This window comes from Pelodiscus sinensis, chromosome 5 (assembly GCF_052426305.1).
Source record: "Pelodiscus sinensis isolate ZL-2025 chromosome 5, ASM5242630v1, whole genome shotgun sequence".
Taxonomy (NCBI): Eukaryota; Metazoa; Chordata; order Testudines; family Trionychidae; genus Pelodiscus; species Pelodiscus sinensis.
Genome location: NC_143056.1, coordinates 105,135,469 through 105,207,037, shown reverse-complemented (window position 1 = coordinate 105,207,037; position 71,569 = coordinate 105,135,469). Strand labels below are relative to the sequence as shown.

Genomic DNA, 71,569 nt, shown 5'->3' with positions numbered 1-71,569 from the left:
CTTGTTCAAGAAGTCTTGCGCAAGAAAATGTCCACATTGCCATGTGCGAGCTGTGCTTTTGCGCAAGAGCTCCCATGGCAGTGTGGATGCTCTCTTGAACAAGAAAGCTCTGGTTGCCATTTTAGCCATAGGGCTTTCTTGTGCAAGAAATCCCTGCCAAGCGTCCACACTGCCCTCTTGCGCAAGAACTCCTGCACAAGAGGGCTTACACCTGTTAAAAAAGAGCATAGCTCTTGCGCAAGGAGCCCTCTTTTACCACGCTGTACTTTAAATTTACTTGCACAAGAGCGGGCTGGCAGTGTGGACGCTCTGCAGATTCTTGTGCAAGAACAGCCATACTTGCGCAAGAAGCCACGAGAGTAGACATAGCCTTGAAGTTTAATAAATTGTATTTACTTTGAACTTTATGGAATGATCTCTGGGCCAAGAAAGCATGCAGTGTGACAAGAGCACCCCGGAGTGGGGACACACTAGCCCCTTCCCCAAGTGACTACAAGGTCAGGTATTAAGCCCCAGGAGACCTGGGCCCAGCCTTGTTGGGGTTTCAAGGGCTCTGCTACTCAGGAGAGTGGAGGGGGAGCCCTCAGGATCAGGGAGGCCATGGAGTAAAGGAAGTGGGAGCGGGGACTCAGATCCTTTCATTGGTCCATTTCACCCGGGTGGTATAGAACTCAAGAAAGTTCCCCACAATAGCGGGACCATTCCCCCGCTTACATTATGACTAAATATATAAAGATGATATGCCCAGTAATATAAAAAGTTGAAGTAGGTAAACAATGGATTTTTCAGTTCACCAACAATTCCAAAAAGAAATAAAATACTTTGGGTTAATTTTTTAAAAATTATTTGGTGAATCAAAAAGGGAGGATTATTTGGTATCAGACAAACATTTTTGCTTTTATTTAGAGCATTTTAATTTGTTCAGAATTTTTCTTCTTTTTTTAATTAAACAAGTACATTTTTATGATGGAATATTTGGAGGTTTTTTTGACCAAAACCTTTCAACAAATTTAACAGGAATTTGAAAAATGTAGCAGTATCACAAAATTTGAATATTTCACCAAAAAATGTGGTCAACATTTTTGTCAGCTTTAATGAGTTGTTGAATGAGTCAAAATTAAATTAAATAGTGACATCTATTAAGCTGTAAAATAATATCTTTAGGGGAGTGGTAGGGACTCCATTGTTTTGGACTTATAAAATGGAAAATCACCATGCTTTAAAATGTTTTTGTTAGCATCCAGCCTCAGAGGCATATTTGTCTAATACAGGCAGTCCCCGACTTACGATACGAACGGGGTGAGGCAACTCCCGCACATGCGCAGCAGCATTCCCAGGGCTCGCTCACCTGGGTCCTAGGATCCTCCTCCTCCTCGAGCCGGCTCCGACTGGGGTCCCGCAGAGCTGCCGGGCAGAGGAAAAGTGCCTCCCCACGCCCGCTGCCCCCCCTGCCAGCAACAGGCTGCCCCCTCCCCTGAGCAACAGGCTGCCGAACAGACAAAAGCAGCCTCTCTGCCCCTCTTCCCCCTATACATGCCGGGCTCCCGGAGCGCAGCAGCGTCCCCGGGGCTCGCTCACCTGGGTCCTAGAATCCATCTCCTCCTCCTCTTCGGCCGGCTCCAACTGGCCTCTGCCTGCAGCAGCTGGCCACAGGGACAGGGATCCCGCAGAGCTGCCGGGCAGAGGAAAAGTGCCTCCCCACGCCCGCTGCCCCCCCCCCCCGCGGCCTCGCATCCTGCACGCCTCCCCCCTCCCCCCCTGCCAGCAACAGGCTGCCCCCTCCCCTGAGCAACAGGCTGCCAAACAGCAGACAAAAGCAGCCTCTCCGCCCCTCCTCCCCCTATACATGCTGGCCTCCCTGGGCAAACAAAGACTCCACCAAAACAAACAAAGTGCGTGGACTCATTGTGTTAGCAAAAAAAGGACCCTCCTCCTAGAACCCTGGGTGGTGTGTGGAAATAAAGCTATTAGCTCAAAGCATGGTGCAGAGCTGTTTGGTATTTGATGAGTTACTCCTTTAGTCCTGAGTTTGTCACAGGGACAGAAATATATGTGAAATCTTCTGAACAGGGGAACAGACAGCAAAACAAACATTAGAGGGGAGTTAACCTTTCCCTATGCTATCCAAAACTAAAAAAAATGTTTGGCTAGAGTTTCCCCTACAATATGTACCAGTTCCGACTTACATACAAATTCAACTTAAGAACAAACCTACAGTCCCTATCTTGTACGTAACCCGGGGACTGCCTGTAATTAATCTTACTGATATTTTGTAAAAGAAAACATTGTTCCTTCTGCAAGCTGTGGGATCACAAACCATAATCTTTTCAGAAGCTGTGAGTATCAGAAGGTGAGATCATTAATCCTTATTAAAATTGTAAAGTCTACAGAAGACACCTATCTAGAGAGAATTCATTTTTTCTTTCTTTTCTTGTGCTTGCCTGGAAACCACATATTTCATACCTTTGTCTGAGGTGCCAAAGTTACATGATATGGCTTTTCATTCAAAGCAAGTATTTTACTTATGCTTAAGGCTACAATTCTGTCATGGAGTCTCTGTGATTTTTCAGAACCTCCATGATTTCTCCTGGAGCAGCTGTCAGCCCCTGGTGTCCTGGAGCAGTGGCCAGCTCTGGCACTAGAGCTGCTGCAAGACGTGGTAGCACTATTTATGCCCCCTTGTTTCCCAGGGTATTTTTAATAAAAGTCAGGAACAAATTATAGGCTTCTGTGAATTTTTGTTTATTGCCCACAATCTGTCTGTGATTTTACTAAAAATACCTGTGACAAAATCTTAGCACTAGGAATATGTGTGGGCCTAGGGCCAGATTAAAAGAGGTGCTTTAGGGGCTGCAGCCCAGAATCCTGGCTAAGGGGAGGCGGGCTGCAGGCACTAAAGCCCTATCAGGCTTTGCCTGGCCGGGGGAGTGGGGACATGGTTTTGCCATCCCCATCTACTGAGCTGGAGTCTCATCGCTGTGAGCTTCAGGGAAAGCTCCATCCCATGCCAACCTCACCTGCCAACTCCATCCTCACAGCTCCCACTGGCCAGGTATCACAGTCCATGGGAGCTGAGGGGGATGGTGCCTTCAGGTAGTGCAGGGCTGCACTAAGACACTTGCTTTCCTCCCTCCTACCGAAGGGTAAGCATCCCACACTCCTGCCACCTGCTCCAGCTATGAGCCCCCTCCTGCATGCTAAGTCCCTAAGGGTATGTCTACACTGCAAAGTTAATTTGAAATAACAGCCGTTATTTTGAATTAACTTTAATAGGGTATGTCTACACTACAAAGTTAATTCGAACTAACAGACGTTAGTTCGAATTAACTTTGATAGGTGCTACACTAGCGCTCTGCTAGTTTGAACTTAATTCGAACTAGCAGAGCGCTTAATTCGAACTAGGTAAACCTCATTCTACGAGGACTAACGCCTAGTTCGAATTAGCTAGTTCGAATTAAGGGCTGTGTAGCCACTTAATTCAAACTAGTGGGAGGCTAACCCTTCCCAGCTTACCCTGGTGGCCACTCTGGCCAACACCAGGGAAACTTGTCTGCCCCCGTCCCGGCCCCGGAGCCCTTAAAAGGTCACGGGCTGGCTACACAGTTTGTGCCAGTTGCAAGGCTGCCAGCACCCAGCCAGCAGACCCTGCACCTGCCACGCCATGAGCCAGCCACCTGATGCCACCCAGCCCTCCCCCTCTTCCCGGGACCAGCCTGGCGGCTCCCAGGAGCCTGCCGGGGCCGCAAGAGGCGGGCGCCCGCTTGGTCTAGTGCGGAGATCGTAGACTTCATCGAGGTTTGGGGGGAAGCCTCCAATGTCCACGGTCTCCGCACTAGCCACAGGAATGCGGCTGTCTACAGCCGCATGGTTGCCAGCCTGGCCGCCAGAGGCCACCAGCGGACCCGGGAGCAGGTCCGCTGCAAAATCAAGGACCTGCAGCAGTCCTACTCCTGGGCCTGCCAGCCAGGGGCCGACCCGGAGGCCTGCCCCCACTTTGAGGCCCTGGACCGCATCCTGGGGGCTCACGCCATCCATGACCCCCGGGTGGTCATCGACCTTGGGGCAGAGGGACCGGTCCTGGACACTGAGGAGGAGGAGCCGGAGGACACTGTGAGCCAGGAGCCTGCCCAGGACCCAGGACCCCCGAGGAACCCCACAGACAACATCTCCTGTGTCGTCCAAGGCTGGGGAGGCCTCCACCTGTGAGTACCATCATGGTCCCCTTATGTGTACTGGGGGGTGGGGAGGAGAGGGAGCCCAGGGACCGTGCGCCTGGGCCTTGCCCACCATGGAGCAGCAGCTGGGTGTCATGCAGGGTCCTTGGCCTTGCAGAGGGGGCCTGGGTTTCACCCACCTTGTCCCCAGGGAGAACTGACCACTGCTCTTGTTTCACCACAGCCGCAGCACCTGGGACTGCAGGGCACACCACCCCGCCTGCAACAGCCACCCGCGCCTGGGCCAGCTGGCGTGCCAGAAACCAGGAGGAGTACCAGCGGCAGCACCTCCGGTTCATGGAGCAGCTGCTCTGCAACCAGGAGCACTGGGTCCAGGAGGACCTTCGGCTGCGCCAGTGGGGTGCGTCTTCACTGGGCCACTTATTCCGGAAAATCAGCCGCTTTTCCGGAATAAGCTGCGAGCTGTCTACACTGGCCCCTTGAATTTCCGGAAAAGCATCGACGCTCTACTGTACAAAATCAGCCGCTATTCCGGAAAAACTATTCTGCTCCCGCTCGGGCATAAGTCCTTATAAGTCCGGAACACTGTTCCGGAAAAGGGCCAGTGTAGACAGCTTTTCCGGAAAAGCAGAAAAAACGGAATAAAGCGGTTTGGACGCCACGAGACCCCGTAGCAGCCGCGGACTTCCTGGTAAGCCCGAGCTCTTAAAGAGCTCTCAGGCTGCTGGGCGCACATGCCAGAAGCCTGCCTGGGTCAGCTCTGCCACCCTGCTGTGCTGCCCAACATGGTCCTTTCACCACGCCATGGCAGCTCCAGCCGGAGAGCCCCCTGGACCGCCAGCGGAGTAGGCCCCCAGGGGCCGCAAAAGGCGGGCCCCATCATGGACCCCCAGGGAGCTGGAGACCCTCCTGGAGTTATGGAAGGAGGAGGAGGGTCTCCACGACCTCCATTCCCGGTGCCGCAACGCCGACCTGTACACTTGGCTTGCACAGAACCTGGCCCAGCAGGGACACCCTAGCCGCAATTGTGAGCAGGTCCGCTCAAAATTGAAGGAGCTGCAGCTGGCGTACGTCAGGGCCACTGAGGGCAGGGGGGCAGGACCCGACGCCTGCCCATACTTTGAGGAGCTCCACTCCTTTCTGGGTGAGCCCGCCCCTCAAGCCCCACCGGTCCCCATGGACTCCTGCCAGCGGCCACCCATCAACCGTCCCACCGAGCCGGAGGAGGGAGAAGAGAGCGGCAGTGTATCTTGTGAGGAGGCCAGCGTTGCCACCCAGCAGGCCCCATCCAGCAACTCCTCCGAGGCCGGGGAGGAACCCACTGGTGAGTCTGTGCAGTTTGCACTCCCAAAGGGTGGGGGGCGGAAGGTGGGGGGGGTGGGGAGCCAGGTGCCCGGAGAGGGGAGAGGAAGAGCATGTCACTCAGGCCACGTGAGCTGCACACTGCGTAGCATGAGGCAGCAAGCAGCAGGTGCAACCACGTGCAGCCTGGTGACCGAGCGGCACGTGGCCACGGCAGGCAGCTGCAGGCCATGCCTGGGACCCTGCTGCTCACACACATTCGGCGGGACCAGGGGGAAGGGTGGATGCCGGCTGGAACCAGCCAGGGCCCCAGGGACTCAGCCCAGAGCCCGCAGCTCCGCCAAGGGTGCAGCACAGAGAACGGCACACTGTCCCATGCCTGGCTGTGAGGCACAGCCAGCTTCTATTGGGTAGACCGCAGCGTCACGGTCCTGTAAACGTGGCCCCCAGCGAGCCCCTCGCCTGCTCACGGTGCCTTGGCTGGTTCCCCAAGGGAAGTCCCCACTGGGGCCACACATGTTCCTGGGCTACCGGGCTTGCGGGAGGGATCGTGGGAGGAAGAAGGGCCCCTGAGTTGTGCTGCAAGGATGGGACATCCCCCCACCCAGTCACTCTTCTGGTTCCGTCCAGGAGATATCCCACGCGAGGGGATCTGAGAGCCCAGACCACCTCTGCCAGATGTGCTCCCAGGCACTGTGTGGGGATGCATCTCGCTCCCTGTCAAACACCAGTGATTAACCCAAAGCTTTTCACAGTCTCCACCGGCAGGGAGTTCCACAGGTGAACGCTACACAAGCACCCTCCCGCCCTGCACGGGGCCAGGATACAGACAGGCTTACAATACCCTGGCTTACAATACCCTGGAGGGAGGACCCTACTCCCGGGGCAGGCAGGAGGGGAACCGAGTGGGCCCAAGCCACACAACTGTGGGGTCACCTGGGCTCAGGGGTGGAGGGCATGCGGTGTGGGGACAGTGGATGGCCTGCCTGACTGACCCATCCTTTCTTCTGTTCCCTGCAGCGGGACCCAGCACCAGACCCTCCACTGCAGCAGCAGCGGCACCCCCAGCAGGCCAACCCCGGAGGCACAGGCTCCGGCAGAGGGACCAGCTGCTTCGGCGCCACGTCAATGCTGTGGAGGCAATCCAGGCCTCCATCGAGGAGCGGGTGCAGGGGGATCTGCAGTGGCGGCAGGACGCCTGGGCTGCCTTCCTGGACGAATGCAGAGGGATGCGCACCACCATGGACACGCTAACGGCACATATTGTGCATGCTATTCATTATGGCATGGGCGGAGCCCAGGCCCCCGCCAACCCTCCCGTAGCATAGCTCATGCCCCCTCCCATCCCAGCTCCTGTCCCTGTTCCTGCCCCTCCTCCTATGCCAGCTCCTGACCCTGTTCCTGCTCCTGACCCTGTTCCTGCCCCTGCCTCTGCTCCTGCTCCTGGCCACCTCCGCGTGCAGCCTGCCCCGATGTGGTCTGCCCAGCGTGGGCGGGCTGGCCCCCGGAGGAGCGCTTGCAGGGGCCACCCGTCCCAGTAACTGCCCCCCCCTCCTGTCCCAGTTGAAGGTCTCCCCCCCTCTCCTGTCCCAGTTGAAGGTCTCCCCCCCTCCTGTCCCAGTTGAAGGTCTCCCCCTCCGCTCCTGTCCCAGTTGAAGGTCTCCCCCCCCCTTGTAAATAAACAGGTCTCTATTTTGCTGTTCATTCCTGTGTTGGGTATTGTGTAACTCTAGGTAGTGTACGAAATGATGTGAGATGCCAAGTAGCCACTTAAATGTAACATGGTGGCAAACTGTGGAGAACGAAATCTGTACTCTATATCACTGTGGGGGCCCTTCGTAAGTGGTCAGTAGTTTGTGGCACAGAAATAAATGCTGACACTTTTCAGTAACATGTAAACCACAAACTATATTTACATAAGATAACAAACTAGCAAGAACGGTTACAAGATGCACACAACAGATAATTAAACATAGTCTAGGCGCAGGGAGGACGATTGGTGATGTTGCTGGCCACCTCAATCCTTTGGTCCTTCCGGGCCTCAGGAGAGGAACAGCCAGGAGATCCCTCGACGGACGATGACGATGTTGCTGGCCACCTCAATCCTTTGGTCCTTCCGGGCCTCAGGAGAGGAACAGCCAGGAGATCCCTCGACGGACGATGACGGTGTTGCTGGCCATGTCAGTCCTTTGGTCCTTCCAGGCCTCAGGAGAGGAACAGCCAGGAGATCCCTCGACGGACGATGACGGTGAAGCTGGCCATGTCAGTCCTTTGGTCCTTCCAGGCCTCAGGAGAGGAACAGCCAGGAGATCCATCGAAAATGTCACTGATGTGAGCCTTCCGCACAAGTCCCAAATCCTGTTGGCTGTTCTTCAGGACGGCGATGGTGGCCTAAACCCTAGCCTAACTTAAAATAAAAACCCTAACTACGCCCGACGCACCCGACGAACAGACTCGATGACGGACGACGTGCTGTGACCCGATGCTTGCCTATACTATTGGGGGGGGAGGTAAGGGGAAGAGGTGGGGGAGGGTAGGAGCTGGGACGAAGTACTCTGGGGTGACCCAAGCGACCCTGCTACGGGGCTTGGGCAAACATGTCCACCAGGGCCTCTCTAATGCGCACTGCCTCCTGGCGCGCCTGGCGGATGGCAGCTGTGGCAGGCTGGTCCAAGGTCTGTGCCTCAGCTGCCACCCATGTAGGGAGGAAGGCCTCCCCACTGCGCTCCACAATATTGTGGAGCACGCAGCACGCGGCCAGCACCTCCGTTGCATTCTGCTCACCCATGTCGAGACGGGTGAGCAAACAACAGAAGCGGCCTTTTAAGCGTCCGAATGCCAGCTCCACTGGGTTTCGGGCCCGGTTGAGGCGGTCGTTGAACCGGGCCCAGTTCTGGTCCGGCTGCCCTGTGTAGGGCCGCATGAGCCAGGGCATCAGGGGGTAGGCCGTGTCCCTGACGATGCAGATGGGCATCGGTACATCCCCGACAGTCAAGTCCCGCTGGGGGTATGTCTACACTACCCCGCTAGTTCGAACTAGCGGGGTAATGTATGCATACCGCACTTGCTAATGAAGCCGGGATTTGAATTTCCCGGGCTTCATTAGCATAAGCGGGGAGCCGCCATTTTTAAATCCCCGCTGCTTCGAACCCCGTGTAGCGCGGCTACACGGGGCTCGAACTAGGTAGTTCGGACTAGGGTCCTATTCCGAACTACCGGTACTCCTCGTGAAACGAGGTGTACCGGTAGTTCGGAATAGGCACCCTAGTCCGAACTACCTAGTTCGAGCCCCGTGTAGCCGCGCTACACGGGGTTCGAAGCAGCGGGGATTTAAAAATGGCGGCTCCCCGCTTATGCTAATGAAGCCCGGGAAATTCAAATCCCGGGCTTCATTAGCAAGTGCGGTATGCATACATTACCCTCCTAGTTCGAACTAGGAGGGTAGTGTAGACATACCCTGGGGGAAGTAGGTGCCCGCCTCCAACCTCTGAAACAGTCCTGAGTTCCGGAGGATGCGGGCGGCGTGTGCCCGGCCGGACCAGCCACCGTAGATGTCCAGGAAGTGGCCCCGGTGATCCACGAGGGCCTGCAGGACGATGGAGCAGTACCCCTTTCTGTTCATAAAGTGGGCTGCTCGATGCTCTGGGGCCCGGATGGCGATGTGGGTTGCATCCAGGGCTCCCCCGCAGTTGGGGAACCCGAGGACAGCGAAGCCGGCCATGGTATCATCCACGTCGCGCAGGCAGATGATTCTCGGGAGCAGGACATCGTTGATGGCGTGGACGACTTGCAGAAGGGTGCAGAGAAACAGAAGGGAACACATCACATATGGCAGGAGTGAGTGTGCGCTCCCTTGGGGCCCCCCCCTTGATTCCCTCTGTCCTCACACACACACACACACACACACACACACACACACACCCCAGGGCCCCCCTCGCCGCAGGCCCCCCCCCATCGGGCCTGTGCAGGGAGGGGCGGCCCAAACTCCTGGGCGACCCAGCTGGGAGTCTTGGCTGTCCCTGGGCCTGGAGTGGAGCACCCTCCCCCCATCCCACTCCCCCTGGGACTTACCTGGATGACAATCACTCCAACGGTGGATCTTCCCACCCCGAACTGGTGTGCCACCGAGTGGTAGCTGTCCGGTGTGGCCAGCTTCCACAGCGCGATGGCAACCCTCTTGTTGACGGGGATGGGTGCCCGCAGCCGGGTGGCGGTTCTCTGCAGCGCGGGGGTGAGCCAGGTGCACAGCGTTAAGAGGGTCCGTTTGCTCATCCGAAAATTCCGGATCCACTGGTAGTCGTCCCATAGTCCGAGGACCACACGGTCCCACCAGTCGGTGCTGATGTCCAAACTCCAGAATGGCCGGTATACGGTGGGGTGCTGATGCGACAGGGTTGCCAGGGCCCCCCTGGTGAGGGAGTCCAAGGCGATCTCTGCCTCCTGGTCCATGAACAGCATGGCACCGGCCTGCAGCATGAGCTGCAGCCACCTGAACAGCCCCAAGAGGGGCCCGACCAGGCAAATGGCCACCCGTGGCTCCATGGCAGACAGAGCAGGGCAGAAAAAAAAACCGCAGGCAAAAGCAGTTGGGGGCCAAAGGGTGGTGTCCCCAAAAGTCAGAGGGCAACCACAGACCTTGCGAAGGGTGTCAGTCCCTGGCAGAGGCCCCAAGGCACGGGAGCAGGAGACCAACGGCTGCCCGGCGAGACCCCTTTAACCGCGTGTCTGAACGGCGCTCTGGCCCCACCCCCGGAAAGGTCTGGTGGCCTTTGCCCTCTTCAAAATGGCTGCCGGCTTCTGCTTTTCCGGAAAAGCGTGCCGCCAAGGTAGACGCGCTTTTCCGGAAAAGCGCTTCGTTATGACGATAACTCTGGGGCCAATGTAGACGCTCCTTTTCCGGAAAAACTGAAAACGGAATAGTATTCCGTTTTAAGCATTTCCAGAAAAAGGGGTCAGTGTAGACGTAGCCGTGGAGTATGGATGCGCTGGAGGAGCAGGGCCGTGCCCTCAGAGGCCACCTCCAGACCCTGGTGGACTGGTTCCTGCCTCCTCCTGCTCCGGCTCCTGCGGCTGCTGCAGCTCTCGCTCCTTCTCCCACCCCTGCTGCTCCTGCTCCCTCTGCTGCCCCTGCTCCCTCTCCCACTTCCTCCGCACCCCCCGTCCCTCCTGCCCCACCCTCCACACCCGCTCCCCCCCGAGGTCCCCGCACCCGCAGTGTTGCGAGACAGGAGAGCCAGCCGAACCCCCAAGCCTGAGCTTTCCCTTCCCTTCCTTCCCTTTCACCCCCTTCCAGCTCCCTCCTCCCAGGTTTCCCCTTCTTCTCTCCCACCCTCACTCCTCCCTTCCCCACCCCAGTTATGTAAAATAAAGAGAGGGTTTTTTTTTGCCAAAACAGGTGTCTTTATTTGACATTAGGAAGGGAGGTTAGGGAGGGGAAAGAGGAAGGCGGGGAGGGTGGAAGAAGGCCCCAGTGGGGCATGCAGGGAGAGGTCAGTCCTCCTCCTCCACCTGAAAGCTCTCCCGCAGGGCTTCCCGGATCCGGACGGCCCCCCACTGGGTTTCCCGGATGGCGGCGGTGCGGGGCTGAGCGTACTGTCTAGCCATGCGGTCAGCCTCAGCCATCCAGGCTGGCAGGAAAGCCTCCCCCCTTCCTCTCACACAAATTGTGCAGCACAGAACATGCTGCCACCATGGGAGGGATGTTGTGCTCGGCGAGGTCGAGGCAGGTGAGGAGGCACCTAAATCGGGCTTTCAGTCGACCGAAGGCCCCCTCAATCACGATGCGGGCCCTGGTCAGCCTGGCATTGAAGGCCTGGTGGGAGGGGTTGAGGTGCCCCGTGTAGGGCTTCATGAGCCAGGGCTATAGGGAGTAGGCCGTATCCCCCACCAGGCAGACGGGCATGTCCACGTCCCCGACCCTGATGTGGCAGTTGGGGAAGAAGGTCCCGGCGTGCAGCCTCTGGCACACGGAGGAGTTCCGGTACACCCTGGCATCGTGTGCCTTGCCGGACCAGCCCATATTAATGTCCGTGAACTGCCCTGGTGGTCACACATGGCCTGCAGGAGGACGGAGAAGTACCCCTTGCGGTTCACGTACTGGGAGGCCTGGTGTTCTGGGGCACGGATGGGGATGTGCGTCCCGTCGATGGCCCCCCCCGCAGTTGGGGAAGCTGAGGGCGCTGAACCCCCGGATGACGGCGTCTGGGTCGGCGAGGCGGACCACCCTGTGGAGCAGCACCCGGTTGATGGCCTTGACCACCTGTGGAGAGACACAGCAAAGCGCGAATCAGTGGGGCGCCCGGGTGGCTGGGAGTGCTTGTGCCCTGGCAGTGCCCCGTGCCCCACTCCCGGGAGCAACCCTCCCGGGCGGTGTGTAGTACGGCCGGGAGAGACCGGCCCCTCCGGTGTGGGGCACTTTTGCCTCCTCCCCCCCCGACCCTCCATTTTCCCTGGGGCGGCACATCCCCTCCTTGCAGCCCCCCTCGCTCCTGGCCCAGTGGCCGGCAAGTGCCTTACCTGCATGAGCACCGCTCCGACGGTGGATCTCCCCACGCCGAACTGGTTCCCGACGGATCAGTAGCTGTCCGGCGTTGAGAGCTTCCAGAGGGCGATGGCCACACGCTTCTGGAGGGGGATGGTGGGCCTCATGCGAGTGTTCCTTCTGCGCAGAGCAGGGGCGAGCCACTTGCAGAGCTCCAGGAAGGTGTCCTTCATCCTGAAGTTCTGGGTCCACTGTTGGTCTCCCCAGCGCTCCAGGACGATGCGGTCCCACCAGTCGCTGCTGGTGTCCAGACGCCGCAGCTGCTCCATGGCCCCAAGGGTGGCCAGGCGGAGAGGCAGGGGGCTGACGTGCACCAGGTGGAACCAGGTAGCCTCCAGCCATTCCTGGCAGGCTTGCAGCAGCAAGTCCATAAACTGCACCAGAAAGTGCAGGGCGAGCTCTGGCTCCATGTTGCCACCTGCGGCGGCGGCCCCGAAGGGAAGCACCGACACAGACGGGCGCAGAGAAAAACGCTTTGCTGTCCCTCGGCGAGGTCTGCAAGCAAGCGGAAAAGCTGAGAACCGGCTATCCAGGGAGGTCCCTTTAAGCACGAGCCTCAGATAGCCTCAGACAGCAGCCACACAAAGCAACTACTGACCTGATGCCCTGCCAGAACCAGTTTCAGCCGCCCTTAAATGTGCCCCTGCATCCAATGAGTGTGGACGTGCTAGTTCAAATTAGCAAAACGCTAATTCGAACTAGTTTTTAGTTCTAGATGCGCTAGTTCGAATTAGCTTAGTTCGAATTAACTAATTCAAATTAAGTTAGTTCGAATTAGCGCTGTAATGTAGACATACCCATAGTGTCTATACATGCAAACTGCTATTTCGAATTAAAATCGAAATAGCAGAACACTTACCGTATATACTCGAGTATAAGCCGAGTTTTTCAGCACATTTTTTGTGCTGAAAAATGCCCCCCTCGGCTTATACTCGAGTCAGCCTCCTGCTCGCGGGCGGGCTCAGCGCGTCTCTGCCGCCGGCCGGGTCTAGCCACGTGAGCCCGGAGCTCCGGCCCCGGTAACCGAGGCGCTCGGGGCGGGAGGCGCTGCCGGGAGCGGGCTGGGTTCCGTGTGTCAGGGGCCGTCGCTGCGCGGGGCGCTCGGAGCCTCTGCTGGCCGCTTGGGTTGCGGGTGCGCCCGCAGGTGCTGCTCGGAGCCAGCGCCCCCCCCCCAGGGCCGCCGGCAGGGAGGCTCGGGGAGCAGCCGAGAGGGGCTCTGGCCTGGGAAAGGTCCGGGCGGGGGCGGCGGGGGCTGAGCTGGTTGGGCCGAGTGTCCGAGCGTCTGTTCCCGTGTGTGACTGGTGCTGGCGCTGGGGGCTTTCTTGCAGGCTTCCTTCAGGGGCTCATTGGATTGGCGGGAGGACTTTGAGCGGGAGTTACGGTATTTTTGATACCATATTGTTTTTGTTGACCCCCTTTTCCACTTACAGAGCTAGGTTATTGTTTTTCTTTGAAATAAATATTCATGTAATTTTATTGGTATCTATCTTCATTTTTTACATTTACCAGTAGCTGCCTCATTTCCTACCCTAGGCTTATACTCGAGTCAATATTTTTTCCCAGTTCTTTGTGGTAAAATTAGGTGCCTCGGCTTATATTCGGGTCGGCTTATACTCGAGTATATACGGGTAATTCAAATTTGGTAAACCTCATTCTACGAGGAGTAATGCCAAATTCAAAATAGCTAATTCAAAAGAAGTGCTGTGTAGACACTTAATTCAAATTAGCTCGCCTCCAGCCCTTCCCAGTTTCTACTGGTGGCCACTCCTCTCCAGGAAAACTCCTCTCCTCTCCCACAGCCCTTAAGGGGTAGACTCTGGCCAGACTGCAAGTGCCAGATCCAGGCCTGCCAACAGTCTCTGCCCCTGACCCTGACCCAGTGGCCCAGCCATGAGTCAGGCAGCCAGTGCTAGCCAGCCATCTCCCGCCCAGTCCCCCAGCACCCAGGAGCCATCCAGGGGTCATAGACACCGTGCTCCCTCCTGAACTAGTGAGGAGATCGTGGACTGCATTGAGGTTTGGGGGCAGGCACCCAATGTCCATGATCTCCACACTAGATGGAGGAATGTGGCCGTTTATAGCTGCATAGCTGCCACCATGGCCCAGAAAGGCCACAGGTGCACCCAGCAGCAGGTGCGCCTGAAAATTAAAGAGCTGCAGCAGGGGTATGCCAGGACTACTGGGGGCAGCTCCTCAGCAGGGGCAGACGCCCCTATTTTGACGCCCTGGACTGCATCCTGGGGGGTAGTGCAGTCTGTGCCAGCCCGGGGGGCAGCAAGCTGGGACCGGAAGACCCTGACCAGGGCATGGAAGAGGAGCTACCACTCCAGCAGGACCCCCAAGCAGTCCCAGGAGAGGAGTCAGCAGGGTCGTCCGGGGAAGCCACACCATGTAAGTGCCATCATGTCCCCTTCCTGGGGCAGGGGGAGCGGGGAGGGAGACCAGGGACTGCGTGCATGGCCCTTGCTTATCATGAAGCAACCTGTGCATGTGCGAGCATGTGCTGTGCTACCCCTGGACAGGTGGCTCCAGCTGCCTGCCACATAGGGGTCATGGCCTGATAGCCACACGTGTGAGTGAAGAGTCCTGACATGCTACTGACCCCGGGGCAGGACACAGCAGAATGCCCTCCCTTCACAAGCCCCCTCTAACATCTCTCCCCCACCTCACCCACACGATACACAGAACAGGGGCATGGGTGCGGTCTCGGGGCAGCTCCCACTCCCAGAGATAGACGGACATTCCGACCATGGCCTCTGTGCAAGCACAGCTGCTCTGATGGTGCAGGGTATGGTCATCCTCCACCTTGCAGACGGGGGCTGGGCTTCACCCACTGTGTCCCCAGGGAGAACAGACCACTTTTCTTCTTTCTCCACAGCCACACCAGCTACACGTGCAGGGCGCACAACCCCACCCAGGACATGTTCCCATCTGAGGGCTCCACAGGATGACTGCAACATGTCAGGGGTACCGAGAACAGCAGCTGGGAGCCCTGCGAGCCCCGCGTCATGAAGCAGGCACAGGAAGAATGGGTGTTCTGGAGGGAGCTGCTTGCCCAGGGTCATGCCTTCTGTACCCATCTGAAGACCCTGGTGCAGAGCGTGCTGCGTCGTGCCACTCCAGCGCCTGCTGCCCCCCCCCCAGCTACTATTCCTCCTCCCACTTCTTCTCCTCCTCCTGCCTCTCCCTCCTTAACGTCCTCACATCCTCCTCAATCTCCACACCCCCCACCTCAACCTCCATACCCTCCGCCCCATCCTCCTGGGGACGCTGAGGCCCCTGCACTCGCTGTGCTGGGAGACATGTGGCCCAACAAGACCCCCACCCCTAAGCAGTGAGCTTCCCCTCCCCCTTCCTCCCCTTGCTTCCCCCTTCCAGCTCCCTCCTCCCAGTTTTCCCCCTCCCCTCCCCCACCCTCTCTCCTCCCATCTCCCACCTCCTTTCCCCAGTCTCCCCAGAGGTTCATCCCCTGCCCCGCCGTTTTGTTAAATAAACAGAGTTTCTATTTTTGAAAAAAAAGTGTATTTTATTTGACATCAGGAAGGGGGCTTAGGAAGGGGTAAGCGGAAGGACGTGAGGGAGGAATGGGGCAGAAGCCCCCAGTGGGGCAGACCAGGGAGAGTGTTAGGGTATGTTGAAACTACATGGCTTCGTCGATGGAGCCATGTAGATTAGTGTACTCAAAAAAGGGAAAAGGGTAAACCTCATTCCACGAGGCATAACGGGGCGGTCAACAAGGGCTTCCCTTGTTGACCACGGCACGTCCAGACTGTGCCGCCCAAACAGCTCATTGGCATAGCGCAGCAATCATAATGATGTAAATGAAGTGGCGATTATTAAAATCGCCGCTTCATTTCCCTATGTCTAGAAACCTCATCTACATGGCTCCATCGACGGAGCCATGTAGTCTAGACATGCCCTTAGTGCTCTTCAGGGCAGAAGCTCTCCCACAGGGCCCACTGGATACTGATAGCCTCCCGACGGACCTCCCAGATGGCAGTCTGCAGCAAGTGCAGCCGGGCTGATGGCAACGTGTCCACAAGATGCACCAGAGTGCCCAGGTGCAGCTCTGGCTCCCTGTGGCAGAGTGCTGTGGTGTCTTGAGTGAGGGTAAGCAGAACACTCAGAGACACAAATGCTTTGCAGTCCCTCACTGAAGTAGACAAGCAAGCAGGGAAACCTGAGAACTATCTGTCCAGGGTGGGGTAGGGTCCCTTTAAGCACAAACCTCAGATAGCCTCAGGCAGCAGCCCCATACATTAAGTCCTGACCTGGTGCCCTGCTGGAACTGGTTCTGGCCAGCCTTAACTCAGATTCAGAGTCCACTCAGTGTGGATGCGCTATTTCGAAATAGCAAAACGCTAATTCGAACTGCATTTTGTGTTTAGATGCGTTAATTCGAATTAGCTTAATTTGAATTAACTATTTTAAATTAAGATAACTCAAATTAACTCTGTGGAGTTACCCTAACTCCCTCCTAGATTGGTTAGGGAGGGGTTAGGGACTTAGGTTGCAGGAGGGAGCTCAAGTTTGGGGTGTGGAAGAGAATTAGGGTGCCACAACCCTAAGCCCACTCCAGCACTCCAACTCTCACCTAGACCCTAACTCCCTCCTGTCCTGACCCCCCTTCTGCATCCCAAACCTCTTGTGCCTCAGGCTGAAGCCCCCTTTTGTACCATAAGAGCCTCATCCCCAAACCCACCCCAGAGCCCACAGCACCTGTGAGAGGCTTCACCTTCTCCTGCACCCACCTGCCTCAATTCACAGCCCTCCCCCCCCCATCCTAACTCCTCATTTTTGGCACCACTGCAGGCCCTAAGGGCCCCCCACAGAATTTAATAGCCTTGGGCCCTCAGAAGAGCTAATCCAGCCATATATAGGCCCAATTCATCTGCTGCACTGTGCAAATTCAGAGTAATTTGGCCTATAATAGAGAATGCTCTTCCTTTCTACACTGAAAGGGTCTATTTTTCTTTTCCTTTTTGAATACAGACTAAGGTCACGGTATTAATAAGGTTGCTGTGCTTGGTTTCATTAATCTGACTGCATCATTGCTGTTAACTAAATATCATTCATACACATGAAATAATACATTATTAGTTAGGCCCATTAATTAAGCATGCCAATTTGTTTATAATTAAATCAAGAAATGTATGGCTTTAGAAAAACAATTACAGTAGCTGAAATAAACACATTAGATAATGATCACAATGCCAAGTTTAATTGCTTCCAAAAAGAATGACTGGAATTAATGCCATAATCATCACTAGTCATGTTTGACAGCATTATGTAAATACATAGTAAACTTCTGATAATCCGGCACCTTTGGGACACAGGGGGTGCCAGATTATCAGATATGCTGAACTATCGGAAGGGGGGGCTATGAGGGGTCTGGGATGGGGTGGGGGTGGGCGTGGGATCCCACCCCAGACCTCTCATAGCCTCCTCTTCTGATAGTCTGGCTCTGCCCCAGGTGTCCCCGATTCAGCCTCTGCTGGTCAGTTTTAGCAGCGGCTGAATCAGGGACACCTGCAGCAGAGCAGCTGGGGTGCTGCTGGATTGATCCAGTAGTGCCGCCTCTCAGCGCTGTTACACCAACCCAGCAGCACCCCAGCTGCTCTGCCCCCGGCTTCCCTGATTCAGCTGTTCAGTTTCAGCAACAGCTGAATCGGGGATGCCTGGGGCAGAACAGCTGGGGTGCTGCCAGGTTGGTCCCACAGTGCCGAGGGGCAGCGCTACGGGACCAACCCGGCAGCACCCCAGCTGCTCTGCCCCCGGCTTCCCTGATTCAGCTGCTGGTCAGTTTCAGCAGTGGCTGAATCAGGGAAGCTGGGCGTAGAGCAGCTCCAATTTTCTGGCTGCCCAGAGCACTTCTGGGTTCCCGATGGTGCCGGACCATCAGGAGTGCCAGAGCATTGGATGCTGGACCAATGGAGTTTTACTGTACCAGTTATTAGTTTTATGCCCTAACTTTTAACTCTACTTTAAATATCAACTTACATACTTTTAATTTATTTTCAAAAATCTTGTTGCAAATCATTTCTTGGCTTCTACTCACAGGACTCTGTAGTATAAAATACAAGTACAAAATAAACAAAACAAAATAAATTATAAATTAAAATAAAGTACAAAATAAGAAAACTCTCTTTGACATTTAATTTAAAGAGAAACACTTGAATTTACCTTGCCTAAATGCATTTTGACATTATGCATAGCCATATAGAGATGGTGTGGGAAATTATTTGTATAAAATAATTCATGCTATTAAACAGAAAACTAAGAAAAAATAGCCCCTGGTGTAAAAAGTCTGAAAATGTTTGTATGCATATCCTTCTATAGATTGGAATATTTTGTAACTTGCTCATTAAACAAAGAGTGTTTGTGTGAGAGAGCACTCAAAGCTAACATGTATGTGATCTTTGCTGCATTGTATGGCAATAGATGTTTCAGAAAAGTGTCAGGCTTTCACCAGTATCTTATTTTTGCCAACTGAAAATACTTTCCCCACTAGTCTCAACTTACTAACTTGAGTCGGTTTTATTATTTTTCCTACTCAGACAATTTAAAGCCACTTTTAGTTATCATTATTGTTATTCACCTTTTCCAAAAGACACTACTTAGATGATACTCAAGAATGTGGCACCATCATATATATAGTAGCCCAGTGTCTGAGAGTCTGTAACGCTGAAATGCTGGCTGTTCCCTCTGGGCGGCCCATGCTGCATGGGGAATGCGGGGCCCAAACGGCCGCTTGCGCTGCTTGCTCCCCCACGGCGGCCCGGCTGAGCAGCGCAGAAGTCAGCCGAGTGCCACGGTGGGAGGCGAAGGGGGGGCAGGGCGATGATGTGCGGCATGACAGTGGCTCCAGGCCCTGCCCCCTGGCCATGAATATCACTGCCCCACCGCCCTTCACCTCCTGCCGTGGCGTTCAGCTGACTTCTGTGCTGCTCAGCCAGGCCGCCGCGTGGGAGCAAGTGGCGCAAGCGACCATTTGGGCTCCACACCCCTCATGCAGCACGGGGAGTGCGGCGCCCAAACGGCCATTTGGGCTCAGCAGTCTCCCGAGTGAGAGGCAGGACAGAGAGGAGAAGAGAAAGAGAGAGACAGAGAGAGAGGCAGGAGACGGAGGAGAGTTGAAAGAGAGAGAGGGGGAGGCAGTAGGAGGAAGAGAGAGAGAGAGAGAGACGGAGCGAGAGACCGGAGGCTCAGGAGAGAAGACTGACGTGGAGGAGAGACCTGAAAATCCCATCTTATGATGGGCTAATTGGCTAGTTTTAAATATTAGAGGGAAAACAACATTAATAAGCGAAATGGCAAAATTATTTTTAATGGTAAAAGAGGTGAATGAATAAATATTATGTAATTTATCAAGCATTCAGTCCCTTCCTCAATCTATAAAGATGTGAATTTCATGACACAGCAAGGTTAAGGTGTTTGCTGATATGCACCTCAATTTAAAGCTTATTTATCTACTCTCTGTTTTACAAGCACATGCCAATACAGCTTGTAAGTTTCCATGTATTTAATTTCCCTTCACCTGATTTTTCTCAGTGGTATTGAGTGGCTATTTCTATTGATTTTAATGAGAGTGGGTTTTGGGAGGGAGTGTGTGGAATTAGTAGGGTAAGTAGATGTGGATGGCAATCTGGGAAGCAGTGATCATGAGATGGTAGATTTCAGGATCCTGACAAAAGGAAGAAAGGAGAGTAGCAAAATACCCACCCTGGAGTACCGAAAAGCAGACTTTGACTCTCTCTGAGAACTGATGGGCAGGATGTTAGCATGAAGGGGAAAGGAGTCAAGGAGAGCTGGCAGTATTTTAAAGAAGCCTTATTAAAGGCACAGGACAAAACCATCCCAATGTGCAGTAAGAAAAGCAAATATAGTAGGCAACCAGACTGGCTTACCAGGGAAGTCCTTGGTAAACTTAAACACAAAAAGGAAGCTTACAAAAAGTGGAAACTTGGACAGATGACTAGGGAGGAGTATAAATATATTGCTTGAGAATGTAGGTGAGTAATAAGGAAAGCGAAAGCACAACTGGAATTGCAGCTAGCAAGGGATGTGAAGGGTAACAAGAAAGGTTTCTACAGGTATGTTAGCAATAAGCAGGTGATCAGAGAGGGTGCAGGATCCTTACTGGATGAGAGAGGTAAACTAGTGACAGATGATGTGTGAAAAATTGAAGTATTCAATGCTTTTTTTGCCTCTGACTTCACAGACAAGGTCAGCTCCCAGACTTCCACACTAGGCAATGCAGTATGGGAAGGAAGTGGGCAGCTCTGGGTGGAGTGAGAACAGTTTAAGAACTGTTTTGAAAAGCTAGACATACACAAATCCATGGGTCCAGACTTAATGCATCCGAGGATACTGAGGGAATTGGCAAATGTCATTGCAGAGCCTTTGGCCATTATTTTTTAAAACTCGTGGAGATCAGAAGAGATCCCGGATGACTGGAAAAAGGCAAATGTAGTGCCCATCTTTAAGAAAGGGAAGAGGGACAACGCAGGGAACTACAGACCAGTCAGCCTTACCTCAGTCCCCAGAAAAATCATGGAGGGGATCCTCAAAGAATCCATTTTGAAGCACTTGGAAGAGGGGAAAGTGATCAGCAATAGTCAACATGGATTCACAAAGAGCAAGTCATGCCTAACCAATCTGATTAGTTTCTGTGATGAGGTAACTGGCTCTGTGGATATGGGAAATTTTGTGGATCTGTATATCCAGCAAGTTAAGGGAATATGGATTGGATAAATGGACTGTAAGATGTGTAGAAAACTGGCTAAACTGTCAGGCCCAATGCATAGTGATTAAGGTTGGCAGTCGGTTTGTAGCGGAGTGCCCCAAGGATTGGTTCTAGGACCGATTTTGTTCAAATGAGGATGAGGGGATAGATTGTACCCTCAGCAAGTTCACAGATGACACTAAGCTAGGGGGAGAGGTAGATACACTGGAGGGCAGAGATAAGGTCCAGAGTGACCTAGACAGATTAGAGGATTGGGCCAAAAGAAATCTGATGAGGTTCAACAAGGACAAGTGTAGAGTCCTGCACTTGGGACAGAAGAATCCCAAGCACTGTTATAGGCAGGGGACCGAATGGCGAAGTAACAGTTCATTAGAAAATGACCTGGGATTTACTGTGGATGAGAAGCTGAATAGGAATCAACAGTGTGCCCCTTGTAGCCAAGAAGGCTAATGGCATATTAGGCTGCATTAGGAGGAGTATTGCCAGCAGATCTATAGAAGTGATAAAAGAATCTATAGGAGATCTATAGAAGGAATCTCTTTATTCGGCTCTGGTGAGGCCACATCTGGATTATTGCATCCAATCATGGGCCCCCCACTATAGAAAGGATGTGGACGCACTGGAAAGGGTCCAGCGGAGGGCAACCATGGATCACATGATCTATGAGGAAAGACTGAGGGATTTGGGTTTGTTTAGTCTGCAGAAGCAAAGAGTGAGGGGGGATTTTGTAGGGAATAATACTGAACACACTGGGTGCAGGTGAAAACCAGCAGAGGATTTATTGAACACACAGCGCTGGTGGAGTGCAAACCAGGTGTTAGCCCAGAGAGCACTAACTTAACCAAAACATACATTCGATTATATAGGTAGCCTGCCGGGAGGAGTTGAGGTGCCCCGTGTAGGGCTTCATCAGCCAGGGCTATAGGGGGCAGGACACATCTCTCACCAGGCAGATAGGCATGTCCATGTCCCCGACCCTGATTTGGTGGTTGGGGAAGAAGGTCCCAGCCTGCAGCCTCTGGCACATGGAGGAGTTGCAGAACACCCTGGCATTGTGTGCCTTGCCGGACCAACCCACATTAATGTCCATGAACTGGCCCCTGTGGTCAGACATGCCCTGCAGGAGCACGGAGAAGTACCCCTTGTGGTTGATGTACTGGGAGGCCTGGTGTTCCGGCACACGGATGGGGATGTGCAACTTGTCGATCATCTCCCTGCAGTTGGGGAAGCTGAGGGCGCCGAGCCCCTGGATGACTGCATCTGGGTCAGTGAGGCAGACTAGCCTGCGGAGCAGCACCCTGTTGATGGCCTTGACCACCTGCAGAGAGACACACCAAACCGTGAATCACTGCGGCGCCCGGGTGGCTGGGAGTGTTTGTTCCCTGGCACTGCCCTGTGCCCCACTCCCAGAAGCAACCCCAGGCTGTAATCCTGGCCACCGCGGGTGGCATGTAGTACGGCCGGGACAGACCGAACCCTCCCGTGCGGGGCACTTTTGCCTCCTCCCACCCCGTTTTACCTGGGGCGGCCCACCCCCTCCTTGCAACGCCCCTCCCCCCCCCGGCCCAGTGAGTGCCGTACCTGCATGAGCACTGCTCCGACGGTGGATTTCCCCATGCCGAACTGGTTCCCGAGGGATCGGTAGCTGTCCAGCATGGAGAGCTTCCACAGGGCGATGGCCACACGCTTCTGGAGGGGGATGACGGGCCTCATGCGAGTGTCCCGTTGCCGCAGAGCAGCGGCACCAGTTTAGCGTGGGGAGGTCTACTGTTGGGCCATCTTGAAGGAGGTAAGTCACTCTCAGGAGACAGTTCCTGCGGGGTTGGGGTGCCAGAAAAGGGGGACTGTCAGGAAAGGGCAGAGTGGGGAATGAAGTGGGAGTGTGGGAGGGGGCTCCTGGCCTCACCCTGCCCTGCTGCTGCTGGGGGCCATGTGAGCGGGGGCTTCTGGGATCTTGGGTGGGAGGTGTGGTGGGGGGCACATCCCAAGGGCTCAGGGACCCCCTCTAATTTCCTGTTTTGTGTGTTTCTATTTGTCTCTTTCTGCAGGTGGTGAGGGCCACCAACTCAGAGCTGCTGCACAGGATTGTCTGCCTCAGAGACCTGAACACCATCATGGCCGGCTTTCCTGGGCTAGGATTCCCGAACTGTGGAGGAGCGCTTGATGGGACTCACATCCTGATCCACACACTGCCCCATCAAGCAGCCCTTCATAAACAGAAAGGGCTACTTCTCAATGGTGCTGCAGACCCCGGTCGACCCCCAGGGTCAGTTTATGGACATTTTTGTTGGATGGGCGGGCTGGGAACATGATGCCTGCATCTTCAGGAACTCCTATCTGTACTACAGGCCAGAACATTCTTCCTGCAGAGGTATTTTGTAGTCAGGGACGTGCAGATGCTGATGTGCATCGTGGCCAATGTGGCCTACCCCCGATGCTGTGGCTTATGAAGCCCTACACTGGCCACCTGGATGCGAGAAAGGAACAATTTAATGCGCATTTGAACCATGCTTGCTTGCGGTTTGAATTCACCTTCAGGTGTCTGAAGAGCAGGTTCAGGTACATGCTCACTCACCTCAACACGGGGGAACGCAACATCCCCAAGGTGGTGGCCACATGTTGTGTGCTCCACAACCTGGTGGAGCACAAAGGGGGATGCCTTTCTCCTAGGGTGGGAGGCATGGAATGATGTTGAAGTGAGGCAGTTCGAGCAGCCCCGGATAGCTGCCATCCACCAGGCCCACCAGGCTGGAATGCGCATCCAGGAGGCCCTGAGCGAGTGATTCTCAGAAGAAGCCCAATGACTCCCCCCAGGGCCTCCCCAATGTGGGCTTGGTCCTGACCCCTGAATATCTTTCTTCTCACAAACCATTCCTGTCCCACTTTCCAGACATTAAAGACAGACACCAGGATATGTTTGAAAAATAAACTTTATTAAATAACAAGCAAACTGTATTAAATAACAAGCAATAACAAAAGCACAGTGTTGGTTTCAAAAATAAACTTTGTCTTATATTTAGAAACGTTTCTGTAAATGGGGTGGGGCTCTAAACCTGGAGGGGGGCTCTAAACCTGGAGGAGGGAGCGGGGAGGGAGGCTCAGGGCTGTGGGTGTCGCCTAAACTGCAAGCTTTTGCTGCCTCAGGTCTGGGGACCTTGATGGAATTGGGGTTGGGTGGGGCCTAGGATGGTAGGGGGCTGGGCAGGAGAGGGGGCTGCAGCTGGGTCTGGGATGGCAGAGGGTAGGGGAGATAGGAGGTGAGGAGGGGGCAAGGAGGGAAGGGGCAATGAGAAGGAAGTGGGGGCACGGGGGGCAGGAGCAAGCTGAGTAGGTGGAGTGGCAATGGGGATAGGACCTGGGAAGGTCATGATCTCCCCCATTGTGGCACATGAGGGTCGTGCCACACAGAGGTCATGCCACACAGCCTCTTCCTGTGTCCTCTCAGCTATCGTGTCCTTCAGTTTTTGGAGGACCCCAATGTGTTGGCGCATGAGGTCTTGATACATATGCCAGTGCCTGTGGCTTCCATGGACCCAGCTGGGTGGTGGGACAGGTGTCACTCAACCATCAGGGATGGATGGTCCGGCTGTGGAGGACAGAAGGGAGAAGTTGTCAGGTATGTGTGCACACACTGTCCCTGCTTGTGAGCAGTGAGTAACTGTCCTTGGAACAGGGGACACCAATGTTCTGACAGCAAGCCCACGTGTGGCCTGGACCAGCAGCCCCAGCCTCACAAGGGCCCCAAGGTGCCCAGGGCAACATCCTGCTCTGTACCACTCCCCCTCCCCCCCACCACATAGCCAAGCAGCCCAGGGAAGTGTCCGGCCACAGTGGGTTCCTAAGTGTTGGAGAGGAGCCTGGAGCAGTCTGGCCCTCCCAGGCACCCCCCTCCCCACATACACCTGCACATGGCAGCACAGTCTGTGGGAGTGGTTGTTGTCTCACACGTGCACACATGGACAAGTGCTATATGTGACACTCGTCAGTCTGTGTGGTGTCATGTATGCACCTTAGTGCCCAGCCTGCTTCCCTGGGGTCAGAGATGTGTGGCCCTCACTAGGCTGTGAGCAGCAACCTGTGTGCATCCTGGGAAGAGACATGCCCCAGGACTGCATGTGCTTGCACGTACACAGCCAGCTGGACACTGTCCAGGCCAAGCTTGACGCCTGACAATTGTGCCCCATCCCCTGTATTCCCACCTCCTCCGCCCTGTATGTGTGGTAACCTCACAGCACTCACCTGATGTTCCCTCCCTGGGGTCTAAAGATGCCTGGGAGGCCTCCTGGGTCTGGGGGACTGGCTCCAGGGTGAAGGTCACACCACTCCTGGTGTCCTCCTCCTCCTTGAGCTGCTGGTCATCGGGGTTGTCCTCATGAAGCCCCAGCCGGTGCTGGACAAGTGTCTCCATCCCAGACTCCACAAGCACTCTCCACGGGTTCCCCACCCCCAGGAATCTGTCCAGCTCCTCATAGTAGGGTCAATTGTAAGGAGCTTCCCCCAGTGGGAGCTGCACTCACAAGTCCTGGCATAGCCCTGCTTCATCTCCTTCATATTGCCTCAACTTGATCCAAGTTATGGGAGTGGTGGCCTCTCTTGGCCAGACCATCAGCCATGAGGCCATAAATGTCCGCATTCCTGCGGCGTGACTGCAGAGCCTGCAGGGACTCCTCCTGAGACCAAAGTTCTAAAAGGGTCAGGACCTCAGGCCCTGACCAGGCTGGAGCCTGGCACTTTGTGCCCCTCAGTGGGTCCTGGGATGGCTCCCTGGAAGGGCCATGGAAGTCTCGGGGGTCTTGGGCTTGTGCCATTGCTCCTTGTCTGTATGGCAGGGAGAGCCATGCAGTCAGGGTCCTGGTCTGGCTGGCTTCCTGCCACAATGCCTGCCCTGGATTCCTGTGCCATTAAGACATGGCTGCAGACAGGAACAACAGAGCTGCTTTAGTGTAGGTGGAGTATCCCCCAAGGCTTTTTCCTGAAGGCCTTTAAAAAAAAAAAAACTGCCTCCCCCACATCCACACATGCTGTTTTCGAAAGAGCTCTTTCGAAAAAGGCATTCTTCCTTGTAAAATGAGGTTTTCCGCTGTCAAAAAAAACCTCCGTGTTCTTTTGATTTAATTTTCATATAATCATATAATCATAGAACCATAGAGCTGGAAGAGGCCTCAGAAGGTCATCAAGTCCAGCCCCCCATCATTTTGAAAGAACATGATGGCAGTCTAGACGCAGGTGAAGTTTTTTCGAAAAAAGGCGACTTTTTTCGAAAAAAACCTCTGTAGTCTAGACATAGCCCTACTTCTTTCTCTCTCAGTCTTCTAAAAGCTCCATGGTGAGTCAGAAAAGCTTCAGGGGGCTGAAAGAGAAAAAGCATTTAATTTTTCCTTTTCTTTTCTGAGCTAAAACAAGATAGCTGGGAAACAAAATTTTTCCTGTCAGAATAAATGGCCACAATTATTCTGCTCTGTCGACCATACAGTTTCTATCATATGGGACTGGAATTCTGGACTAGCATGTGGACATAAAGGTAAAGAAGAGACTTATGTTCCACACAACCCAACCATGCTCAGGCAATGGCCAGAATAATAGATGAGTTTACATTGTGTCTGGCTTCCTGTCTTTTTTCAATTTTACTTTGTTTTCTTTTAACTGCATTAACTTTGTTAGTGAGAGAAGCTGTAGCCAAAGTGTGCCAGTAAAAATGAAACTGCTATGCAGCCTAAATCTTGATTCTTAATCAACTTCTATTCAGTTCTTACTCAAGAAAAATTGCCATTAATTGTTTAAGGATCATAAGATCTGGTTCACTGACTGTAAAAGCAACCTAGTGAAACAAAATTATTTATCCAACAGTAGGAATATTGCAACAGTGCATTCTAGAAGTGAAATCTTGGCCTACTGGCGTCTATGGAAGGCTACCACAGCCACAGTGAGACCAGGAATTGGATTTCATCTTCTCTGCTCCCTTCCAGATGAGCTCATCTTGCCTTCCTTCCATCCCTTTTATCCAAGCTCACTCTATGGAATGCTCTTTCTTAATCCAAATTGACATGGGCCCAGAGCTCAGATTAAGAAGCTAACTCAGGTTGAAAGAGGCATCCTCTTTGAAGGTGCTATTAGAAAAAAATTAATTGAATTTTAGTTTCAATGCTTTTCTACATGCTACAGCTACTTCAGAACCCACTCCACCTACCTACCATTGGGATGTCCCTTATCTTGCCTTCCTAGTGCCAGAGCCAGGTCACTTTAGGGGCAATCAGTGCTGGGGGAGGGGGGGGAGGGCAGGTTTGGGTGGCCTGGGATTGGAACCCACCACCCTTGTACTCCCTAGGCAGTTAACCTATGCCCCTCCAGAACTCACCCTGTACTCCTCCTATCTGGACACCCCTTATTCTGCCTTCCTGGTACATGAGCCATGTCCAGCCAGAGGGCAACCAGCACTGGTGGGGATAGGGTGGCCTGGGATTCAAACCCACCACCCTGTGCTCCCCAGGAGGTTTCCCTATCCCCTACACCATACCAGAACCAACCCACCTGGTGGATGTCCCTCATCCTGCCCTCCTAGGGTATGTCTAGACTACAGGCTTACGTCGACATAAGTTTTGTCGACAGAATCTGTCTGTGACGGCGCGTTGGGGGTACCCCGTCTCCTGCACCCCGAAATGGCACAAACAGACTGCACCAGCCGGTGGAATAGAGGAAGTTTATTGCCTCTCCAGGATACAGCACAGCACAGCACAGATGGAATCTGGTCACAGAGCTGGGCTAGGATGCCTCAGGCGCCCTTGAGATGGGGGAGACAGGGCCCCTAAACTCCAGCCACCTTTCCCAAGGCTGTCTCCTCCATGCTCTCAGCCAGCCAGCCACTAACTGTCTTCCAGCCCTGCCCCCCCAGCCAGGGCAGCATTCCACCTTCCTTTGTTCCTCTCCATGGGGGGTGTCTGGTTCAACAAGTTTGGCATTACCTTTGCATAGTGCATAGTTTTCCCCGCTGGGTCTTGCTCCAGACAGCAGGGGTCACCACAGCCCAGCAAGTACCCCCACTACGTCACACTGTCGACAAAACTTATGTAGACATAGAGCATCCAGACTACATTGCTTTGTCGACAAAGCGATCAGCTTTGTTGACATAAGAGCGTCCAGACTGCAGGATGCTCTGTCGACAGAAGAAGGCACCCGGAAATGCTTCTGAAAGGTCACAGGGGCAGCCATAAAGCCCAGGCACTGCTGCATGCTCTCTGCAGAGACACATGCTTAAAGGGATAGTCCTGGATAGCCGTTCCTCTGCTCCTGCTTCTGGCTTGCCAACCTTTACAGAGAAAGCAAAGCTGCTGCAGTTTTCCTGGCTCTGGTTGCCTTGCTTTGTTGGACACCACAGCTGTGTATTATCTGGTTTGTCTGTTTGTTTGTGTGCTTGCTTCTGTGTGTGTTTGCTTGTTTGTTTGTATTTTTGTTCTTGTGTTTGTTTTGTTCTTTTGTTTGTGTGTTATTTTGGCTTTTTTGGGCATGGAGCCTGAGCTGCCCCTGGGCAGGTGATGGCCCCACACTGTGCTGCTGGAAGCTCTGCTTCATGCTCAAGAGAGCATAATGACCTTGGCAGCAGAGCTGGATCCTGAGCCCAGCTTTGAGCCCCTCGCTCAGGCTTCAGCCCTGCTGCCCTTGCCCCCCAACTTTTTCCTGGAGAGGCGGGTTTGGAGGCTGGACACCAGATCAGACTGGTGGGACCGGCTAGTACTGCAGCAGTGGGATGACGATCAGTGGCTCAAACTTCCGGATGCGGAAGACCACCTTCAGGAGCTCTGTACCTGGCTCGCCCCTGCCCTGCAACACCAGGACACCCACTTGCGGCCTGCCATCCTCCTGGAGAAGCACGTCGCCATTGCACTCTGGAAGCTGGCCACCCCCAACAGCTACTGCTCTGTGGGGCATCAGTTTGGTGTGGGGAAGTCTACCGTCGGGGCCGTCTTGATGGAGGTAAGTCACTCTCAGGGGACAGTCCAGGGGGGCAGTCAGGACCAGGCACAGGGAACTGGGGATAGGGTAGCAGAGGTAGAAGCCCTCTCAGCCTCACCCTGCCATGGTGCAGGGTCAGGGAAGGGATTGTCTGGGGGACAAAAGAGGGAGCACTTCTCATCAGGTGAGCCAATCCCTCTAAAGTCCTGTGCTGTGTGTTTCTATTTCTCCCGTTCTGCAGGTGGTGACGGCCATCAATGCGGAGCTGCTCCACAGAACCGTTTGCCTCGGAGACCTGCAGACCATCCTGGCCGGATTTGCGGGGCTGGGGTTCCCAAACTGCGGTGGAGCACTGGATGGGACCCACATCCCCATCTGTGCCCCGCCCCATCGAGCAGCACAGTACATCAACAGGAAAGGCTACTTCTCTATGGTGCTGCAGGCACTGGTTGACCACAGGGGACAGTTCACTGATGTTTGTGTCAGGTGGCCAGGCCGGGCACACAATGCCCGTGTGTTCAAGAACTCATACCTGTACCGCAAGCTGCAGACTGGGGCATTCTTCCCAGAGAGGAACCTGGCAATCGGGGATGCGCAGATGCCTACATGCATCGTGGCCGATGCGGCCTATCCTCTTATGCCCTGGCTCATGAAGCCCTACACCGGCCACCTGGACGTGAGCAGGGAACTGTTCAACTCCTGCCTGAACAGGGCTCGCTTCCAGGTGGAGTGCGCCACTTTTGTCAACAAAACCCTGTAGTCTAGACACACCCCTAGTGCCCAGGTCACCTTAGGGGCAACTGGTGCTGGGGGAGGGGAAAAGGGCAGGGTTGGGTGGCCTGGGATTGAAACCCACCACCCTGAGTTTCCCAGGTGGTTGTCCTATCCCTCAGGCCACAGCAGAACCCACCTTACCTTAAGAATGTCCCTTATCCTGTTCTCACTCTGGGTGCCTGTGGGGGGTCAGTGGAGAGCAATCACCCCCTACCGGGCAGGTAGGGGAACTCAGGGAACCCCTTTGTCCTCCCCCTCCCCCCCCCCCAGGCTCCCCAGCCAGGGTTCTCAATCATATGTCCCAGATGGTGGGTGCGATCACCCCCTCCCTGCAGGGTCAGAAAGGAGGGCTCAGTGAACCCAGTGCCAATATCCTGCCTTAGTGGAAAAGAAGGGGGATCGTGCCCCAAGTCTTGCCCCTCGGAGGGGCGATGCCTTGGCCGGTCCTGCAGTCCGGCCGCTGCAGTTCGCACATCATAGTGCGTTTAAGTTCAAAAAGGGGTCATGTTAACAGGGGCATGAGGGAGGGGGTCCCGGGCCCACCCTCTCTCCGGGTCCCAACCCGGGGCCTTAAGTGCATGGGCTCGCTGTCGCCCCTGTACGGCAGACGGGGGATATTTTCTCCCGTAACGCGTCTGCCCATGGATGCCAGAAGGCTCCCACCCAGGGCTGCTTCCTCCCTTCCCCTAATCCCTCGCACCCTGCCCCCCCGCCGTCTCCCCCGACCACCCAGGGTTCCGGGTCGTTCCGTCCAAGCCCCGTGGGGCTGGTACTGGCCGAGTCACTCCCTTCGTGGGTGTCGGGGACTGTCCTGGTCGTCCTCCGACCCGGGACTAGCCGGCCGCTGGCTGCGGGGGCCGTCCCGCAATCCCTGGGGACGGGGATAGGCCGCCTGCCAATCTCAGACGTGTACCCGATCCTTCCTGGGCCCCGGTTCGCCTCTCCCACCCCGAGAGGAAAGACTCACACCTCCCCCCCCCCCCCCCCGGCGGTGGACCTTTTTAAAATGGCCCGCCGGGCCAGACGCAGTCCGGGGACCCTCCCCTTCCGGTGGCGTGCGGTTTCCCCATCCGCCTCACGGCTGTCACTCCCCGCAATAGCCCCTCCCGGAGCCTTCCCAGGGGAGGGGCCAGTAGTTTCCCGCCGGCGCAGGCGCAGGCGCGGAGGCAGGATCTGGCCCCGCTGCCATTCACCCGCGGTCCCGTGGCGCAGGGGTGTTCGGCCTGCGACTCCGCTCTCCTCGTGGAAGTTCGGGCCGTTCGGCGTGCGGGCTGCTGACGGCCCGTCAAGGTACCCAAACAGAACCTATTACAGTAATGGGGACAGGGACATACTGATAAACAGGCATGAATGTAGCCCAATATCCCACGGACGTTTGGGGAAATAATATTAATTATTAAACAACAGCTTACATTGTGTACACTGTGGATAGTGACTGAGACAGGATTACATTGTGCCCGCTCTGCGCCCATCCAGCCTGTCTTTCATATTGCTTACTTGCAAAAGTTTGCATACTAACCTAGGCAGTAGCCATCCCTGCCTCAAGAGGCAGGCCTTTTACAGTTTGCAGGAGCATCTAGAGCATTCCCACTACCTTGTGGAGTGGCTATTCCCCCGGTGAAAATACTACAAAATCCTCAGGCATAGCATGACCCAGGAGACTGAGTACTTCCCCTGGTTAGTGGGTCCAGTGGAGAGATAATACTGCACTGTGCCCCCCCCCCTCCATGCCAACATCATCTATGTTCCCATGTACACTCAATTTCTTTGTGTAGTCAGTGTCTATAGATTCCCCTCCTCCCACCTCATGATTGTTCCCAAATGCATTACCATATCTGGCTTTTTGCTACAATCGAGGAACCCATTAATACCTGTGATTATAATAATAAATTTAAGCTGCAGTCCATTTATCACCAAATGATTATAAGTCCCATATGCAGTCCCAGTCCAATTATGTACTACTGCAGCAACATGTTCAGTATCTTCTGACTATAATGTCCATTTCATGATATTTCGGACTGAGATGTTGAATTAAAAGGTAGGTTACCGACTCTGCTAGGGATGTGGATGCCCTCATTTTGCACTCCCAAATTGATGCTGGGAAGCTTTGGTCAGGGTGGACCCAAATACATCCTATAACTCCAGAGTTGACATTAGAGATACTGTTGGTGGTCCAAGATACACGGTCAGTAGATGGTTGATAATGCAGGAGAGTGGTTCTTGCCCCATACATCATTTAAGCCAGGGAGGACAGGTCAAGTTTGCAGAGAAGCAATTGTTTTTACATTTGTTCTTGTTTAAATAGCAATATGTTGACCTTCAAATGCTTCCACCATCTATGGGCAAAGGATTAACAGCATCTGCAGAGAGAATACAAAGCTATTCTCGGGGTTTTAAATATACCCTGGCACAAAAAATAAGTTGTTACAAGGGATTAAGACCCCGTCGGTATGCTCCCACCCGTGACAATGATGACCCCCTGCCTTCAGACATTAGCCTCGAAATTCAGGTACATTTACCAGCCCATCCTGGGATTACAGCAGGGTGGGCATGTGCTGTTTCCCATTTTGATATTGCCTCTGCATGCGCTTCAGAAAGGGGACCCCTCCCTGTGGTTTATCTGGTATTTATGTTCCATAACACTTTGCTTAGCTGCCTCGTCTTTAAAATATTACTTTGGTAGCTTAAACTATTACCATACTAAGCTGTTACCATTCACAGGAATTTAAGTGTTCTGTGCTTGCACCTTTTTACTGGCTACATGGTTTCTTTTAGTACCTACCCACTCCAATTTCTGCTTTACTTACATGCTACATCTACACTGCAGACTTTTGTTGTGCAAAAACTTGCAGAGCATCTACACTGCACATGTGTTCTTGCGCAAGTAAATTTACAGTACAGTGTTGGAAAATAAGGCTTCTTCCGGAAGAGTTATTCCTTTCCCCACGAGGAATAAGCCCTCTTGCTCAAGAGCTCTTCCACAAGAAGGCAGTGTAGACAGGCAACATGAATTTCTTGCACAAGAAAGCCCTATGGCTAAAATGACCATCAGAGCTTTCTTGCGCAAGAGAGCATCCACACTGCCATGGACTCAAGCACATCTCTTGCACAAAAGCAAATGTCAGTGTAGACGCGCTCTTGTGGAAGACCTTTTGCACAAGAACTCTTGTGCAGAACAGTTCTTGCGCAAGAAACCTGCAGCGTAGATGTAGCCACATAGTTTCAGAATTAACTTTTGCAGCTTGCCAAGCCCAGCAAGTTTGCCACAACAACCCTACCACTGCTGGATCCTTGCTCTTTAGGTGGTGTCAGGAGGAGGAGAGGAAGAAATCTAATTAGAGAGTCATTGATTTTCTGCTTACTACAGTATCCCCTTTTTTCCCAAGACAATACACAATAATGATACCATTGAGACAAATGACACAAAACAACAAACATATAACGCAACACAGGAGATACAACACGTAAGACACAAAACATGAAACAATTTTTGTCGCGACAATAAATCCATATTATTTTCATTGTTTTTCATCTGGTACCAGCTCTTTCTGATGTTCTGAAAGACAAAAGAAAACATGTTTACCCCTGTGGGGGTGGCACCTTATATCTTAAAATATTCCTTTCTTTTACAGATAGTCTTGCTGATTTCCTTATTTGCCTTAAGTTATTTCCCTATAATTTTGTTTTATAAGCAGACCAAGTTTTAATAACTTTGCCTTTATGGGTTGAGGGTGAATTATCTCACTGTGTAATCATTAAGTTAATAAGATAGTTGTCAGAATCAGGAGTGCTGACCAGCACCCAGTAACTAAGGGGTTAATTAATGCCTTCCTAGCCAAGGTATTGAGTGGTCAGCCAATAACAATGCAGGTAGGAATTTCAAACTGGAAGAGAGGGGTTTTTCTCTAACCTTTGAGAGTTAGAGCAGTTTCCTCCAGCTAATTGAGAGAGATGGGAGACACTTCTCTCTCCAAGAGTGGACTTATTAAAATGTGTAAGTAGGGAAAAGTTTAGATAGTTTATTGTTTTCCTTGTTTGGGGATTTGGAAATAATGTCTGAGCTTGCTAACTGTTCTCTCCCCCCCCCCCCCCCCCTTTGTAACTAAGCCTTCAGCCCAGGGACTTTCCCTGAGTATCAATATCAATGGCGGCTCTTTCCATCTAGCCAATTTACTATGCTTACCACTGCAGTTTTGTTTTGATAATAAAAGATTGGTTTTGGGTTTTTTTAGTACTGGTATTGGTTGATTTTTGTGTCCTGGAGGGTCTGTCTGTGTGTATTGTAGAAGCAAACATTGTCCTCACTCTGCATTTGTAAGCAACAAGTAGCCAGAGGCAGTTTTATTACGAGCTGCAGCAAGGGAAAAACTGGTTCGGACAGGGAGGGAGCCCCCCCCTTCCGAGGCAGATCTTCGAATACCAGCAATTATGAAGAAATTTATATACTGTCTATTAGATATAACAACAATAACAATTAGTCTCCTTCCCATTACAAACACCAATGGCTAACAGTTATTTAGTTCCACCCAGATGCTCCTTATCTCAAGGTCCCTGCCAGAGTCAGCATTCTATCCTTATCTCCATATGGAGGCAAGAGGCAAAGGCAGCGTCTAATTACAGAGCTCGAATTGTCAGGCCACAGACTTAGCCTGACTCTTGCTCTCTTGTTAACAAGACCAAGATGGCTGCACACAAATTCCCTTATTCCCTTTTCTTGCCTCCACACTCCCCCCTTTTGTGCTTACAGCACAACTTCCTTTCTAAACCTTTATTTTCATTAAACATTACATAATTAGTACAAACATAAAAGCTATTTCTATTACTACAACTTTTACAACAATCAAATATGAAACTTTTAATAAGCAAAAGCAATATAATCATTAATATCCCCAATATAATTTTATGATGGGGCTGTTCTATACTTTTAGTAACATAACACAACATATCATAATTAGTAACTAAGGGTATGTCTACACTACCACCCTAGTTCGAACTAGGGTGGTTAATGTAGGCAACCGGAGTTGCAAATGAAGCCCGGGCTTCATTTGCATATTGCTGGGCGCCGCCATTTTTAAAAGTCTGCTAGTTAGGACTCCGTGCCCACGGCTACACGTGGCACGAACTAGGTAGTTCGGAATAGGAAGCCTAATCCGAACTACCTAGTTCGTGCCGTGTGTAGCCGCGGGCACGGAGTCTGAACTAGCGGACATTTAAAAATGGTGGCGCCTGGCAATATGCAAATGAAGCCCAGGAAATTCAAATCCCGGGCTTCATTTGCAACTCCGGTTGCCTAAATTAACCACCCTAGTTTGAACTAGGGTGGTAGTGTAGACATACCCATGAATTAGAGAGGGCAGGTACATGCTGTTGGTACCTATCCATAAGCACAGAGTCCAGATCAAAGGGAGAAACCCAAACCACTCCCACAAATTTCTCCTTGGCAATATACAATACTTCGCTTCTTTCACCAAGGTCAGTTCTTAATGTCCTTTTGTAGTCAGAAATCTTTGGGCTTTGGCAGTGTCAGAGGAGCGGACTTTTCCTCTTTTTTTTCTTGAAACAGTCGTGGTTCAGCATCATGCAGGGAAGAGGTTACCAGCACATCACCCTGTAATATTTTGGTTCTTCTGGTGTCCAGCAGGTAGGAAAGCAGGACCAGAAGAGAGAGGCTTATCAGCAGTCGGGTAGGATCATTTCGAGATGGAGGGATCTTTTTGCAGTGAGAAGCATCGGCCAACAGTCAGTTCTTGGCACATCACAGCGGTGTTGGTGGCTAGCAAAACTTGATCTTTCTAGAGCAGTCTTCTAAAAGCCAGCTAGCTCCTTTGGAACCAAGGTTGTTTCCTAGGAATAAAGCAAACCGTAAAAACAATCCCGCGTGGTTGTTTGGTTGTTTGGTACCGGCCTTATCAAAGTGAGGCCCTTTTGGAATGTGATTGCCAGGGGAACCAGGGTCACAGTATGCTTCTCAGGCTGACCTAATGATTTGAGTTTGTCAGTTCTCAGCAAGATACCATGGGCTGCCTCAATTTACTCCTATAGTTCCTTTCTCTTGACTTTGGGGTTCTCCTTAACCCACTAGGTTAAATACAACAATTTAAGGGGTTTTAATTTTCTCTGGAAGTACGAGTACAGCACCAGCACTATTATGAATGTTAAAATCAAAACTTCCCACGTAATTTGGCAAACACTATTTAACTCCATCCCCAAGATATTTCGTTGCCTTGCTGGCGCTGCCCATGATTATAGGTTTGACCTGGTTGAGTGCTGCAGAGGTGTTTGGCATGGTCCACGGTGTTTCCCTATCTGTGTGTACCTCAGACGGCCAGCCCCGATATATCTTTGGGCATTGGCCACCAACTCCTTGATCTTTGCCTTCAGGGCCAGTAAACCCTCCTCTAGGTACTTACTTCCGCCGTGCCACTCAGGATCTCATGTTAGGTTACCCATTACTGCCGAAGTGCAATAGTGCCGCATTCCATCCACGGTCAGGATCATCCAGCGAGGGGCTGTTATGCACACAGACGGATATGTAGAGGGGCAGGATGGAGTGATCTGTCTGGGTAATCAAACACCAGTAGGTACCATTTATTTGGACCAGCTCGATGTTTTTGTTTTCTGAGACAACCACATCAAACCTAGGCAGATTTGTCATGATGTTAAATGGGCAGGTACATAAAATTTCCTTATCAAAGTGGGTGCAACAATCCCTGGATATAGGGAGGCTCCCACACCTTCAGAATAAGCAATGCTCTCGACTCTATCTATATGCTCCTGCTTTGGTACAGGCAGGGAAGTTACCATTCTGATCTGATCTAAGTGAGGAATTCCCAGAGGGGCCAAAAACAAATGGTTATACTATGCCCTGTCTAGGTGGGCCTTTGGGTCCTCATGGATTCTCTATTTCCCCACTCCCATGGGTAGGCACGGGGGACATGGAGACTCACCACCATAAGGGCTAGGTGGTCAAAGCTATCCTATTCTTCAATACTGGCCTTCTAATTTCTTTAATTTAGTTCCATTAATTAACAATCCAATTAGTGTCTGGTCCAAATATCTGATAAGGTCTAGTGAAGTGGACACAGAGCTGGAGAGATCCTTCAAACTATTTAGGATCACTTGATTAGCTTGGCTGGTGTCTAGGCCTTTATGGGCACTGGATATTACTGCATCTACCAGCCTGGATTCTCATACAATTTCTGGGCTATAACATAAGTGTTGCTGACAGAGTTTCCAGGCCCAAACCAATCTGCGATGGTATCTGCTAAGCCCCGTTGTTGCCTAATCAGGCACTTGCCAATTTGATTAGCCAGTCTAGCACACAGCTGATCTATACCAGTGTGGAACATCACCAAGGTAAGGACCAGTGACAGTTGTCCTCATAGTGTTCATGTTGTTACAGTAAACAAAATAATTATGTGTGAATGAGGGGCGGCCCAAGGCCGTGTATTCCCCATTGCTATTAGCGTGTATTTGGTCTATGTATGTGACTTGAAAGAGGTTACGTTGACTAGAGTCACTGTTTCTCTTATAGGACCAAGCATGGTTCACAGATGTTTAATTGTTAATAGGAACCCATGCAATTCCATAATTCTTGAGGCCTTTTAAGGCATCAGGCACCAATGAGTAGCAGGGCAAGTAGCTGTTATTGCAATGGTGAGGTTACTAGTTTCCTCATTGTTGTGGGCATCTTTACTTAAATATTCTGATGTCCTACTTGCTCATGTTGTTTCTTATAGATTTCTTATTATCTCTGGCCAAACCACTTTTATGGTTGGTGTGCAAATTTGCAGAAGCTAAATATTTCATTTGTGTAGCCATTAAAGCAAAACCGATCCGGTGGGGGAGAGGGCTGGTACCCCACTCCCAGTCCTTCTGTTCACGTGATGCACTCCTTGCTTCTTTCCAGTTCCTTTTTTTGTTCATCTGTGGAGACATTGTTAACATTCTCCTAGCCTAAACAATTACCAAACTATTATCTTTTCACTACATTTTAAAGTTGCCAATTCACTAAGTTTAGAGTTGCCGATTGATTGGGCCCAATTATTAATTTTGTTGGTTTAAATTAATGCTTCTGCTTTACTCAAATTATCCTTTCATTAAAACAATATCCTACACACAACAATATTTGCAATACGTATTACAATTAAGACGCACAAGACAAACTTGGACAGAACACAAACGTATTATGTCATGACACAGAACCATGGTTTTTTGTTGTTGTTGTTGTGTGTTGTTTTTCTTCAGCTGGCACCAGTGCTTTCTGATGATCTGAAAGACAAGAAAACATTTCTACCCCCATCGGGGTGGCCCATTATAACTTAAAATCTAAGATCTGCTAGGGGAACCTGTTACAGCTAGTTCCTTACCACTTCCATGGGCAAGTGAGCTGCAACTTTCCGAGAACAAGGGCGCTTCATCGGTACTTGTGACCTTCCACTCCCTTGAATTACCTCTGAGCTGCTAGCCCTCTCCAACAGTGGCATGCCTCAGTTTCCCTCTTGTCCTTACCACTTCCGTGGGCGAGTGCACTGCAACTTTCTGAGAACAAGGGTGCTTCATCAGTACTCATGACCTTCCACTCCCTTGAATTACCTCAGAGTTGCTAGTCCTCCCCAACAGTGGCATGCCTCAGTTTCCCTCTTGTACCACAGATCAGGCTTAATGTGTGAAGCTATAATGCTTTTCCTTAGCACAAGGTGTTGGTTGATCAGTTACTGTGGTCTGCTGGGTCTAGAGTGTCAGACCTTATCATCAGCTCATGAAATAAGGAGAGTCGTCACTCCCTCACATATCCGCTGGGTCTCGAGGTTTGGCTGACCCTGCTTGCGTTCAGAACTCCCTTGTGGGAGAGCCCTCGTGTGGCTGGAATCATCTTACTTCTCAGAGACCTGGGCAGAGGCATTCACTCTCCACTCATTACATTCACACTCAGCATGCTTTTCACACAGAAATTTTCAAACAACACTGTTTCCCCCAGGGGTAGCAAACAACACGTTTCCCCCCAGAACCACAGCAGTTCCCAGCACTGCATAAACCTAGGTGCCTTATGTCTGGACGCAATACAATTTTCTTTCCATACCCAGGGCGGCACCACCAAAACCACAGCAGTTCCCAGTACTGCAAAAACTTAGGTCTACTCGGGGGTAACAAAACAACCTCCCTGGAACTGCTTTGCATCTGACCTTGTTGCAGATTCAAGAAGTTCGGATGGCGTGAGCCCACAAGAAGCAGACGACCCTACAGGTAGTCCTCAAAAGGTCTCTTACCTCTCATTTGGCGCCCTGAAGGTGAAGGGGGACGGTCTGCAGCCGCTGTCGCTGTCCTCCATCGGGCGTTGCCATACGAGTCATGGCACCAAATTGTGGAAGAATACATTGTCCTCACTCTGAGTTTGTAAGCAACAAGTAGCCAGAGGCAATTTTATTACGAGCTGCAGCAAGGGAAAAACTGGTTCGGACCGGGGGGAGCCCCCCCCCCCCGGCAGATCTTCGAATACAAGCACTTATGAAGCACTTTATATACTGTCTATTAGATATAATAACAATAACAATTAGTCTCCTTCCCATTACAAACACCAGGACTGTGTCTACACTGGGCCACTTATTCCGGAAAAGCAGCCGCTTTTCCGGAATAATTTGCCAGCTGTCTACACTGGCCACTTGCTTTTCCAGAAAAGCAATGATGATCTACTGTAAAATTGTCAGTGTTTTTCCGGATAAACTTTGCTGCTCCCGTTCGGGCAAAAGTCCTTTTCCGGAAAACTATTCCGGAAAAGGGCCAGTGTAGACAGCACAGTAGTCTTTTCCGCAAAAAAGCCCCGATCGCGAAAATGACGATCGGGGCTTTTTTCCGGAAAAGCACGTCTACATTGGCCACGGATGCTTTTCCGGAAAAAGTGCTTTTCCGGAAAAGCTTCCTGCCAATGTAGATGCGCTTTTTCCGGAAATACTTATAACGGAAAACTGTTCCGTTTTAAGCATTTCCGGAAAAGGGTGCCAGTATAGACGTAGCCCAGTGGTTAACCGTTATGTAGTTCCACCCAGATGCTCCTTATCTCAATGTCCTTGCCAGAGTCAGCATTCTATCCTTATCTCTGTATGGAGGCGAGAGGCAAAGGCAGAGTCTAATTACAGATCTCGCATTGTCAGGCCACAGACTTAGCCTGACTCTTGCTCTCTTGTTAACAAGACCAAGATGGCTGTACACTGTCAGTCCCCGTAATACACGAGGTTCGAAGGGATGCCGGAAAGGATGAGACCACAACTGGGGGTTTCAAAAAGTACAAACTGATTTTATTTTGATGGCGCCAGACAATCATCAGAACAAAAATTAAACAGATTGCCAGACAACACAAAACAATTCCCTGAGGCTTTTCTAAATCACAATAATTCCCAATAACTGCCCAGGGGTTAGGAACAGTTGAATTAACACTGGTATTATCCATAGGGCTGACTATTTACACAACTTTATACAAGGAAACAGTAAAAAACCTAAACCACAACTATTTATAAACTAACTTAGTAACTTTTTAGCCACTGTCACTTGGCAAGCAATAAGGACAACTAAAAAATCAATTAGGATAGGGATGATGGCGGGGGGGGGGGGGTATACCAGTTCTGGAGACAGCAGGAACACAAGTACCGGTCACACGCTCATAAACTGTCTCCACTCGGGTCGACCAACTCGGAGTACGCTCAGTAAGACTCAAGAGCGGGGGGTGCAAGGCGTCTGGGTGATCAGGCCAGGCGTTCACTCAATGCGAATCCCCAGTGAGAGAGGGGCTGCCTGCCTGTTTTATTGCCTGTGAACTTATCACCCCATAGGTTGGTTTTTGCTGCAGTGGGTGGAGTAGCAGGCCTGAGCACCAGTCAGCCCACTGGCTGATCTGTTACTGCAATGGGTGGAGCGAGCAGGGGAAGATTATTAATTTACATGCCCTTATATGGAAAACACTCCACCTCACAGACAGAGCCCCCTATACCAGCCTCAGAGGTATTACAGGCTATGGCTCCCTGCGACGGGCAGCCATTCCTGATGTTCTGCCTCGGACACACACAAATTCCCTTGTTCCCTTTTCCTGCCTCCACAGTATCTGCATGTCTCTGACATGAGGGGTCAGCTACCAGAGACTGCAGCTTGTTTTTCTCTTTTCTTTTTCAAGCTCTTTTGAGGAAAAAGAGGTTGAGGTACCCCTGGGATTGGTTTCAAGTGTCCACCCCATTTGTGGGTTCAAAAGCACTTGATGGTGGCAGCACATTCCCCAAAATCTGGGTATTAGGATTTTGGGGGGAAGTTTTTGTACCGGAACCTGTAGAGCAGTGTTTCCCAATTTTATTTGGCCAAGGAACCCTTTTCAGCTTTTCAGAATTTCAAGGAACCCCTCAGTTTGTCAAGCAAAAAAAAAAGCATGAAAATCGCATTTCTTCCCCAAGACTCCCCACCCCTTCCTTTAGGCTTCATCCTCTCTGTTCCCCTCCTCTCCATCACTTGCTACACTTGCTATCCCCAGCCCTTATACACTCTCACTAGGTTGAGACAGGAAGTGTGGGGTGGGAATGAGGGATTTGGGTGTGGGAAGGGGTAAGAAGTACAAGCTCTAGGAGGGAATTTGGATGCAGGAGAAGGGGATGTTGGCTCGGGGAGGGAGCTCCAGGCTCGGGAGTGTTGGGCTCAGGTGGAAGGTTAGGGTATTGTGCAAGCCATGGGCTTGTGGATGTGATGGTGCAGGAGTTTGGGCTGGATACATGAGGGACTCAGGGCAAGAAGGTTGTGAGTATGATGGGCTCAGGACACAGATTTGTGATGTGTGGATGGTGCAGGAGTGTTGTGGCAGAAGACTGAGGATGTGGGGATGTAAGAGGCTCATGACATGGGGTTCCAGTGTATGATAGGCTCAGATTTGGGGTCAGGTGGTACAGGAGTGTTATGATGCTGCAGTGAGATGGGGGTTTGGCCCCAATTGGGGGCTTGTTGGCCAGGCTTCATTTTTAAATAAAATATTATGTCAAACTCAAAAGGTTTTAGCATTGTCTTTATTTATGAGAGGGGTGAGGAACCTGTTTTGAGTCAAGGGTCAGTGACCCACAGAAAAGTCAGTTGGGGCCACACAAGTGAGATGCAAAAAAACCCCAACAACCCTCCAAAAAACCCCAAGCCTCACTAATGCGGTCCCAAATGTGCTGGTGGGGGCAGGAGACAGAGTGGAAGTGGGTGCTGGGGCTGGGGAGAAGGTGCTGCTGGATGGAAGGATGCTTGCTCAGGTGGCAGGGTGCTGGGGCAAGGTGCTGGGGCAGGCAGGTGGCAGGGTGCTGGGGTCAGCGACATGGTCCTGCTGGGCACTAGGGTGACTGGCAGGGTGCTGGGACAAGGAACAGGGTGCTGCTGGGTGCTAGCGTGGATGGCAGGGTGCTGGGGCCAGGGACAGGGTGGTGCTAGGGTGGATGGCAGAGCTGCCAAGGAGCAGGATAGAGATGGGGTGCAGGATCTGGGAGGGAGGTGAGGGATGGAAGGGGGCAAGGTCTGGGTGGTAGGTACGGTGCAGAAGCAGGCTGGATGTAGAGTGTCTGGCCAGGGGAAGGGAGCAGAAGCAGATTGGGGGTAGGGTGTCTGGCTATGAGGGAGGGTGCAAGGAGCGGACTTGAGTAGGAGTTAGACCTCCCTGATCTGGCACCCTCTGGACCTGACTGGTCCCAGATGAGGGATTTTTGGTCCAGGGGAGGTCATTTCAGGGCTCCTGGTTCCACCCCCTTTCCCACTAGGCTTCTTTGCACCTCTATCCCCTGCAACCCCAACTGAGCTGCCCACCCCTGCTGATTCCCTGCACCTCCCCCAAAACCATCCCCCACAATCCAAGGGAGTGCAGCACCAGTTCCCTGCAGCCCCTCGCAGCCCAGCTGAGCTTCCCGTCTATTCCGTATGCCTTCCCCCATCCACCACAGCCCAGCTGAGCCCTGCTCTGGTTCCCTGCATGCCTCCCCCACAGCACAGCTGAGCTCCATTTCCCTGCACCTCCCCCAAGGGCCTGCAAAATTGCTGAGCCAAGCACCCATTCCCTGCCCCTCCCTCCTCTTTAGTCTAGCCCCGGTTCCTGGCACCTCCCTCCTCCTGCAGCCAAACTGAGCTGTGAGCTCCACACATGCACCCCTACCCCGCAGCCCAGCCCAGCCTATTCTTGCGCAAGAGGGCCCCAAGGGGCCCAGAGCAGCCAGACACTTGGAGAAGCTTGTGTTGGCCCAATGTAAAAACATGGGAGACATGGACGGGTTCCTTAGCTCCTTTGAGTGGGCCTGTGAACTGCACCAGATCCCCCCAACAGACCAGCTGCAACAGCTCACTTTCTTTCTGGATCAGGAGGCTGCAGGGATGCTCAACCAGCTGGAGGATCTGCAGCCGGGTGATTACAAATGGGTCAAAGAGGCCCTGCTGCACAAGTTTGGCTAACCCTGGAAACATATAGGAAGACGTTCCGGGGGGTGCAGAACGGGCCATGGGAGACCTATGTAGAGATGGCCTCCTGCCTAGTGCAATACTGCGGCAAGTGGGTGTTCGGGGTTGGAACCCAGTCCGCAGAGGACCTGCTTAAGCTGATTATGCTGGAACAGTTCTATAAAGCGTGCCCACCCAGCCTGAGGCTGTGGCTCAAGGACCGAAGGTCAGAGGACCCCCAGGAAGCCATGAGGCTGGCGGATGAGTTCACAGGGAGCCGGTCCGGGTGTGAACAGGAGTCCTGGAGAGAAAGGGAATCACACAGAGGCTGGTCCTCAGCTGAGCACTGGAGAGAATCACCTACGAGGCAAGCCCAAGAGCCAAGGACCAGCCATCTGTGCCCCAGAGAAGCAGCCAGGGACCGGGCAGAGCCAGCCCAAAAAAGGCCCACAAGTCCTAACTTGCCATCGCTGTGGGAAAAGAGGCCACAAGAGAGCTCAGTGCACCAGGCACCGGGACAGGTCCCACGACCTGAGACTTTCCAGGATTAACTGGCTGGAGCTGAGGGAAGGGCAGGCTGCCCTAGAGGCAGGGGCTGGCAGGCAAACTTCAGCTCATAGTGGAGGGGAAAGGTGCTCAGTTCACCTCCTCTGGGAGATCTGACCCTCTGGAAGTGGAATTCTCCATGTACTGGGTGGGGGCAAGGAGGGGCCTGCGGAGCAAGTGCCTTGTGGCCCTACAGGTGGATGGTCACTGGGACACGGGTGCAGAGGTGATGCTAGCATGGCCAGATGTAGTAGCCCCAGACCACATGATGCCTAATACTCAGCTGACCCTAAGGGGCATAGACGGTACCCCGTTTAAGGTGCCCATAGCCCGGGTGCATCTGAAATGGGGGGTCAAGGAGGGCCCCAAGGAAGTGAGGGTGCCCACGGAGGTGCTGATGAGGGGGTGACCTAAAGGAATGGCTAGACGGACCTCACAGGGCCCTGGTCACCACCTGTAGCCAGAGCCAGTGAGGGGCTGGCGACCCTAACCCAGGGGAGGAATCCCTGCATGGCGCTCAGGGCCCCATCCCAGCAGACAACAGGGCCCAGAAGAGCTAGAGCCCCAGACTCAGGCAAGGTGAAGGAACGGGTCCCAGTTCCTGCCCAGCTGCTGAATTCCAGGCAGAGGTAGAGGCAGACCCCTCCTTACAGATGCTGAGGGACCGACATGGCCTTGACGCAGCTCAGCCCCTGTGGAAAGGCTTACCAGGAGAGATTCCTGTGGGAGAGGGGATTCCTGTACTGGGAATGGCTCCCCCCCAGGAAGGTGAGGGTATGGGGGGGTCCAACGGCAGATGGTAGTTCCCCAAAAGTATCACCACAAGCTGCTGTTATCTGGCTCATGTCCCATTTGCAGGGCACCGGGGTATCTGGTGCACCTGGTTGAGGCTGCTCCAAAACTTCTACTGGCTGGGGATATATGCGGCTATGCAGCGGTATTGCTGGTCCTGCGACTTCTGCCAGAGGGTGGGGAAGGCCCAAGATGGGAGGAAAGCTGCTTTGAGGCCCCTACCCTGTATAGAGGAGCTGTTCCGGAAGGCAGCAATAGAGATAGTGGGGCCTATTGGCCAGGTGATCAGGATGGGGAACAAATATATCCTGGTAGCAGTGGATTTGGCTACCAACTGCCCCAAGGCCGTAGCTTTGCCCTCTAGCAAGGAAGACACGGTGGCAGATGCACTGCTGGCCAATTTCAGCAGGGTGGGGTTCCCCAAGGAGGTCCTCATGGACCAGGGATCCAACTTCATGTCTGCCCTGCTCTGGTGCTTGTGGGAGAAGCATGGGACCTGGCTCACATGGACCGCAGCGTATGGCTCCCAGTCCAGCAGGTTGGTGAGGAGGTTCCAGGGGACCATGAAGCAGATGCTGGAGGCTTTCATGCACTGGCATCCACAGGACTGGAACAAGTACCTGCCCCACCTGCTCTCTGCACATAGGGAGGCACCCTAAGGATCTGCTTCTGCAACTGAGTCAGGATGCAAAAGGGGGAAGGACCCCCTGGACTTGCTGAGAGAGTTGTGGGAGGGGGGAGATCTCCCTGGATGGAGCATCAGGGGTGGAAGACGTCCTGGCTTTCCAGGAAGGGCTCGCTGAGCTCATGGGCTTGGCCAGAGAGACTCTGGCCAGAGCTCAAGGGAAGTGGAAGGGCTGGTATGGCCTTAGAGAATGGGCCCGTGTTGGCCCCCTTAAAGCTGTGCAGCAGCCGAACACGGGGGAGCCGGCTCCTGCAGGGCACCACTGTGGCAGGCCCAAGCCAAGGGGAGCGCCAATGTCACCGCTGCGGTTTTACTGAGCTGGGGGCCCAAACTTCCCCAGGTCACAATCAGAGTGACCCTGCTCAGTTCGCTCTCGGAGGGGGGAGAGATGTGACATAGTGGGGTGCTGTCTGCTCTGTAACTCGGCATTCCTCTGCGCTGTGATGTGTGATTCCCACCGACTCACCCACATATGTGTGTATTAGGCCAGACACCTAGGCCCAGCATGACCAGATAACAAAGCTCTTCCCCCGGGGGTGAGACAAAGGGAGGGAGGCGGAGATGAACACCAGGTTTCGTGGGAAGAGTCAGTCTTTGGGTGGATTCAGAAAGGAAACGGCCCAAGTGGAGGGCTGAGAGTCTAGGGGGGACAATGGGGTCTGAGGCATCGTGGCCCTGACTCCTGTAATCACATCGTGTCTGTGCTGAGCTGTATCCTGGAAAAGCAATAAATCCTCTCTATTCTACTGGCTGGTAGAGTTTGTTCTTGCTGCTACGGGGCTGCAGGATCGGAGGAACCCTGATTCGCTGTCACACCTGCTTTGGCCTCTGGTTCAACTCACTAACCATAAAAGGAGACTTGCCCGAGGTACCTTGAGTCAGTGACCCACTGAAGACTAAATATCAATATGAGTTCCCTGATTTTTTTTTATTCCTTTGCTTTCAATGGGTTAAAAAAGGCATAGCTTCCTAAAAAACGATGTTCTAATTCAACACTTAACTAGTAACTACTGGTTGAATGCAAGAATCACTGAGTGAAATTCTATGATCTGTAGTGCAGACCACACTAGATCACCACAGTCTTTTCTGGTATTAAAAATGAATAAATTAATAGTGCACTTTATCTGTGAAGCAACAGTTCACTATTCAGTTCATCCCAGGAGTCCAAAAGTAAATACTGATGCCTCTAATGATTTTGAATGGACTTCTTGGCTGTTTTGTCACCAGACATAATATATGAGAGAATAATAAATTTAATTTTGCATTTATGTGGTTTATAGCTTCAACTGAAAATGATACCGGGATAGGGATACAGACATAGACAGGTGATGGGAATTAAATAGGGTGAAATTGAAATTATTAGGATTACTTAGCTTGGATGGGTAAGAAAAGTCAAAGTCAAAAGTGATCAGTTTCATTTTTACCTTGTTCCATAATCTGAAAAGGGGTAACTTTCTATATAGATCCTTCATTGCTCCTCTAATTTCTGATGTAGTATTTTTCTGTGAAGTGAAAGTCTTCATCTCTAGCTGGCTTTGTCTCTAGTTTTGTCTCCTGGCCTCATTATTCATGTCCCTGAGAGGCAGCATGTTTCTACATGTCACAAAATGGTATACAAATGAGAAGTGAGAACAACAAATCGCCATTCAGGGCCCTATGAACAGCCAAACGAAACAGTTACATAAATTAGCTGTGTTCTTTTTTACTTAGCAAACTGCAGTGAATTATCTATGCTTGGAACCACACAAAAACTGTATTTTCAGATTAAATTTTGGGGAAGTTTATACCTGAACTTGAAGTCTGGCTCTGAAGTTCTGACGTGTCCCCTGACAGGAATAGGCCAAACATTTGGCAAAGCTTGGATTCGTTGCATCTTACATTTTTCTCTATTATGCTTTTATTGTTACTTATGCATGGAATTTGATAAATATACATATCATGAAGGGTATATCTACACAGCAGTGTTATTTCGGATATTATTCTGAAATAATATAGTGATAGAGATGTAGCCGTGTTAGTCTGGGGTAGCTGAAGCAAAATGCAGGACAATGTAGCACTTTAAAGACTAACAAGATGGTTTATTAGATGATGAGCTTTCATGGGCCAGACCCACTTCCTCAGATCAAGTAATGGAAGAAAACAGTCACAACCATATATACCAAAGGATACAATTTTAAAAAATGAACACACATGAAAAGGACAAATCACATTACAGAACAGAAGGGGGATGTGGGAGGGGGAAGGAAGATGAATGCCAGTGAGTTAATGATATTAGAGGTGGGGAAGGGGAAATGTCTGTGAGTTAATAGTATTAGAGGTGATAATTGGGGAAGCTATCTTTGTAATGTGTAAGATAGTTGGGGTCTTTAAGTCAAGTCCGGTGCGGAGAGTGTCGAATTTTAGCATGAATGCCAGTTCAGAGGATTCCCTTTCAAGTGCAGATTTGAATGTCTTCTGAAGTAGGATGCAGGTTAGCAGGTCATTGAGACTGTGTCCTTTCTGGTTGAAATGACAAGAAACTGTTTTCTCTTTGTGATCTTGTCTGATATCTGTTTTGTGGGCATTAATCCCACAAAACAGACGGACACTTTCGGCTATGTACATTGGACAAACATCTCAGACACTTCGCCAAAGGATTAATGCCCACAAAACAGATATCAGACAAGATCACAAAGAGAAAACAGTTTCTTGTCATTTCAACCAGAAAGGACACAGTCTCAATGACCTGCTAACCTGCATCCTGCTTCAGAAGACATTCAAATCTGCACTTGAAAGGGAATCCTCTGAACTGGCATTCATGCTAAAATTCGACACTCTCCGCACCGGACTTAACAAAGACCCCAACTATCTTACACATTACAAAGATAGCTTCCCCAATTATCACCTCTAATATTATTAACTCACAGACATTTCCCCTTCCCCACCTCTAATATCATTAACTCACTGGCATTCACCTTCCTTCCCCCTCCCACATCCCCCTTCTGTTCTGTAATGTGATTTGTCCTTTTCATGTGTGTTCATTTTTTTAAATTGTATCCTTTGGTATATATGGTTGTGACTGTTTTCTTCCATTACTTGATCTGAGGAAGTGGGTCTGGCCCACGAAAGCTCATCATCTAATAAACCATCTTGTTAGTCTTTAAAGTGCTACATTGTCCTGCATTTTGAAATAATATAGTCTGCGTCTACACTAAAAGCAGTTATTTCAGCATAATGTCAAAATAATGGTGAGCTGAAGGACTTCTTACTCCAACTCCTGTAACCCTTATTTTACAAGGAGTAAGGGAAGTTGGAGGAAGAGTGCTCTTTCTCGGACTTCCTGCTGTGTGGACAGTGCCAAAGCCGAAATAAGCTATTTCAACTTAAGCAATGCAATTGATGTAGCTCACATTGCATAGCTTATTTTGGCTTTAGCCCTGCTGCATAGATCTTCCCTTACAGAACATATAAGGAGCTGGGCAAGAGTTCCTGGCACTAATTTACCCTGGAAATGAAGAAAAAAAATCATGAGAAATTAGTTTAAAGAATTAACACAAGGATGCTTAGGTTCAAATGCTTCAGTCCAACACATACCCCGTATACAACTTGTCCATCTACTTGAAGGACACCTCTCTCCTCAATGCTGTGTGTGGGTGCAGTATTGTGTTGTAGTTGCCACTGCAGTTCTGAGGCTGTAGCAATCCCTTCAGCTTTACCACTTTCCTTTGAGGAAGGGTGGAAGAACATGTATAGCAGCAGATCCTGCAGCCTTTTGTACATCCAGGCTGTGTCTAGACTGCATCCCTGTTCCGTAAAAGGGATGCAAATTAGACACATCACAATTGCAAGTGAAGCGGGGATTTAAATCCCCCCCGCTTCATTTGCATAAACATGGCTGCCGCTTTTTCCCTGCTCGGGGCTTTGCCGGAGAAAAGCACCAGTCTAGACGGGGATCTTTTGGAAAATAAAGCCTTTTCCGAAAGATCCCTTATCCCAAAGAAGGCTAATCTAAGGTGGATTACTATCCAGGGAAATGATCTTTTCAAAGAGACTTTTTAATGCCCAAAATCCCAAAATGGCCATTTCTAGAAATACTGCTTAACTAAGCGTCAGCAAATTAATGAAGCTAAATGATCTGCTATTTTTGGAACTTTTGAACATAAGGATATTCATTAGTTGACATTGTAGGAAAGCACAAGATGGTTAAGGCAGATGTAATAAAATCCTTGTACTGAAACCAAAGAGGTAGATTGGTTGTTGTCCTGTGCTGCTTTGAGAGAGTGCTGATGATGCATCTTTAAATCTGATACTGCCACAAATTAAGTGGCACACAATTTTATTAAATCCATATGAATCCATATGAACAAAAATGACAAACACTGACAGGAATTATAGCTTTGACTGTCTACAATCTGCAGTATAAGTAAAATGTTTGAAACAGAAATACTGGCAATGTTGCTTGATCTGTGTTTAAAAATCCTTTGATGCCTCATAGAGACCTTTGAAAAGTGTTCTATTTTCAGACCCATTCTGCTTAAACTGCTTGTCATCAGGTTTGATTTGTGCTTCGATTAGCAATAGAAAAAGCACAGAATATCTGCATAGAAACAGGATGCGTTTCTGAATTCATGTGCTCATTTTACTTCTCCTTCACCTGAAGCCTTTATTCTCTGTTTGATCTCACAGATGACTGCTAATAGACTTTATCATGTCATAAGAAGCTTATTTCCAAAGAGGACATAAGAACACAGGGCTATGTCTACACAGCAGTGTTATTTTGGAATAACAAAGAGTAATCCATTATTTCAAATTAATAGCAAGCTGGAGGACTTCTTACTCTGACTCCTCTAACCCTCATTTCATGAGGTGTAAGGGAAGTTGGAGGAAGAGTGCTCTTCCTTTGACTTCCTGCTATGTAGACAGTGCCAAAAGCCAAGTTAAGCTATTTTTACTTCAGTACACAATTGACATAGCTGAAGTTGCATGGCTTAAATCAACTTTTGCCTTTCTATGTAGTCTTGCCCTTAGAGCAGGGGTTCTTAACCAGTGAGGTAAGCCTCCCCAGGGGAGGTGTGACGTGCCTCCCATAAAATTTATCGCAATTGCCTTCTCACTGAATAAAATTCTAAAATTTAGATTTCTTCATAATTAATATCATGAATTAAAATTATAAACATTAATTTCTTATTAACTTCTAGAGATCGGTCCTCTGAATCGCCAGCACCAGTAGAGCCTTGGGTTCCTTAGATCAGAGGGTAGCCCTGCTGGCCTGCTTGGCCAGGCCTTGGCGGCCTAGGCAGGGAAGCTTTCGCTGGCCTGAGGGAAGGTGGCTATGGGAGGCCCGGACCAGATCTCAGCCTCGTCAGCCAGGAGCTCTGGGCAGACCTCTGTCTCCCTCAGAGGCTGGGCCCTGACTGAGCTCACTGGCAGAGTTCTTATAGTCCTAGCCACGCCCCTTAGCTTCCTGTTAGGTGAGGGGGCGGGGCGAGCCTGCGCACAAAATGGCTCCCAGGGGGTGTGAACATGAAGATCACTTTCAGGGGAGGTGTGAAGGTAAAAAGATTAAGAACCCCCTGCCTTAGAGACTTGATCCTGCTACTGGTGACTCAATAGAAAAATGCTCTCAATTCAGTTAGCCAAATTCTGACATCCTTAACCATACTGAGTAACCTATCAAAAAATGACAAAGTTAGAACCTATGGAAGAGTCTGCATTGGTGGGGTTTATTATTTTAGTGCTGGATTAACTGACAGCTCTGGGGGAGTGAAATCCTTCACTTATTCTTAACAGGATCACAAGCCTCCCCATCACTGCCTCACCCATACTCTAGTGCCAGCAGTCATATCCTTCACAGTCATCAGGCAGTTCTGTCTCTGTGTTAATTCAATACTTGATGTGTCTGTAATGGATCTTCAAACAATAAAGTTAGCAAAACCTCCCAAAATTACTATCACATGACTAGCTAGTATGCCTTAAAATGCAGAAGATAGCTGCAAGTATAGGCAAAATACTGCTCTCCAGATTTCTTAGGATAGATAATGTCCCTAATTGAACGACAAAGATGTACTCAATCCCTTGGAACATTCCAATGTCACTTTTCATGGAGGACTGAGATTTGAAAAGCAGAACAGGCTGTCATATTTTTAAGTGAACCATTTTTTAAAATATTCGTTTAAAACATAAAAGCCACTTAATGTCACAGCTTTTTCAGTGTGCTTATTAGCCTTGCTTTCACAGAGGTTTGCCTGATGTGAATCCTTTGTCCTTGAATTTTTTAAAGAGATGTTCTTGACTTTCATGTCAAAGAGCTGAGAGCTGTGAATTAGGATTAATAGAAGCCTGTATTCCTCTTAACCCCTTGTGGGAATGTATGATGAGTAATTAAGCTAGAGAAAGGGAAGTGAAGAGTCTCCTTATTTGATAGTACAGGTTCTGAAAGCTGACTTTACTGTAAGTTTCCCATGGAGAGATTAACAGAAATCTGTGAAATAGCAATATCTGAGACTTGATCCAAGAAGCTGCAGATTGGTGCTGTCTGATATCAAAGCATAAAAAAAGAATACACTTTTTTTTTGCTTTCCTTTGCTTTGCTTTGCTTCCCCCAACCCCTTACTCTTTTTTAGTTTTCAGATAATGTCTATGGTGCAATTTCTTAGTCACGTGGAAAGATTTGCAAGGTGAGATTTGCTATAAGCACACTAATCCACAGTCCTGATTTATCTCCCACCAGTTTTTAAATGACATCTATTTATGCTCAGCTCCTAGATATTAGTCTTGCCTGCCACAGGGTTCCCCCCCACACTTTTTTTATTGGCTACTGCCAGCTCTATGGGCCCTCTGTTCTGAATTTTACAATACATGCAGGGGAAGCAAAGCAGTCTTCTGCTATCAGCAGCTGCAGGCCTCAGAGGCAAGTAGTCAGGGCAAAGATGGGGGATGTAGGAAAATGCTGAAGACAAGTGTTAAATTTCTAGTCCGCTTGTCAAATCCTGAACTATCAGGATATTTAGGAAAGTAATGAAAATATATAACTCCTGAGCAAGACTCAGAGTAGGGCTGTCTGGGAACAACAATTCAGTTTTGTAAAACTCTTCAGGTCTTCAGAATGATTTGTTCTGCTCTGGAACAAAAATTAGACATATTGATGTCTTCTGAAATGTGGGAGATGGTATAGTCCAGAGGTCAGGGTGTCCTTGACCAGCAATACAATACTGGACCTGAGAAGATACATTTCAATAGATATTTTGTATTCTGACATAGCAATGGGAGGGAGGAGTCAATGTGAAAAAAAATCTTCAACCTCTCCCACCCATTGGCTCTAGCCCTACAAACTTCTCTCTTGCAGGGGTAGCACTTAGTTACAAGAATAGCCCCTATCAAAGTCAATGAGTTCTATCATGTGAGAACTACTCATGGAACTGAGCCTGCAAGACAAAATTTTGAGTTTCTTGTATAGAACAGTGTATGGCAAGAACCGTGACATGAGCATGACAGCATAGTAGTCAGGCCTGGCCAGTTCTGCCGCTGGTAGTAGTGGCCCTGGACAGTTGCTTACCCCTAAGAGAGACAAGTTGTCCTACTGAGAAGAACAGTCAGTTCAGGGAGCCCAGGTCCTAGTCAGTGCGGGGCAGTAAACAAATACAGTAAAGGGCCCTGTCCCTAGGTCAGGATGGGGCAGCAAACAAACAGTTCAAAGAGTTCGAGCTCTGGTCAGATGCCAGAGGTGCTCCCCTGGTATGCCTGAGGAAGCAGGTGAGCCCTGCCGCTGTACAACCCAGCTTGGCGGGGCCCAAGGAGGAGAGGGTGGCGCGGTCACTGCTGGGTGAAGGAGAGGGCTCCCCCAGGGGGAAGTTTCCCTACCCCTGTCTCTTCCTCCCTTGCCTCCAAGACCCCACAGGAAACCATCTGCGCTCCCCAGCCCAGCCCTTGCTGACCTCTGAGGTCTGGACGCTCATTTGGGGGAAGCACAAAGCCTGTGGGCTCAATATCCCCATTCTGACGAGGAGGGTGGGAAGGCCCCCCTCTGCAAAATACCGAGGGGGGCCGTTGCTGCTGAGAACACCCCTGACAAGAGCCAGTGGGAGGCGCAGGCTGATGAAGCCATGGCAACGAGGGAGGACAGCATTGTCCCCCCCTGCAGAGCCCACCCCCAAGGAGGCCTCAGGTGGAGTTCCCCCGGTCTTGGTACCATCCATGCCCCTTGTCATCACTGCTGAGGTAATTGTTGCCTTGGCGGCCAATGGGGAGAACTCTGGGACCGTGGGATGGACTTTGGTTCCATCTTTGAGGAGACTGAGGCCCTGAGTCTGACCTCACTTGCTCAGGGGGAGGACGACCCTCTGCCAATGGGCCTCAGTCTGGGCGGTGACTCTGTTGCACCGCCCCCTCCTTCACCCTCACCCATGCCCCAGGCAGCCGTCTCCATCCTCACCCTCGGGGTACCCCTAGTGTCACCCATCGGCTCGGCCATCTCAGGTGCCGCGTCTGAGGCTGCCGAGCTCTCAGGGGAGATGGCTGGTGCCAAGTAGCCAGATCTTGGGCTTGTGTGTGCCCCCTCCTCTACACCTGAGGCAGGGTGGTCATCTTCCCTCCCTGTTGGGGGCCCAACAGATAATATCCCTCCACCTGACACCGTGGCTGCAGACATACTCTGTCCAGCCATCTGAGCCCGGCATTGGCACGGGCTCTTTCCCTGCCTCCGTTCCCCCAGTCACCATTCGGGAGGCGCCTCAGTCCTGTGGCCCCCTTGGGGATTGTCTCCTTGACTCGATTCCACCCTCCGGTGGAACATGTGACTTGATGACTTCATCCATTACAAATGTTGAGAAACTTATCTAGTCTTGTTTTAAGGTAGCCAAAGTGTTAATCTCTGTTATGAGTCTCCTCCAGCTGAAGTATTACAGGATCTGGGTTGGCCTTATGGAACATAAATATGGGTATAAGCAGGGTCTAAACCACTGTTTCCAATGCAGCCAGCTGAAAGGGGAGAGCAGTCCTGGGTTTGATTATGCTCACTCAAATTGTTTAGCCCTGCAAGATAATTAACTGTTGATATATAAATACAGCTCATGCTGGAATGGGAAAGGAATCCGGGGTGTGGTTATATAAAGCCAATTCAGCCTGGACTGATGGATGGTCAATTGTTGGAATGGAATGTGGTGTATTGTAGCTAATTTGGCTGTTGTGAGGTAACAAACAGTGCTACCCCTTGTGACAGCGTGTTGGGGGTCCCCCGTCTCCTGCACCCCGAAATGGCACAAACAGACTGCACTAGCCGGTGGAATAGAGGAAGTTTATTGCCTCTCCAGGATACAGCACAGCACAGATGGAATCTGGTCACAGAGCTGGGCTAGGATGCCTCAGGCCCCCTTGAGATGGAGGAGACTGGGCCCCTAAACTCCAGCCCCTTTCCCTAGGCTGTCTCCTCCATGCTCCCAGCCAGCAACTCACCAACACTCTTCCAGCCCTGCCCCCCAGCCAGGGCAGCATTCCACCTTCCTTTGTTCCTCTCCATGGGGGGTGTCTGGCCATACTGGTTGAGAGATCCCTTTGCATAGTGAGTGACTCATCCTGTTTTGCTGGGTTGTGGTACCCACGGCAGCCACTGGGGGTTACCCCAGAGCCAGCAGCATAGAAGCCAGCCAGGTACCCCCCACTACGTCACACCCCTAAATGTAGGAACTGTAAAATATGACACCAGTGCTTGCAGGAGAGACTCCATCATTGTACAAGATCTCAGGTGAACAAGTCTCCCCCTTCCAGATTCACCCAAATGGGATCTTGACTCCTGACTGGAGACTGATGTGATAATTGTAAAGTCAGTGAGTAAGTAAAATGTGACTGTTTCTTTTATCAAATATGTTCTCTAGATTTCATATTTTGCTGGGACCAGTAGGATTGGATTGGGATTTAACTGTTCTCATGATACAGACTGAATGCGCATTGGTAACAACTAAAGGGACTCCAAATCATAATTATGGATATCAAAGGTATCAAAAGCATCAGATCAGTGTTGGCTAGCAGAAGCTGGGAACAATGTGCAACAGAACTACATACATCACCTTCTGGGTTTTTTTTTTTTTTTTTTTTTTGACTCATGTTAGTCTTTAAAGTGCTACATAGTCCTGTTTCTGGGCCAAACAGTGAGCAATGAAGATAAAACAAAATATTGACTAGCTGCTCCTTACGTGAGCACTATTAATCCTGCATACTGAACGAATCAGGGGATCCTTTGGAAAGAATAATATCTGATCATGTAATTAAAGACTATATCATGCTACATATACACATACAAAGGAGTATGTGAATTAATGTGGCACAGATATTCCAGAAAAGTTTATTTCAAAAGAGAGCATCCAGACGCAAAAAGCGCAATGAAAAAGCGATGTGCTTTTTCGAAAGATAGTGTCCACACTGTTTCTGAAGCAGTTTGTGCAGGCTGCCTTCATGGCACTGCAGGAGCTCAACACTGAGCTCATCAGCGAGTCCCTCTCCCTGTGTGAAAAACAAGGCCCTTGCAACCGCATCCCACAGTGGAAAGATGCTTTTAGAGGCTGGACACCAGTTCCGACTGGTGGGACCGGCTGGTCATGGCGGTGGGATGACCAGCAGGGGCTCCATAACTTCTGTATGAGGAAGGCTACCTTCATGGAGCTGTGTGCCTGGCTCGCCCCTGCCCTCCGTTGATGGGACACCCAGATGTGATCTGCCATTCCCCTGGAGAAGTGGTCACCATCGCCGTATGAAAGCTCACTTCCCCAGACAGTTACCAGTCTGTGGGCAACCAATTCAGTGTGGGAAAGTGCACGTTTGGGGCCCTCCTCATGGAGGTAAGGCACGCTCAAGCTGCAGTCCCTGGAGTGTGGGGAGTCCTGGAAAGGGAGACCCTATGGAAAGGGGTCAGGGATTGGCCTGGGGGTGGAGGGAAGCCCTGTCCCCGGGGATTCTGCCATCTCACCCTCACACAGCCCTGCGGGGGGGAGGTATTCATAGGCAGTGACTCCTGGGCTGTTTGAGAAAAAAAGGGGGGGACTCATAGACCTCTCAAGGGCTGAGGCACCCCCTCTCATTCTCTATTTTGTGTTTCTTTGTCTCCTTCTGCAGGTGCTGAGGGCCATAAACTCCAATCTGCTGTGCAGGGTCATCCTCCTGAGAGACCTGGACCCCATTGTGACCAGATTTGCAGCCCTGGGCTTCCCCAATGGCAGAGGGGCCTTAAACGGAACCCATATTCCCATCCATGCACCACATCAAACCACCCAATACATCAACCACAAGGGCTTCAGGCCCCGGTCGCAATTTGTGTATCTTTTCCCAACTTTTCTTTGTCATGTAGATAAAGCCATGAGTCACAATTCTGAGAGGAGATGATGTAGTTTCTAAAGTCCCTCAAGATGGATGAAATATTCTCCTCTTTTCTGTCTGTGATCTCTTTTCGGTGTGCATCAAATCCAAATAACAATAGAACAGTAGGTGCCCTACAGAAGTTATAGGTAGCTTTGGGATGTGGAAAGGGTTTGGGTTGATTAACCTTTGCCATCATTTATATTATCATTTTACAGTATCTCCAGCTAAGCTGACTTTCAGTTACTGCACCACCATACACCGTCATTGGGAAACTGCTTAGTGTCTAAGCTGTTTCAATGGCTTTGAAGTTCTGCCTTCGGTTGCATGCAGTATGCACTCAGCAAAAGCAGAAGGTATCACAGCACAGAGGTCCTTTAAGAATCTAAAGCTAGAGGTGTAATATGATGGGAAGTAACAGTTCCTCACACTGAATTTAGACTGGAAATGGGCTCGAGCCACAAAATGACTTTTGTGCTAGCTCAGATCACCCTCAAATACTGATTGGCTGTGTCTTCCGGAAAGGGGCTTATTTTCCACAAGATCCCGTCTAGACTGGCGCTTTTCTCCGGCAAAACCCCGAGCCATAAAAAAGTGGCAGCCATGTTCATCCCCCGCGGCATTTGTTTAAATCCCCCGCGGCATTTGCAATTCCAAAGTGTCTCATTAGCATCCCTTTTCCGGAAAAGGGTGCCAAAGTAGACACAGCCTTAATGTATTGCCCCTAATGACTACACATTTTTCCTGCTGGGTAATGTTAGCCAGCTGTAACTATTCACTTTGTCTTAGGAAAGTATCCATCGTATCCATCTTCATTGTGTATGTGTCTTTTCTATTCTCTGATCAGCAGCCTGTGCATTGTACAAATTACTGTGAATGCTCCCCTATCACCCAGGCAACTCTCATTTCTGAGACTCCTTTTCCTAATGAGCTGGGATGCCACCATAATAAACGGGATAGAGAAGGACAACCAGACTCTCCCTTTCACTCTAATCCCCTACCTGGAAGTCAAGGACAAGAGGACACTCGATCCATTTAAAAACTTGCAACTGATTAAACGAAATACTTATGTAAACAACTTTTAAATTTACCTTTGGAACTCACTGTGATAAGATTTTGAGGCAAATAGTTTAAAATTTAGAAAAGTATTTGACACACATGGTAAGAATAGAATCTGTAAAAATAATAAGATAAAAATCACTCCTCTTGCACCCACTGAATTGACTCAGAGAAATTCATCCCACTCCCACAGAATAGTATTGCACAATTGTTCAGGTGCCTTATGAAGGGATCTTGCCTTTCTCTGAAGCATCTGGTTTGGTCTGCTATTGAAGACAAAATATTGGCATATATGACCTACTGACTTGTTGCAGTGCGATGGCATTTATAAATGTGACTTTATGGCTTCCTGTCTTACTGTGGCAACAACTCAAAGTTTCAGGCAGCTTAGCCACTTTGTTCTGCAGTCAATAAGAGGCTGCAGATGACTAGCTGAATAAGTGTCTGGTGGGAAAATAGAGGCATGTGCCCAAATAATTTCAGTACTGGAGGCCTGGGATTGCTCAACTACCTTTAAATCTCTTTGACTTAACACTCTATTGTTCCTCTAACACTGATAGTGAATTAGGAAGGCCAGCTATTCCAGTAAGATTTAATGCTGCTCAGCTAGTGAACTAATGAATACCTATTTTAAACAAATATTTATGGTTTATAAACCAGACAGATTTTTCTAGCAGAAAAATAGCAGTGACTCCATCTGTCATAGTACTCGAGTCAGAAGCACTGTGACATATAGGTCAGAAGTACTTTTTCTGATTTATTACTCTCCCAAGTAATTGCTTTCTATATCGAAATGTCTGTAGGGAATAGTCAACATGTTTTCTTAACTAAACATACGTTTTTCATTTCAGTCTTGGAAAGCTTTCATTAGAGTATGTACATTTTTGAGGTAAGAGCAAATCAGTGAAAGCAAACTCAGAAAAGAGTTTAGAGGGCAGTTTGGGCAGCCTACAGGGTAGCATTAAGATCCACTGTGATAATTAGGAGGACCAACATTCAGGCTATGTCTACACTATTGGCTTTTTGTGCAAGAAGCTGTTTGAGGAAGAGATCTTCCGCAAAAAGGTTCTTGCACAAAAGCACGTTCACACCTCAAAAGCGCATCGCAAAAACAATGTGCTTTTGCGCAAGAGAGCGTCCACATTATTGAACGCTCTCTCACATATAAAGTCCCCTGGAACCGGATCTAACCAGGCTTTACATCACCAGGTGCTCTTGAGTGCTGTTGCCGGAGCTCTGCAGAGATTCACACTTAAAGGGACCCCCCTGGACAGCTGCTTCTCTGTTTCTGCTGCCTGCTTGCAGACCTGTCTTGAGGGACAGCAGAGCTTCAGCAGTGCCTGTTGTAGTTGCCCTGTAATTTTTGGGAACACCCTGTACTTTTTGGGAACGCCTGCAGCACTTGCTTCCAGCAGCCTATTTTTCCTGCTGGACATGGACACCGAACTTCTCCTTGTCACCCTCTGCGTGGCTGCGGCTGCTCCAGTCTGAAGGTTCTGGAGGATAGAGACCAGTTCAGACTGTTGGGACCAGCTGGTCATGGAGCAGTGGGATGACCAGCAATGACTGCACAACTTTCGGATGCACAAGGTCACCTTCCTCGAGCAATCTGCCTGGCTTGCTCCCACCCTCCAGAGACGCGACACCCACCTGCAGCCCACCATCCCCCTTCAGAAGCACGTTGCACTTGCCCTCTGGAAGCTGGCCACCCCAGACAGCTACCACTCCGTGGTCAATTGGTTCAGGGTGGGGAAGTCCACCGTCAGAGCCCTGCTTATAAAAGTAAGGAGCTCGCGGGCTGCAGTCCCCGCCCGGAAGGGAGAAGGGTGCTGGATAAGGGTGACCCTCAGGAGAGAGGGGGCTGGGGACTGTAGCGGGTGGAATGGTGGGGGGGAAGGCCTGGGCCCGGCAGCTTGTGCCATCCCGACCTCACACAGCCCTGATGCCGGGGGGGGGGGGTGCTCATAGGGGGTGGCTCCTGGGGGGGCAGAGAATGGGAGAAGATGAGAGGGGGCAGCTCTCAAGGGCTCATGCAACCCCCTCTCATTCTCTGCTGTGTGTGTTTCTTTGACTCCTTCTGCAGGTCATCCGGGCCATCAAATCCCTGCTGCTGAGCAATACCTGGAGACAACCATGGGCAGATCTGCTGTCCTGGGATTCCCCATCTGCGGGGGAGCCATCAACAGCACTCCTATCCACATCCGGGCCCCGGACCATCAAGTGGCCCAGTTTATAAACAGAAAGGACTACTTCTCTGTAGTCCTGCAGGCTCTGGTGGAGCATTGGGGCCACTTTACAGACATTTATGTGGGGTGGTCGGGCAGGGCACATGATGTCCACATTTTCCAGAATTCCAGCCTATGCACTAAGCAGGCACCTTTTCCCCCCACCGGGACTTTGCAGTGGGTGAGCACAACATGCTAGTGTTCATAGTGGAGGACGCAGCATACCCACTCATGACCTGGCTGATGAAACCCTACACCAGCCTCCTGGATCCCATCAAGGACCTTTTAAATGCCCACCTCAACTGAGCCCTGATGCAGGTGGAGTGTGCCTTTGGGTGCCTCTAGGGACGCTTCCTCTGCCTCCTCACCAGCCTGAACATCGAGGAGTGTAGTATCCCGAAGGTGGTGACAGCGGCATGCTGTGCGCTCCACGATATTGTGGAGCACAATGAGGAGGCCTTCCTCCTGGGGTGGGTGGCAGAGGTTGGCCATGAGGGCCATGCATTTGAGCAACCCCGACTGGCTGCCACCCGCCAGTCCCATCAGGCCCCCCAGTACTTCTCTCAGGCCCCCCAGTACTTCTCCCCAGGGCCTCCCCAACAGGGGCTTCTGCCTTTCTGCTCTCTCCCTTCCCCCTCTCATCCCCTCCCCTTGCTCCTTCTCTGACCTCCCAATAAACACACCTGTTTGGTTTCAAAACAAAACAAGTCTTTTTTTTATTACACATCAAGAGAAAGTGGGCAGGGGGAGGGGCGATGTCTGAACTGGGAGGGGGGATCAGGACTGGGAGGACTAGTGGGGCAGCCTGCGCTGCCACCTCAGGTGCACCTCAGGTGCAGGGACCTCTTTGTGGTTGGGTGCATCTGGGCACCAGCAAGGGTTGGGCAGGAGGGGCGGCTAGAGCGGGGTCAGGGTTGGCAGGGGGGCCAAGAGGAGGGGGCATGGGCATTGGGAAGGGAGGGAGCAGAGGCCTGGCATGGGGAGGGAGGAGAGGCGTAGTAGGGTGGGCAGATGGATGGACAAGGGCCATAGGAGGGGGATCAGGAGGGTGGAAGGCAAGAGCAGTGACATCGGCTGGGTGTTCCAGATGTTGTTGCAATGTGACATCATCTCAGTCCACGCACGCTCCTGCTATTCTAGGTTGGCATTGAGCCTGCACAACAGGGTGTCATGGGCGTCACCATGATGCCGACATGTTGCTGCATGAGATCCTTCCCAGGCCTGGCCCATCTGCGGCTCCTCTGGACTCTGGCAGCTGGCTGCGGGAGTGTGGCTGGGCCCTCCGTCCTAGCTGGTCCAGCTGTGGAGAACACACTAGAGGGAGGGGCCATCAGTCCTCCCTGCACACACATTCCTTGTGGCTGTGCCCTCCTCTGTGAGTGGTGGCCACACCTGTCCGTGGCACGCAGGAGGGGGATGGCCCATGTACAAGGCCATGTGTGGCCTGCACAGCATGCCTTGTCTCACATGGGCCCCGATGGGACCAGAGGACTGTGCTGCCCTCTCCCTGCCCCTCCCCACCCCCCAAACATAAATACAATGGCCAGGAAAGCAAGGGAAGTGTGCGGCCACAGTGGATCCCCTCATGGGCGGCAGAGGAGCTGTTCGCAGCCTGGCCCTCCCTGGGGTCCGCACACACAGCTGTGGCTTGCTGGGCTGCCTGTGTGCTGTGTGCAGCACTCCGGGGTATATGTGGGTGTCACATTACCGAATTGGAGGGAAGCAGCCAGATCGCTGCTGCACCCCTAGGTGGGGGTGTTGGCCCCAGAAATTGGTATAAAAGGGAGCCATGTGGGGTATTCAATGGGAGCTTGTTGTTTTCTGATCCTGTGTACACTGTTTATGTGAGCGTATAATGTCTGTGTGTGTAGGTAGGAATCTGTAATCTGTGTGGAAGCTGAATATTTCTTGGAATGTGGTTAAGCATTGCTATGGGCAGGCTGAGTAGCGAAGCCCTGTAGAACAATGGCACTTGATGGGCCAAAGACACACCTAAAGCATATGGGCGGAGACCTAAGAGCTGCCAGCAGAGAGAGGCTAAGGACCAGGTGACCGGCTGAGACCAGAAGAGGCTAGGAAGGGGGTATAAAGAGGCCATGTGGTCAATGCCATTTTGTTCTCAGCTCAGCACTTCATCCCAGAGGCAGCATTGCAGGGATCGAAGAGCCTGGAAGACCTGTGAACCCATCCTGATGATAGGATGTGCAATAATAACTTTTAAACCAGCAACTGCAACACCTCTGCTAGAGCCTGCATCGAGAACTGGGAGATTCGGTGCATGTAACGTACTGTACTTTAATAACCTTACTCTCATGCTTTTCTTTATTGTAATAATAAACCTTTAGATATAGATTCTAAAGGATTGGCCCAGCGTGATTTGTGGGTAAAGTCCAGAGGGTAAATTGACCAGGGATCTGTGGTTGGTTTCTTGGAACCGGACAGAACTTGTTCGGGGTAGGTGGGATTGGGTGCTAGGACCCCCCCACACACACCTGTGTATAGGCCCGGGGCCATCTGGGGCACGGATATTGCTGGGGTGTCAGAGGGGTTTTGCTCGTGAGGCTTCAGGCAGGCAGCTGAAGCGCTCTGTGAGACTGGTTTGTGGCCTATTTGGAGAGATCACCAGTCGGGGGCTGTAAGGAGCCCCGGATTTGAGCAATTCGCCCTGAGCGGACACCCTCAGCTGTGCCCAGACACGGCCCGGTCTGTCACAGTGGCGTAGTCAGCAGGATCCACAGATCTTGGTCAATTGAGCTTTGGGATCAGGACCCCACGCTGTCTAAATTTGATTTTTAGTACTGAGAGTTTGGTTGGGTAAAGGGCAGCCGAAATGAGTCAGTGCCAGTATGAGAGCCTAAATAGAGAGGCTCTGAAGGATTTGTGCTCGGGGAGAGGCATTGCCTTTAGGGAAAGGGCCTCTAAACTAGATCTGGTAGTGCTGTTATTAACCAGAGATGTGGATGAAAAGGAGCAGAAGCAAGCCAAGGAGGCTGCTGAAAGAAGGCGGAAGGCAGATGAAGAAATTGCTAAGAGAAAGCAGGAGATGGATCGGGAACTTGAGATGAGAAAAGCAGAACATGCAGAGAGAATGGCAGAGTATGCAGAGAGAAGGGCAGAGAGGGCCAGACGTCAGCTTAAGGAAATGGCAGAGCATGCAAAGAAGATGGCCCTAGCCAAGGAGGAAAATGCTAGACTTGACCTCCAGCTTAAGAGACTAAAAGAACAAGAGAGACTGTATCCTCCTGAAGGTTCAATGTATAACTCTGTGGGTATGCGGTGTGCTTATGATATGGCAGACGTATTTTGCCCAGCTGATGTGATGACCCAACCCCAAAGCATGTATGAATGCAAACCTTTTGTGTTACCTGTAGCTAACAGGGAGGTTTGGGAAGGGGGTGCATGTGGGTATGGAAAGTTTCCTGGAGCTGGTCAGTCTCCCTGTAACCAAGGGGAAAGTGTCTCTACATGTGTGCCTGTGGCAGATGGCTGTGTGTCTGTGCAGGGGGGGCAGTGAGCCTGTGGGTGAGGGCCCGTCTGATGCCTCAGAGGTGAGGCTGGAATCAGAACCAGGGCAGGAAGAGCCCAGAAGTCAGGGAAATGTTTCTCTGGGGCAGTCTGGCGTGGCTGGCCAGAGTGAAGTTTTAGTTGAGGAGTTGGTGGCTGGTGAGGTTTGTGGAATTGAACCTGCACAAGCTGAAAGTGATTTGTGTGAAGAAGCACAGTGTGTGCAAGCTGGCAATATGGCTGGTGGAAGTAGCTATGGGGAAGTGAAGGAAGCTGTCCCAGTGGCTAGCTGTATGCCTGAAATTAGCCAGGGGTGTTGGGACAAGGGAGAAACTGTCTCTGATTGCCTGTCTGTGTGTGGGGAAGAGTTTCTTCCTTTGTCTAAGGAAGGTGCCCCACAGCCTGTGTTGGCCGAGAGCAGGGCTGTTGTCCCAGAGTTGGGTCTGGATACAAAGAAGGCCCAGAAAGGAGGTGTCTCTAAGTTTGTGTCTGCTGGGGAGGAGGATGCTGTGACTTGGGTAGATCCAGGCAGTGTCTTGCCAGAACCCCAGAGACCAGACAGTGGGGACCCCGATGTTGTGCCTGATGCTGCTGTGTTGCTGGAGGAGGGGGGGAGTGACCCTGTGGGACCAGGGTGACCCCTTAGCCCGGGCACAAGGAGAGAATGAGGGCATGATAACTCTGGAGCCTAATGAGGGCGAGGAAGTCTACAGCCATCTAGAGAGATGCAAAGGGAGAGAAGGTGCCTCTGACCCTGTCTCTTGTGAGTCTGTCTGTTTGCCTGAGAGGGGATTGCCTGTGAATCCGCCTGAGGGGCCAGAGATAACTCAGGGAGTAAGGGAATTGCGGGAGGAGTTGGTTGTGGCTCAGCAGGGTAATGCTGCTATGGAGCCAGATAAGGGTGAACTGCTGCTTAAGGAAGCTCATAGGGAGGAGAGTCTTGGCAGTGCTTGTAGCAAGCAGTTTGCTGTGACTGAGGGAGGTGACAGGGCCTTGCTGGGAGAAGGCATTCAGGAGAAAGCTCTGCCTGTAAAAGGCAGCAGCTTCTTGTGTGAGGCACTTGTTGCAGTGCCTGACAGACAGAACTTGTCTGTTAGCAGGGACTCCACTGACTTGGGTTTAGGGAAACCCAGTATGGATGGTGTTGGAGAAGTCTCAGAGGGACTGAGGGTTGTTCCAGATGAGGCAGGAACAGCCAGAGAATTGGAGCAGGCTGATGACCCGGTGACTGTGTGTGACCAGCTTGCTGGGAAGTCAGTGTGTGTGGGACAGGATTGTTTCCAGGTGAGTGAGGAGAGTGGAAAGTTAGTGTCTCAGATTCAGGAGGAGGACTGTGTAGCTAAATATGCAGAGCAGAACAGCTGTGTGGTCACTCTTCCTAGGATGCAGGAGATGGCAGTTATGCTCTCATCTCTGGACACGGTGGACACTCATAATCAATCGGGGAGTTTGATATCTGGTTCCATGTGGAAACAGAGGTTGGAGGTGGACAGAGGAGAGACTTGGGAGTCTACAGCTTACTGCTGTTACCCCACTGAGTGGGGGAAGGGCGAGAATTCCAGGGCCATTGTGAGCCAGGGAGTCACGCCCAGCCAGCCCTTTGTCTTGTTCAGGCCAGAGGTTTCAAGCCTGGAGCCCACAGGACAGGGAGGAGGGGTAGGACTTGCTTTGACAAAGAAGATTTGCAGGTTGAACCTGAAGGGCCAAAACTGCAATGGTGTGGGGCCAGAGAAGGGACAGGATGGGGAATGTCAATTTACACCTGGTATAGGATTGTTCTTGTTACCGATGTTAATTCTTGTAACCAATGTATTATTGTGGCAGAGAATTGTAAAGGTATACAATGTGCATGATCTTATGGAAACACTTTGTAACTTGTCAGGAAATGTGCCCGGTGACAGACTGTACATAAAAGGACATTGTGATATTGATATTTCATGGTTAACACTTGTAACTGGTCTTGGAACTTTTTACAGGACAAAAGGGGTTCCAGCCAGAATGTCCTGTGTGAGAAGGGAAACTGAGGCACGCTACCATTTTGTTGGGTAGCTACTGGCATCACTTCCTGCATCAATTTTGTGTTTGGGGTGTCACATTACCGAACTGGAGGGAAGCAGCCAGATCGCTGCTGCACCCCTAGGTGGGGGTGTGGGCCCCAGAAATTGGTATAAAAGGGAGCCATGTGGGGTATTGAATGGGAGTTTGTTGTTTTCTGATCCTGTGTACACTGTTTATGTGAGTATATAATGTCTGTGTGTGTAGGTAGGAATCTGTAATCTGTGTGGAAGCTGAATATTTCTTGGAATGTGGTTAAGCATTGCTATGGACAGGCTGAGTAGCGAAGCCCTGTAGAACAATGGCACTTGATGGGCCAAAGACACACCTAAAGCATGAGGTCGGAGACCTAAGAGCTGCCAGCAGAGAGAGGCTGAGGACCAGGTGACCGGCTGAGACCAGAAGAGGCTAGGAAGGGGGTATAAAGAGGCCATGTGGTCGATGCCATTTTGTTCTCAGCTCAGCACTTTATCCCAGAGGCAGCATTGCAGGGATCGAAGAGCCTGGAAGACCTGTGAACCCATCCTGATGATAGGATGTGCAATAATAACTTTTAAACCAGCAACTGCAACACCTCTGCTAGAGCCTGCATCGAGAACTGGGAGATTCGGTGCATGTAACGTACTGTACTTTAATAACCTTACTCTCATGCTTTTCTTTATTGTAATAATAAACCTTTAGATATAGATTCTAAAGGATTGGCCCAGCGTGATTTGTGGGTAAAGTCCAGAGGGTAAATTGACCAGGGATCTGTGGCTGGTTTCTTGGAACCGGACAGAACTTGTTTGGGGTAGGTGGGATTGGGTGCTAGGACCCCCCCACACACACCTGTGTATAGGCCCGGGGCCATCTGGGGCACGGATATTGCTGGGGTGTCAGAGGGGTTTTGCTCGTGAGGCTTCAGGCAGGCAGCTGAAGCGCTCTGTGGGACTGGTTTGTGGCCTATTTGGAGAGGTCACCAGTCAGGGGGGCTGTAAGGAGCCCCGGATTTGAGCAATTCGCCCTGAGCAGACGCCCAGACACGGCCCAGTCTGTCACAGTGGGTTTGTGCCTGTGCCCTTGCAGCTAGCCTGCTTGCAGCTGGGTTCATCCCCTAGCCCACTGGGGGTAGAACATGTGTGCCCACGCATGAGGGTCGCAGCAGGATCTTGGACATGTTCAGGGGTTGCCTCCTGTGCCCACATACTGCACCCTCCTGCTGCACGTGGTTGCACATGCACAGACTGCAGCACCATGTGCTGACTGAGAAGCCCAAGCTACACTGTGCCCCTTGCTCCCTGTGCGCCCAACTCCCCTGCCCTGTGTGTGTAAGTGCAATCTCTTCCAGGCATCTGAGGCGGCCTGGGAAATATCCTAGCTAGCAGGGACTGGCTCAAGGGACAGGTTGATGGTCCCTGTCTCCTGCTCCTCCTCCTCTTCTGGCTGGTGCTGGACCTGGCCCTCTGCCTCCTCCTTCTCTGTGGCGATCTCCAGGCAGGCCTGAGTCCACCAAGATGTGATGGAGCACAGCATAGTAGGGGCAGCTGTGATGTCCTGCCCCTGAGCGCACCCAGCACTCAGTGGCCCTCACATACCCCTGATGGAGCTCCTTCACGTTTGCCTGAACTTGCTCTGTGGTCTAGTCAGGGTGACCTCACTCCGCCAGGTATACGGCCATGTGGGAGAAGATCTTTGCATTGTAGAGCTTGGCCCAGGGATCCTGCAGTGACTCCTCCTCACCCCACAACTCGAGGAGGGTGGCGATTTCGAGTCTGGACCAAGTAGGGGTGTGCCTTTTCATCTCCCTGGGAGGGGTCCTGGGACCCACGGGGCTGGTCCCTGGAAGGGCCAGAGAGGTGCTGGGGAGCTTGCCGTGAGCACATTTGTGGCAGAAGCAGAGCCACAAGGTGAAGGCACCTGCTTCCTGCAAACTTCCTGACAGAAGGTTTGTGCAGGGTGCCTGCAGCTTTAAGGGGCGCCAGCAGACAGGAACTGTAGAGTCCTGATGAACTTGGCCAGAGTGGCCAAGAGGCCATCTGTTTTTTCCTAGAGGCCAATTATTTCATAAAACCCCCTGTGGAGTGTCAACACACACCTTTTTGCACAAGAGCTGTTACGCAAAAAGGAGTTATACCTTGTAGAAAGAGGTATACCAACACCGCAAAAAGCCCTCTGTTCTGCCGATTCACTGTAAATTTACTTGAGCAAAAACACGCTTGTGGTGTGGCCGCTCCACGGGTTTTTGTGCAAAAACCTTGTAGTGTAGACAAAGAGATCAGAATTTCAGTCTATTGCTGGGAGCTGGCTCATATAGGTTTGAAACTTAAAGCAGTGGCAGGCAAAACTACTGGGAAATGACGACTCTGAAATGGGTTGCCGAACAGCTGTGGCATGTATTGAACTCTGAAGATGATTCAGTCAAGGCACGATTGAGGGAGAGTCATAACAATGTGCAAAAGCGGCGAGGAGTCCTGTGGCACCTTATAGACTAACTGAAGTGTAGGAGCATAAGCTTTCGTGGGCAAAGACCCACTTCGTCAGATGCATGCAGATTCAGACCTACACGGCTACCCCTCTGATACATAACAATGTGGTTTAGCATGGTCATCACAATGAAAATCTTTACATTTTGCCTTCGTGTGTAATTATCTTTCTTCTTCGGGGATGTCCCCGCGGGTGCTCTACTATGGGTGCTGGGTTTGCCCCGGCGCCACAGACGGAGACTTGTCATTAGCAGTGTCTGGACAGACCACACATGTGCAGCAGGCTCGCGGCTTTGGCGCTCTTTCTGTCGCGCGGTCCAGCCCCTCCGCCAGTTCCTCGAAACCGCCTCAGGCTGCAGACGCCTGTAACCGCGCTCCTCTCTCCTCAGAGCTAGACAGCTTCTAGTTCTCCCTTTCTACATATAAAATCTCCTTTTCCCTCCCTCTCCCCTCTCTCCCCATAAAGTAAAAAAAAAAAATACTTTCCTTCCAAGAGGGGAAGGACAAACAAGAACTATCAGGAGTGGAAACGGAGACCGCTCTTACCTCCCGCCTCTCAGCTGTTCTCCTGTCAGCTCCTCCATATAGAGCTCCATTCACCTTTAAAAAAAAAAAGACAGACTTAAGATATCAAGAACAAAAGATAGCTATCAGCTTTAACAACCACCTACTGTTCAAAACCAACAACAGATAAGAAGCAGCGAGCTCCCGACAAATGTCAACTTCTGGCTTTAAAATATGCGGCTCCTGCCAGGAGGCAATGCCAGCCTCTGACGGCCATGCAGACTGTATTCGTTGCCTGGGGGAGTCTCACATCCACCATTGCCTAAGGCTCACCTCCAGAGCCAGGAAAGACAGGGAGAGGCGCCTCCGTATGCTGCTCTTTGATACAGCCCTGCAGCCACAGCAAGCTGACTTGAATCAGCAGCCGCTTAAGCGCCGGGCTTCCTCCCCTACTGTGGGACTGTAGAAATGGCATTGTCCCCAGCAAGATCCCTGCCAGCTGCCTTGAATGGCAGGGACAGCCAGGCACAGACACAGGGGACCTCTGAAATTCCAAAGCCATGTCCCCCTGCCTCAGGTGCTTCAAAGTCTAAGCGGCCACGGGAGCCTGCAAAGACGTCAGCTCCCCAGCCAGGTTCAGTTCAGCCGCTGCCTCCTCCTCCGGCGCCGAGCATTGAGCCGGCGCCGAGAGCAGCCCCGGACCCGATCACGGCACCGGACCACATGGCGCCGACCCGTTCTGGGGCCGGCGCGGTGCCGATCGCTCCTGCTCCGCCACACCAGGAGCTAAGTAATTCAGCGGCTAGCGCTTCAGTGCCTGCTGCACGTCAGTCACCTGCTGCTTTCTATTCCCCACGCCGCCGCAGCTGCTCCTGCTCCGGCTTCTTTTCCCCAGCACCGTCCTCTCCTCAGCTGGCGCTGCGATCCCCACGCCGGTCCTCTCATCGGTGCCGCTCTCCTCGCACCTCGTCGAGACTGCCCTCCCCGTTTCTGGCTGCTGCATCTCCCCATCGCAGGCACCAGTACAGGCATCTCTCTGCCTCTCCTGCCTCCTCCAGGGCATCACACCTCCGCTCCTGCTCTCCCTGCTCCCCGTACCATTATCGGTACGGCAGCCGCTCCAGCTTCAATTATGACCGTTTGCCGCGTCATGGCGCCTACCATCGCGACGACCGTGACTCTCGACATTCCCATAGCCGGTATTCTTATCGACCACGATCTGTCTCTGACTACGCTGCACACATGCGCTGTCCAACCCCGGCTCCCCTTACTCCTCCTCATCATGCGCCATCACCATCTCACCACTCTTCAGAGCCGGAACATACTCCCTTCGTGCACCATGCCTCGGGGTCTTCCATTCCAGTCTCATCTCCTCCGGAGGATGCAGTGAACCCCGACGACAGCTCTCCTCCAGACGATCTCTGTCAATTCCAAGAATTATTTAAGCAGGTATCGATTACCCAGGAGATTCCCCTACAAGAGCTCAAAGATAAGCAACACAACCTTTTTAGGAATCTCCAACCACGACACAGTTCACGCCTCGCCATCCCTCTCAACGAAGGCATCCTGGAACTGGCTGACGAAGTGTGGCATGCTCCAGCGTCGGCCCTTCCCACCAACAAAAGAGCCGACAAGAAATATTTTGTGCCACCAAAGGGCATGGAATTCCTCTTCACCCATCCACAGCCTAACTCTTTAGTAGTTGACACAGCTCAGCAGAGATCTAGAGCCCCTCATCTCAAACACCAGGGCTCTGATAAAGACGTAAGGAGGCTTGACGTCCTGGGCAGAAAGATATACACCTCAGCGACTTTACTCCTCAGAATCGCCAATTACTCGGCGCATCTTTCCAATCATTCCTTCGACACAATTTCACACCTCACTCCTCTCATGGATCATCTCCCTGATTCAAAAAGATTGATCCTGAGGTCAGTCATCCAAGAGAGCTACACATCAGCGAGAACGTCCCTCCAGATGGCCATGGACGTGGCTGATACTGCTGCTCGCGCTGCCGCTACGGCTATTGTTATGCGTAGAGCTTCTTTTCTTCAAGCGGCAGGAGTTCCAAAGGAACTACAGACGAAGGTCGAGGACTTACCCTTCGACAAGGATAAGCTCTTTGCAGAGACCACGGATGCAATCCTGCACTCCTCTAAAGACTCTCGGACAACCTTGCGAACTCTGGGGATGTATACGCCCCCCTTTAAGAGACATCGGTACTCACCATATCAGGGCAGATACGATTACCCCTATATTAGACACCAGTGGCAGCAGCACCACCAACAACAGAGGCCTTTTGACAACCAGAGTTCTCGCCAGAGGCCTCAACGACGCCGAAACCTGAACGGCAGAACGAACATGCCTTCCAACAGCAAGCAACAGATTTGATGTGCTGGTCGAGGGCGAGCACACAACCACAGGCAGCACCGTGAATCGTTCAACCCAGCTATTGCACTACCGTCTAAGACCCTTTCTACATCAATGGGCAACAATCACCACGGACAAATGGGTCCTCGAGATTGTTCAGTTCGGCTATCCTATCCCTCTTACAGACATCCCACCAACCACCCCTCCCACTCCGTCCCTCTTCAGGGACCCCTCTCACGAGACTCTCCTCAGACTAGAGGTCGACCGCCTTCTCTCTCTGGGTGCCATAGAGCCAGTTCCGAAGGACTTCAGGAACAGGGGTTTTTACTCTTACTATTTCCTCACCCAGAAAAGGTCCGGAGGCTGGCGTCCTATCCTAGACCTCCGCCGTCTGAACAAATATCTCAGAAAACAACGATTCAAAATGACAACATTAGCTGCCATAATCCCTATTTTAAATCCACAGGACTGGTTTGCCACCCTCGACCTCCAGGACGCCTATTTCCACGTCCTTATCCACCCTGCTCACAGAAGGTTCTTGCACTTCGTCATGGCAAAGGACCATTTTCAATACAAGGTCCTCCCCTTTGGGCTATCTTCAGCCCCCAGGGTATTCTCAAAGGTCCTATCCGTGGTCACGGCCTTTCTCCGACGCCAAGGGGTGCTCATCTTCCCTTATCTGGATGATTGCCTGCTCAAAGGCGCTTCGGCGCATGAGGTCTCCCACATGGTTCACCTCACGATGCAAGTCTTCCGATCGCTTGGACTCCTCCTCAACGAGCAGAGGTCCGTCTTGCATCCCATTCAGGACATCGAGTTCATTGGGCCCGTCTGGACTCACTTGCTGGCAGAGCGTTCCTACCGTTGCAGAGGTTTCAGGCCATCCAGGACCTCATTTGCACCATCACCATGAGCCCCACCGTTCCACTCATCACATGTCTCAGACTCATGGGCCACATGGCTGCCACAACGTACGTCGTGAAATATGCCAGACTACACCTGCGTGCCCTTCAGCACTGTCTGACCCTCGTATACCACCACACCAGATACGATCTCCACAGGCCCATTACACCGCCACCGGCCATTCTTCAATCATTCCAATGGTGGACCAGCCACACAAACCTGCTGTCAGGCG

The 71,569-nt window shown here is 51.5% G+C and overlaps 1 long non-coding RNA gene and 1 pseudogene across 1 annotated transcript; both read left to right on the top strand.

Moving 5' to 3' along the window:
* The first annotated feature begins 30,615 nt into the window (after positions 1–30,615).
* LOC102452477 (uncharacterized) lies at positions 30,616–60,243 on the top strand. Its single transcript, XR_332009.4, has 3 exons — positions 30,616–30,775; positions 56,019–59,099; positions 59,401–60,243. It is a non-coding gene; the product is annotated as an uncharacterized LOC102452477 (long non-coding RNA).
* On the top strand, positions 40,596–47,131 carry LOC149524358 (neurotrophin receptor-interacting factor 2-like; annotated as a pseudogene).
* Positions 60,244–71,569: the final 11,326 nt, after the last annotated feature.